The sequence below is a fragment of the Nicotiana tomentosiformis genome, chromosome 7 (genome assembly GCF_000390325.3).
Source record: "Nicotiana tomentosiformis chromosome 7, ASM39032v3, whole genome shotgun sequence".
Taxonomy (NCBI): Eukaryota; Viridiplantae; Streptophyta; class Magnoliopsida; order Solanales; family Solanaceae; genus Nicotiana; species Nicotiana tomentosiformis.
Window position 1 is genome coordinate 120,302,647 of NC_090818.1, and position 72,089 is coordinate 120,374,735.

General features: G+C 37.8%; 4 protein-coding genes and 1 long non-coding RNA gene across 5 annotated transcripts; 4 read left to right on the top strand and 1 right to left on the bottom strand.

The window, feature by feature from the left end:
* Positions 1–20,518: 20,518 nt before the first annotated feature.
* On the top strand, positions 20,519–24,311 carry LOC138896289 (uncharacterized). The gene is made up of 4 exons (XM_070181086.1): positions 20,519–21,345; positions 21,481–21,593; positions 22,353–24,001; positions 24,288–24,311. The coding sequence occupies exons 1-4, from the start codon at positions 20,519–20,521 to the stop codon at positions 24,309–24,311; spliced, it is 2,613 nt and encodes an 870-aa protein (XP_070037187.1).
* Positions 24,312–30,982: 6,671 nt separating this feature from the next.
* On the top strand, positions 30,983–39,090 carry LOC138895033 (uncharacterized). The gene is made up of 3 exons (XM_070179716.1): positions 30,983–32,693; positions 37,984–38,131; positions 38,207–39,090. The coding sequence occupies exons 2-3, from the start codon at positions 38,112–38,114 to the stop codon at positions 38,655–38,657; spliced, it is 471 nt and encodes a 156-aa protein (XP_070035817.1). The 5' UTR covers positions 30,983–32,693; positions 37,984–38,111; the 3' UTR covers positions 38,658–39,090.
* LOC138895180 (uncharacterized) lies at positions 34,968–37,362 on the bottom strand. The gene is made up of 2 exons (XR_011409401.1): positions 36,628–37,362; positions 34,968–35,301 (listed from the first exon to the last, which is right to left on the bottom strand). It is a non-coding gene; the product is annotated as an uncharacterized lncRNA (long non-coding RNA).
* Positions 39,091–44,305: 5,215 nt separating the features above from the next.
* LOC104113249 (protein NUCLEAR FUSION DEFECTIVE 4-like) lies at positions 44,306–45,567 on the top strand. Its single transcript, XM_033660570.2, has one exon. The coding sequence runs from the start codon at positions 44,365–44,367 to the stop codon at positions 45,409–45,411; it is 1,047 nt and encodes a 348-aa protein (XP_033516461.2). The 5' UTR covers positions 44,306–44,364; the 3' UTR covers positions 45,412–45,567.
* A 4,829-nt stretch (positions 45,568–50,396) lies between these two features.
* On the top strand, positions 50,397–52,699 carry LOC104120550 (protein NUCLEAR FUSION DEFECTIVE 4-like). Its single transcript, XM_018766337.3, has one exon. It carries the CDS (start codon positions 50,477–50,479, stop codon positions 52,307–52,309), a length of 1,833 nt encoding a protein of 610 aa, XP_018621853.1. The 5' UTR covers positions 50,397–50,476; the 3' UTR covers positions 52,310–52,699.
* The last annotated feature ends 19,390 nt before the right edge of the window (positions 52,700–72,089 follow it).

The following is a 72,089-nucleotide window of genomic DNA, read 5'->3' on the forward strand; positions in this document are numbered from 1 at the left end:
AGATGAAAGGAAGGACAACAACAAGCAAAACAATCGGAAAGACAAAGCGAAAATATAAAACTAATACTAGGTAATGCAATCAAAAAACCAAAATAAAAGCAACAACAAGTAATAACAGAAGTCAAGGAATATGAAAATATATAAATGACACTAAGTAATGTACTAAAGCTACTGTTACAAACAAGGACATCGCTCGGCTAGCTAACCCTTTACCTTTATTTTCAACCTCCATACCTTCCTATCCATGATCATGTCCTCCGTAAGCTGGAGCAATGTCATATCTTGCCTAATTACCTCTCCCCAATACTTCTTCGGCCTGCCTCTACCTCTCCTTAGGCCCTCCAAGTCCAACCTCTCACACCTTCTCACTGGTGCATTTGTGCCTCTCCTCTTCACATGTCCGAACTAGGGGTGACAAACGGGTGGGTCTAGTCAGATATGGGTGATACAAAAATGGATAAATTATCCGACCCGATCCATATTTAATACGGATAAAAAATAGATTAACTGGCGGATAATATGGATATCCATATTATTCATGGCTTCTTGAATATGATAACTTTTGGGAGAATTTCTAGTCTTCCAAACTTGAGCAGCCTCAATTTGAGGCTTTACAAATGTAAAAGTTAAACTCATTAGTTATCCATTGATTTTTTATTTTCTAAGTGGATAATGGCTCTTCCATATTTGACCCGTTTTTAAAAAGTTTATTATCCAACCCATTTTTTAATGAATAATATAGATGGATAACTATTTTCTTATAATCATTTTACTACCACTAGTCCGAACCATCTAAGTCTCAACTCCCGCATTTTGTCCTTTGCAGGGGCCGCGCCCACTTATCCAGAATAACTTCATTTCTAATTCTTGTTTATTGAATGTATATATAACATTATGTACACTTTGTTTCTGAACCAGTTCTACCATTTGACAGCTTTTGGATGTGGGTCAAACTCATGGAATCGCAGTTATAACATACTTTTAAATCATCCTTAATTTTGTATGATGTGATTGAATCTATTTGCCCTTGCAACATTTATTAAACTTTCGTAATCTCTCAACTACATTAATGGCCATGTTCATAGTGTTAGTGAAGTCCTCACAACTGGTTGGTAAAAGGGTCAAAAGGAAGAAAACAAAAAAGATTATACAAAGAGTTAAAAAGGAAGTAAAACAAAGGGGTCGTGATCAAAAGTATTGTGTTTCTAAAACAAATACTCCGTCCATTTCAATTTATGTCGGTAATTTATTGGGCACGACATTAAAAAAGAAGAAAAAACTTTTAAAACTAGTAATCTAAAATTTGCCATGATAATATCCTGGGTATAAAAACATGTCATTAAACGTAAAATAAAAGTTTAAAATTAAATTATTTCTAAATATAAAAAAATATCTTTTGAAACGGATTAGTGAGAAATGAGATACAAAAAATATAACAGAGGTGGTAATAATAAAAGAAATCCCAAAAGTTTTTCAAATTTTATTGTCTACGTTTAGCATTGAAAAAGATAAAACAGGAGCAACCGTAGCCTTACGGCTACGGGTTCAACTGAACCTATAACTTTCGACACGGAATATGAATTTATATATAAAAACTTATTAGATTTGAGCCCATAATTTTAAAAGTGTAATGAGTTTAGTGTTAAAAATTTTAAAATTTGAACCCGATAAATTTGAACCCACCTCTAATGATCTATACATGGCCTCGGAGTTTCTATTTGGATTGTCGTGATGAATGCAGAATCTTTCTAAGAAACGAGCATTTGTTTGGATCAGTAGTTCAATGACCATATTGATTGTCATTTTTCTAACTAGTATGACAAAAACTAATTAAATACTATAGTAGCGTACTAGCATATAAGATAATTTCGGATTTCCATGAATATAATACATGTACTGCCGGACATTCACTTACACTTGCAACTATAAGGCCTGCTAAATTCTTTCACACTTTCAATCTGAAGGCCTATGTAGTTTTCTACAGGATTAAATCAGTCCAAAAATACTTTTATCGTGGTGTGATATTATTTATTTTAAGCCGGGCATGCACGATTTTCCTCAAAAGCCCGCCTACCATTAAGAAATCTCTGCACCTTAGTTATATGTAGGCTCATAATCTTTTTAGCTATCGATGCGCGACTTTGTTTGCACACCCAACAATTTCTCCCTCGAATTAAGTTCCTCGTGACCCTCACCACAATCCACAGGTGTCTCCTTCAAACAAAATTCCACGTCGTCCATTACCATGATCCGCAGGTCAATTTTTGAGATTCACTGTGTGTCACTCAAATCGTTAGAGTATTTATGGCAGTTAGGGGTGTACATGGACGGGGTTGGTTCAGTTTTTATCCAAAACCAAACCAAACCAACTATATCGGTTTGGATTGGTTCGGTTTTATCGGATTTTTCGGATTTTTTTGTTACTTAAATATTATTTCAATCTTACTTTGTTAAATTTTTAATAAATAAATTATTGGTATTATTCCTCTTTAGGCCTTATACTCTATTTTGATATTGCAAAGAATAAAGAACACTTTTGATCCACAGTTAATCTGTGGTACCTCTCCACCATTAATTCTTGTAACATTTCTTGCAGAATGGGAGAATGAAGTTACTACTTCATAAATGGTTCACATTCATTCATATGACGATTTCTTAATTTTTTGACTTCGTTTGTGAAAAGATATTAGCTTTTCAGAAGGTTTGAACTTACTGTCTTTATGACAATTTTGTTATTAAACAAGATTAATGTTACATAACATTAACTCCCATTTGGCTTCTTACGTTTTTCTGATGGAAGAAAACATAGATGATTTGCCTATATAAGCCTCATCATTTGTGAACTAAATACCCACCAAAATATTTATTCTCTCATCCTCTCAAAAGACTATTCTTCTTCCAATTTTTCTGGAAGACTATTCTTCTTTCTATTTTTTCCTGGGCAATTCTTTTGTTTGCAAACTCCAAACTTCCAGCCACGAGTGCACGTGTTTGGGAGTACTTTGGAACCTTGGGGAGCGAGCGATCTTAACGATTTGCACCCAGTCAGACCGAAATCGCTTTCAAGGCAGTGGCTTGCCACGATACAGTTTTATTCGATAAGTTATTTCTATTCTCTTATTATTCTTGGTCAATATTATCAACTATTTTTCTAACAATTTGAAAGCGATCTCATATATAATATTAACTAATGACTACTACTTTGAACAAAACACTTCCTGATCTGTCAAAACTTGAGCCTTTAGATGGCAACAATTATAAGCGTTGGTCCCAGAAACTTCTAATTTTCTTTGAACAATTAGAAGTTGATTACATTTTGTTTAATGAACCTCATGCTGATGTTGTTTCCGATACTACTGATGTTGCTGATAGTTCTAATACAACTGCTACTGTTGTTGCTGATAATGCTGCTAAAAAGAAATTTGGAAAGGATAATAAACTGTTCGAGGGCATCTGCTTAACTATATGACTAACCCTCTCTTTGATTTGTTTATAAATTATAAATCTGTTAAATTCATATGGGACAGTTTGGAGAAGAAACATGGTGCAGATTATGATGCAGAAAAAAAAGAAGTATGTAGTTGAAAAGTATCACGACTCAAAATCTCACCCGCCGTGATGGCGCCTATCTCAATACTAGGCAAGCCGAAAATCTCAATAAACCACAATTTCTCTCAAGATTAAAAATATAATATTTAAATACAATACAAACACTCCCCAAAATCTGGTGTCACTGAGTACATGAGCATCTAATATGAATAAAAGTCTAGAGAATATAGTCTATAATAGTCTAAAACCAAATGCAGTGAACAAAGAGATAGAGAAGGAGAGACAAGGTCTGCGGAACACGGCAGCTACCTCAAAATCTCCTGAAAATCAACCGCGCGAAAGGATCAACACTCGTTATGTCCGGGAATACCTGGATCTGCACACGAAGTGCAGGGTGTAGTATGAGTACAACCAACTCAGCAAGTAACAATAATAAATAAGGAACTGAAGATAATAACGAGCTACACAGTTATGGTTTATTTCAAGTAATTCCAGCAAAAGAATAGACATGCTATCAAATCAATTTTTATACAGCTCCTGTTTATGTAACCCATATATCAACAATCTTTTAGAGATTTCACAACAATGACAAATAGCAACTAAGTACAACAACAAATGGAAATCAAGTAAAACCTCTTAGGACAACAATCACTCACTGGGCTCCCAGCCCTCATCACTCACTCTCAATGGGTACCCGCGCTCACTAGGGGTGTACAGATTCATGAGAGGCTCCTACAACCCAAGCGCTATAAGCACGGACAACTCACGTGCCATAATATAAATGTCTGGATCCGCACGGCTAACTCACGTGCTATAATAAGCCAATAAGGCCTGCTGCAGGCGGGCAACCCCGATCCATAAAATATCCTCACAATCAGGCCTTCGGCCTCCCTCAGTCATAAATCTCTCCAGTCTCTCGGGCTCTCAATAATCATAAAATCAGCCCAAACAATAATAATATGATGTATCAATAATAATAGCAGAGACTGAGATAAAATGTGCAAGTAAAAACTGAGACTGAGTAAATATAGCATTTAGCAGGCAATTCAACATGTACACGACCTCTGTGGGTCCCAACAGTACTATCACATAGCCTAAGCATGATTTCTAACATGATTTACAGTCAAATTTTATCAACACATAGAGGGCATACAACTAATCAACAAATTAATCAACTTTACAGTTTCCCGGGACGGACCAAGTCACAATCCCCTCGGTGCATGCCCACACGCTCGTCACCTAGCATGTGCGTCACCTCCAAAATAATCACATGATACCAAAATCCGGGGTTTAATACCCTCAGGACCAGATTTAAAACTGTTACTTACCTCAAACCGTGTAATTCTTTATTCTGCTATACCCTTTCCACGAGAATTGGTCTCCGAAAGCCTCGTATCTAGCCACAATTAATTCGATTAAGTCAATATGCATTATTATAATTAATTCCATAAGGAGATACTAATTTTTCCAATAAAATCCGAAATTAACTCAAAAATTGTCCGTAGGGACCACGTATCGGAACCCGACAAAAGTTACAGAATATGAACGCTTATCCAACCACGAGTTCAACCATATAAATTTCACCAAAATCCGACACCAACTCGACCCCCAAGTCTTCAATTAAAGCCTATGAAGATTTCTACTATTTTCAACCCAATCCTTACCCATTTGAACTTAACAATCTTTCCACAACCTTATTGGTATGTATACATAATACTCTTATACCCAAGAATCATACTATAAATCACCCATTTTTACTCCAAACCTGAAATTGAAGAATTGAGGAAAGAAATTCTTACCTCTTTGAAGCCCTAGCAAGATCCGTGTGAAATCTTCAAACCTTGAACAAGAATTGATGGATAAATGACTAAGTCTTCACTTTCTCTCTCTAAAATCTCTCACCTCTCTCTAAAATATCAGATTTTGGCTAAAAACTGAGCTTCAAGGGCTATAAATCGAAGTTGGGTCGGGTCAAAAATTTGAAAGAATAGATGCTCTGACGCAGTTATGCGGTTCGCATACCGGCCGCATAATTTGGCCTCCAAAGCTCGGCGTTACTGACCCGGTATGCGGTCATCATGCGGTCTGCATAATGTACCGCAAAATAGGTCTGCAGTCGCATAGTGCACCGCAGATTTTCCTCAAATCTTGCCCCTCTACTGATCCACTTTGCGACCATTATGCGGTCCGTAGAGTGATTCTGCGACCGCATAGTGGTCGCAGAAATGACAATTTTCCGACAAAAGTTTCCTTACACTTTGGTGCATTGTTCTTTGTACTAATTGATCTACCTCGGCACCACCAAAACTTAATTTCTTTAGCAAAATTTCTTCGAGGTCATTACACATATTTTAGCATCCGGTCAACCTTTTTTACTTAAATTCTAAACCTTAGAACTAAGCGCTCTAAATAATTTCAAAGCCTCACCGAACCCAAACCAATTACCCTGGCAAGCCAAATAACAACTGTAATTTATAATTTGAGCAGTAAATGGGGGAACGAGATTGCAATAGTCAGAACGACCGGCCGAATCGTTACAGAAAGTGGATCAAGTTTCACATGGTTGATGATAAGCCAATCATGGAGTAGGTTCACGAGTATGAGAACTTGACTGCTGATGTTCTAAACGAGGCATGGAGATGTATGAGATTCTTCAAGCTAATATTCTGCTTGAAAAGTTTCCACCTTCCTGGAGTAATTACAGGAATCAACTAAAACACAAGAAGAAAAACTTAACTCTTCAAGAATTGATCAGTCACATGAGGACTGAAGAAGCAAACTGTCTCAAAGATGAAGAGGCAGAACGACTTAAGAATAAGATGAAATCTCTCTCTCTTAATTCTTCTAAAGATAACCTTGTGGAATCTGCTAGTACTTTTGTGAAAGACAGGTTTAAAGGAAAACAGAAGAAAGGCCAGAAAAAAGGATATGTAAAGAAGCAGAATTACTTTAATAAACCGGAGGGCCAAATCCAAAAGTCGAAAGGACCTTGCTATGTCTGTGGGAAAATTGATCATAAGGCTTTCCACTGCAACCAAAGATAAGGACAAAACTCGAAGTAGGGAGGGAAAGCTCCAGTCCAATCTAACCTTACTGAAAGTGGTAATGTGATTGTTGTTGTGGTCGTTGAGGCAAATATGGTGGCTAACAAGATTGATTGGTTACTGGACACAGGCGCTTCAAGACACCTCTGCGCCAATAAGGAATTATTCCATGACTTTGAGGAGTATACCGATTGAGAGTGTGTCTACATGGGTAACTCCACTACGACTAGAGTTATGGATAAAGGAAAAGTTCTTCTTAAGTTAACTTCTGGAAAAATATTTAGCCTTGAACAATGTTCTATACGTTCCCTCCATTCGTAGAAACTTAATTTCTGGTGCACTTCTCAACAAAGTAGGCCTTAAACTTATTTTTGAATCTGATAAAATTATTATTTTTTGTGGAGGAGACTTTGTTGGGAAGGGTTACCTCAATGGAGGTTTATTTGTACTGAACATTGTTCAAGATATTACTAGTAATGCAAGTACTTCTAATTCTGTTTATATTGTTAAGTCTATTGATTTGTGGCATGGTAGGCTAGGTCATATTAATATTGCTTCTATAAAAAGACTTAGAAAAATGGAATTAAATCCTGCGGTTAATGTCGATAATTTTTCTAAGTGTCTTTTTTGTATAGAAGCAAAATATACAAAAAAGTCTTTAAAAAATGTACCTAGTAGAAAGACAGAATTGCTTGAACTAGTGCATTTAGACTTAGCTGATTTCAAGAACATTGTTAGTAAGGTTGGAAAGAAATGCTACTTCACTTTTGTAGGTGACTTTTTGAGATGCACTAAGGTATATCTTCTTAAGTCTTAGGATGAGGCTGAAAGCATATTTTTAAAATACAAAGCAGAAGTAGAAAACCAATTAGACAGAAAAATGATAGGGGTGGTGAATATAGTACTAATACTCTAGAAGCCTTTTGTGAGAAAAATGGTATTATACATGAGGTTAGTGCCCCCTATATTCCCCAACAAAATGGTGTAGCCGAACGAAAAAATTGAATCCTTAAAGAAATGATGAACTCTATGCTTTTGAGTTCAGGTTTATTTGATAAGATGTAGGGGGGAAGCTGTCTTATATGCATGTTATGTTCTTAATAGAGTCCCTCATAAAAAGTTAGATAAAATTCCTTATGAGTTATAGAAAGAATTTGCCCCTAACTTGAAATTTCTAAAAGTGTGGGGGGTGTTTGGATAAGGTTGGTCTACCTAATTTTAAACAATTAACTATAGGACCCAAGACTTTTGATGCCGTTTTTATTGGTTATGCTCAAAACAGTGCTGCATATAGATTTCTATCTTTGAATAATCATTCTATTTGTGAATCTAGAGATGCAAAATTTTCTGAGCATGTTTTTCCATTGAAAGATAATGTTCCTACTGATGTGCCTAATAATACTTATACATCTATGTCTGTTAATTCTCATATTGTGAGTTCTTCTAGTATTATTGCTAATGATCATGAAAATGAACTTAGAAGGAGTAAGAGACGTAGAATTGAAGCTAACTTTAGTCCTAACTTTATCACTACTCTCTTGGCTTAAAATATTGAGTTTGATCTTTTTGAATTATGAATTAGTGTCTATCTATTTAATAGAAGAAGGCCCTAAGACTTATGATGAAGCAATGAGGTCAATAGATGCTAATTTTTGGATAGAGGCCATTAAAAGTGAATTAGACTCTATAGTTTCTAATCACACTCGAGACTTGTCTGATTTGCCTAAAGGTTGTAAACCCATAAGTAGCAAGTGGATATTTAAGAAGAAACTGAGACCTGATGGTGCAATTAAGAAATATAAGGCTAGACTTGTTATTAGGGGTTTTAACCAAAATAAAGGAATTGACTACTTTGATACTTATTCTCCCGTAACTAAAATAGCAACTATTAGAACTCTTGTTGCCTTAGCCGCTATCCATAATTTAGTGATACATCAAATGGATGTTAAAATGACTTTTCTACATGGTGGTTTAGAGGAAGAGATCTATATGACTCAACCTAAGGGTTGTGATCCAAGGACAGGAGAATAAAGTATGCAAATTGATAAAGTCTCTATATGGTCTTAAACAAGCACCTATGCAATGGTATGAAAAGTTTAATAGCACAATAGTAGATAATGGGTTTGTTGTTAATGCATCTGATACTTGTGTTTATTCCAAGATGGTAGGATCAAATTGTGTGATTATATATCTTTATGTGGATGACATGTGAATCTGTGGCCTTAATGTGGATATTGTAAATGGGACTAAGAATTTGTTGTCTTCTAAATTTGAGATGAAAGATCTTGGAGAAGCAAATGTAATTTTAGGGATTAAAATCAAAAGAACTGCTAATGGTTTTTCATTGTCTCAGTCTCATTATGTTGAGAAAATGTTAAAAAGGTTTGATTATTTTGATGTAGCTCCTGTGAGAACTCCTTATGTTCCTAGCATACACTTGAGAAAGAATAAAGAATCTAGTATTTCTCAAACTGAATATGCTAAGATAATTGGTAGTGTAATATTTCTCATAAATTATACACGACATGATATTGCTTATGCTGTTAGTAGATTGAGTAGATATACTCACAACCCTAGTAGTGAACATTGGAATGCTCTTCATCGTGTGCTAAGTTATTTGAGAGGTACTATGGATTGGTGTTTGCATTTTAATAAATTTTGTGCTGTTTTAGAAGGATTTTGTGATGTAAATTGGGTTATTGACAATGATGAAGTTAGCTCCACTAGTGGCTATGTGTTTACTTTGTGCAGGTGCTATATCGTGGAAGTCTTCAAAACAAACTTGTATAGCACGTTCGACCATGGAATTTGAATTTATTGCTCTTGAGTTTGCCGGGCAAGAAGCTGAACGACCGAGAAACTTATTGGCATACGTGCCTTTGTAGGGAAGACAAACTTCACCAGTTTCATTACATTTTGACTCACAAGCGGCAATTGAAATTTCCAAGAATAGTGTGTACAATGGGTAAAGAAGACATATCCGCATTAAACATGGTGCGGTGAAACAATTATTGAAATATAGTGTTATTTCCTTGGTATATGTAAGGTCCGAAAGAAATTTGGCGGATCCTTTAACCAAGGGTTTGGCAAGGAGAGTTATCCTTGAAACATCAAGGGGGATGGGGCTAAAGCCCATGTATTGAGGAAGTATGGTGGATACCCGTTTGTGGTCAAACGAAGCCATATGAGACTTTAATATACACTATATTTACTATCCCTATGGCATGTAGTAGTGCTTTATAAGGTTGAGCCTATTTTGCTCTTAATGATTCCATAGCCTTAAGGTGGTCTATATGTTGATAGACTTGATGGAATCATCTACGTGAGTGTAAAGGTACGGTCGCCTTTGATGAAAGACTTGGGATATCTTTTTAGAGCACTCATGAGACCCAAGGTTTGTGCATGACCATAAAAGCACTTTGTTAGTATCGCGGAGTTTGCACAAAATTAGGAATATAGCATGTGTTATGGGGATCTCAACTCATGTCCATTCAGTTCAAGAGTTCTTCCACTCTGTGGATGTTAGTTGTTGCCTCATTTCACTACGTGTCAATTCAAATCGAAAGATATTGACACTTAACTACATGTTCCTTTCTTTTGCCCAAAAATTATTCTTATTCTTTATGTTTGCATTAGTGGGGGATTGTTGGTATTATTCCTCTTTAGGCGTTATATTCTATTTTGATAATGCAAAGAATAATGAACACTTTTGATCCATAGTTAATCTGTTGTACCTCTCCACCATTAATTCTTGTAACATTTCTTGTATGTATATGCATAATGGGAGAATGAAGTTACTACTTCATAAATGGTTCACATTCATTCATATGACGGTTTTTTAATTTTTGTGAATTAGTTTGTGAAAAGATATTAGCTTTAAGAAGGTTTGAAGTTACTGTCTTTATGACAATTTTATCATTAAACAAGATTAATGTTACATAACATTAACTCCCATTTGGCTTCTTACGTTTTTCTGATGGAAGAAAATATAGATGATTTGCCTATATAAGCATCATCATTTGTGTGCTAAATACCCACCAAAATATTTATTCTCTCATCCTCTCAAAAGATTATTCTTCTTCCAATTTTTCTGGAAGACTATTCTTCTTTCTATTTTTTCCTGGGCAATTCGTTTGTTTGCAAACTCCAAACTTCCAGCCACAAGTGTACGTATTTGGGAATACTGTGAAACCTTGGGGAGTAAGCGGTCTTAACGATTTGCACTCAATCGGACCGAAATCGCTTTCAAGGCAGTGGCTTGCCGCGACACAGTTTTATCCGATAAGTTATTTCTATTCTCTTATTATTCTTAGTCAATATTATCAACTATGTTTCTAACATAAATATATATTTAGTAAAAATTTAAAAAGTTGATAAACATATTATCTATTAAAATATTCTTATGGAAGAATTTTCTTAGTAACACATGATAGTTATTGTTTTAATCGTCTGGCAGTAATATTTCGTTGATGTACACTTTCACGATTAACCGAATTTAGTCATTAAACATAAAAATTAATATGATACCTAAATAATAATAACCACTTCAAATTCGAAAAAAATATAAGAATTTAATAGATCTTGACATATAAATATGGAAGAACAAAAAGATTGACGCATTTCAGTAACATTTGATAAGAAAGTGATCATACAACCCATAATTTAAGGTTAATAAATATGGAGTACTTCATATTCTATTAAATATTATATCCCGTACGAGAATCTCAAATATTTCTAGATAATTTTTAAAGAAAATTCTATATAAAATCTTAAAAGTATATATAAAAATTATATATTTATATGTCGGTTTGGTTTGGGTTTGTTTACTCAATACCAAACCTAGTCGAGTCTTTTAATCGGTTTGGTTTGACTTTTTGGTTTGATGCGATTTTTCGGTTCGGTTTATACACCCCTAATGGCAGTTGAAGCCCGAAACTAACTTTTTATTGTGTGCGCGTCTCCAAGCTCGTAAGGGTAAGAAAATCGAGCCGCTCACCTCCATCACTCTGTTATCGCATACTCGCCCCGCTGAATCGAGCTAAACCAGTATATTATTTTGCTTTTGCAGGCCAAATAATTGCCCCAACCTCATTAAACAACATCATAATCTGGTGATTAAAAATAGAAGCATTGTCGAAGAGAGAAGATGGTCAACTATCTTTAAAGAAATCTTGTAAAAAATAAGGAAAGCTTATCTTTTAATTGCTAGGTCAACTATACATGATATTCTCGCTAGCTAGTCCAATGAGATTTGTTAGAGACGAAGCTAAAGGTAACAAATATTCATGTTTTTTCTCATCAATTTGAAGATTTCTATTCTCAAACTTGATCAATTAATAATGTTTAGTTGGGTGTGAAAACAAAATCCCACATTGATAACTGAAAATATTAAGAGCCTATATATAATGGGAAGTACACAAATAACTATTCTTAGAGTTGCAATTTAGGGATTAGTCGGTACATATTTTGTCCTGAAAATTTGAACTAAAAATCTTAATTTCAGGACAATTTAGGATATTTTTGTCTTGAAAAATTGAGATTGTCACGACCCGAAATTACCACCTTCGGACCATGATGGCGCCTAACATTTCACTTGCTAGGCAAGCCAATGTTAGAATAATATTATCCATTTTAAAATAATTTTTAAATTTATTAATAACAAAGGAACAAATACGGAAGTAAGGTCTGAAATATAGTGAATAATCCATAAGAACAACGGTGTCTAAATACCATCCTAGAATTGGTGTTACAAGTGCACGAGCTTCTAGAATAATACAAATAAGGGCCTGAATAAAATAAAGTTGTCTGAAAATAAACACACAACTAGAGTAAAGTAGACGGGGACTTCAGAACTGCGGACGTCGTGCAATTATACCTCAAGTCTCCTCTGAGTAGCTGAAATTCGAGCAAGTCTATGGTACGCCGCTGGGACCAACTCTGAAATCTGCACAAGAAGTGTAGAGTGTAGTATTAGTACAACCGACCCCATGTACTGGTAAGTGCTGAGCCTAATCTCGACGAAGAAGTGACGAGGCTAAGGCGGTTCACTTACATTAACTTGTACGCAATATTAGTAACAACAACAAATAATATAAATAAATCAGGTAACTCAGTTATAATAATTGAAGCCAACTCAGCAGTCATAACCAATTATTATTTTCATCAATTTCCGTTGCAACGTGCAACCAGCTCTCACAATATATTCACATTCAATTCTGTTGCAGCGTGCAACCCGATCTCACAATATATTCATTTTCAATCCTCTCGTATAAATATTTTTAATCAAGTATATATATTGACTTTTAAATAAGTCTATTGCGGCGTGCAATCTGATCCCCCAACTATTGACTTTTAATCAGTCTATTGTGGCGCGCAATCCGATCCCCCAAATATTGACTTTTAATAAGTCTGTTGTGGCGTGCAACCCGATCCTCCAATATGGACTTTTTAATAAGTCTGTTGCGGCGTGCAACTCGAACCTCCAATATATCCATTTCAATCAATTGTATTGCGGCGTGCAACCCGATCCTCTAATATATCCATTTACCAATTCTTATAGAAGAAATTTCCCTACTAAATGCAACATTTAATATAAAATTATAAGACTACAAGCATACAATAATTATGATTTAATTATGAAACAAACAATGACAATTAGCAAATTATTATGGAAATCTGGGAGAAAATAGGCAGTTTAATATTTAATATGCTAAATGTCAAATAACAATAAGACACATAATTCAAATAGCATGTAACAATTAATGCAGGAATTTAAAAATTAATATTTGACAAAGAATAGGAGAGAAATAATTATTATAATAATTAATTCATGATTTAAAACGATTTATAATTTTTCAAGTAATTATGCAAACAATTAATTTGACGACGTATAGACACTCGTCACCTCGCCTATACGTCGTTCACATGCATTTCACATAACAAATAGTTTAAGAAAACTATTCCCTCAAGTCAAGGTTAACCACGACACTTACCTCGCTTTGCAATTTCAATCAATTACTCTTACTCGACCATAACTTTTCCTTTTAAATTAATCTCCAAAAGCTTCAAATCTATTCACAAACAATTTGATATACTCAATATAAATCGTAGGAATTAATTCCATATGAATTTACTAATTTTTCGGATAAAATCTGAAATTTATTTAAATATTCGACAGTGGGGCTCGCTTCTCAAATCCCGAAAAAACTCACGAAATCTGAACACACATTCCGAGACGAGTCCAACCATATAAAAATTGTCCAATTCCGACATCAAATGGACCTTCAAATATTAAATTTTCGTTTTTTGAAAATTTTTATAAAAATCTAATTTTTCTTCCATAAATTCACAGATTCGTGATGTAAATGAGTATGAAATCATGAAATATAATTAATATAGGATAAGGAACACTTACCCCAATTTTTTCCGTGAAAATCGCCCAAAATTTCGCCTTAACTGAGCTCAAAACGACCAAAATGTGAAAATAATATTGGACTCTTCGATTTATACACTGCCCAGGCATTTTCGCACCAGCGGTGCCTGGGCTCGCACTTGCGAGCTGGCATTTGCGAGAAAATCTCGCATCTGCGAAAAATGGGGCTGCCAGCGTATGTCCGCATCTGTGGAACTTAGGACCGCATCTGCGGTCACGCTTTTACGCAAAAAGAGCCGCACCTGTGAAGACCCCCTGGCCAACCCAATTTCTGCTTCTGCGTGATTTGGTGCGCATCTGCGGACACGCTTCTGGGAGAAACTGTCCGCTTCTGCGATTGAAGCCTAGACACACCTGGGCGCATCTGCGATGGGAGGGTCGTTTCTGCGAGCTCGCACCTGCGGTCTAAAATCCTGAGGTGCGATTACACGAGGAGGCCAAATTTTAGATTTTTCCATAAGTCTAATTCTTGTTCCGATTTCGATTCGAATCACACTCGAGGTACTCGGTGTAAGCACGTAATTTTTGATCCGGCACGTTTTTGAGCTATTTTAGTGTTTAAAATATTTATTTAACTTAACTTTAATTTTTATAGAGTTTCAATCAATTTTTACTTCAAATTACAATTTAAAAACTCAAAAAATATTTTCATTTTTAGTTTAAGGTCAGTTAGTATATTTATGTTTATAGTATTTTAATTTTACCATGACTTTAGCCTATTTTCTCTATTTTTTACTTTATTATAACATTTAAAAAATACAAAAATATAGTTTTACTTTTAATATTTAATTTTATTTTAGTAGTTTATTAAGAGTGATTTTTATAAATATATTATATTATTTTAATCTTCTTAGCCCAAAATTAAAACCCAACAAGACATGGACCTAACCCAATTTCCTAAATCCAAGCCCAATCCCTTAACCCTAAGCCCCTTCTCCCTACCTAAAGATAAATACCTACTCTTCAACACCACCAAACAGACACACATATCAGAGGAGACCCTCCCCGCCCTAACATTAAGAGCTCAGCAAGAAAAACAGCCGCAGCCTGCTAAAAAGGAGGAACACGAGAGGGGACGGGCAAAAGAGGAAGCTTTCTTCTTCTTCCTCACAATTTCATCAAACAAAACTACAAATTCCTTCCCAAACTCCAGTGAAAATAAGTCCAAAAGGCAGCAAAAAACCTGCTGCAAATAGCCCTTAAAAATACAGCACCTTTACTCCCACAAAACACTATGGAAATCACTAACAAACAACCATAACCGCTGCCCCCGAGTTTGCCGTTTGAGTTTCCGGTCAAAGGCGTCCAAGCTATTTTTGTTGTTCGCCGCTCAAGTTTTGTCGGCTTTACTCTACTGTAAATCTCACTTGGAGTTGTCTACTAGATCAAGTCATGGAAAATTATTTGGCTTAAAGGTCCACTCTCTCGTTATTACACCTTTTATTTTGCTAATTTATATGATATTTCGTTTGGTTCTTGTGATAGAAAGCATGAGCAGTAGCTTTAGTTTATTTTAATTTGTTATAGTGGCCTTATTTCAGAAAAGCTTCCACATTCTGTTAGTATAGTTCTGTTAATGTTAGTTGTCCATGGTTTCATATAGCTGATCTTTGATTTTGTTAGTTAGTTAACTATACATGGTTAAATAATTTGGGGTTGGATACAGGTTTGTATATTTTCCATGTGAATTTGTTACCCATAATTCAATAGCTTCACCAATAATCTCATGGTAGTTTAAATAAACAACTTATGAACATCGTAGCTTGCTTTAGGCGCGATTCATAAATAAATCATTGTGACTATGAGTACGGTTCCCGTGGCTTAGTCATGATACATAAACCCCAATTCGAGTGTGCGTTTCACGTGACTCGACCATAACTTCAAATGTTAATAATAAAATCAACACATTGTAGGTCGCAAGTGCGTTTCACGTGGCGCGATTCGCAATGTGTACAAAAACCAATGAGTGCGCGACATCGCGACTTGTTCAAATAAACTCCATAAATAATTAAAAGCGGTTAGAAGCTAAAATGCACAATAGGTTCAAACATGTAATAAATCAGATAATTAGGCCAATTAATAATAGTTGAGCGACCCTGCTAAAACCACGGAATCCGGGAGTGCCTCACACCTTCTCTCGGGTTAATAGAATTCCTTACTCGGTCTTCTGTGTTCGCAGACCATAAATAAGAGTCAATTTCCTCGATTTGGGATTTAGAATAAATCGGTGACTTGGGACACCATAAATTATTCCAAGTGGCGACTCTGAAATAAATAAATAATCCCATTTCGTTTAATGTCACTTTAATTGGAAAAACTCCCCTATCCCCCATCCGTTCGGGAAAAAGGAGGTGTGACAGCTCTGGCGACTCTGCTGGGGACCGAACCCAGAATCTCTGGTTCAGGGTTCTGAATTCGAGCTTAGAATAGCTGTTATGATTGGCTTTCACGATTGTCTAATTTTTACGTGTTTGAGCCTAATGTGCTAAATGCCGCTTTTTTTTTTTTTTTTACCGCTTTGATATTGTGGGAATTGTATATAAACTGCTACGAAACCTTTTCTCTCTCTGACTCTTCTAAATCTTCTGGGAAGTGCACGCTGGCGTGACTTCTTTTCTGTTAGTGTCATATCCTAATTTAGAACGAGGATCGGATCAGTTACAAAGCCGGATGGCCTTTTGGTTACCGGTACGTTGCCCCCCCGGCTCGAGTTGTCCGCTCGGGTAAGCCAGGTCTAGAACAATACACCCAGGATTTAAACTTAGAATAACACAGCCTCATGCCGGATCCCTAGTAGGTACGTTTGCTTGCATCACGTGCATTTGACTTAGGGGACTCAACACAGGGGTTGGGTCCGTCTAGAACAGGTGTACCCAAAATTAAAAGACCATCCTGATGCATTCTTTACGTGCTACTTGTGCATTAATTTGTTTGGCTTGTATGTTGACCGGCTTCGCGAGTAAGAAAAAAAAATCCAAAAAAAAAAAAAAAAAAGAAAAAAGAAAAAAACCAAGAGTGAGGTAAGACAGAAAAACACCTGGTTTTAATAATTTCAGTATTCAAAAATCCTGTTACTCTGTCGAAATTTCAAAAATAAAGAGAGAATCATTTCAAAACAAATCATATTTTTCTGCGCGTCAAAATGACCGAACTACGCGGGCCTGATTCTCACCGGATGTGAGATACGTAGGCAAACCTCATCGGTTCCGGCCCCCAATTTTCAAAAATCTAAAAATATTTTCCTTTATTTCCTTATTTAGAAAGTCTTTCTTTGTGACCCCATTTTTAAAAATTCAAAAAATATTTCCTTTAATTCCTTCTTTTAGGAGTCTTTTTTTTAAAGAAAATCCCAAACAAATAAAAGATTAAAAAAAAAAAAATTTTTAAACCAAAACAAGTATATATTTTATCTGTAGGAGTCTTTCATTAGAAAAAGAAGACAAATGAAATTAAAATCCAAAAATATTTTCCTTTTCCTTTTTTTTTTTTAGAAGTTTTTTCTTTCGAAATTCCAAAAAAATAATTATAAAATCAAAATTCAAAAAAAAAGAAATATTTTCTTTTTTCTTTAGAAGTCTTGCTTTTTCAAAAATAAAAAAAAAACAGAATAATCAAATTCCAAAAATATTTTCTCTTAAAAAATAATAATAATAAAAATAAAAATTGACCACTTCGCAAACACAACCCTAAAATCTTCTCCTCCGAAGCGTTGAAAGGCCGTATTTGCAAAAGTGGCCGTGATTTGTTTTCGGTTATATTTTTCAAAAATTATAATGATAGTAATCTTTTCATGGTCAGTTTTGTACAAAATTTTAATCTAGTCACCCTAATTTAAAATGTGCAGAATGAGCACCGTTCAGAACTTACCTGTGAAAGTTATGGATCAGATTCCACTAACACTCCACATGTGGTGGGAGGATTTGGGAAAACAAGGACGAGATATGGTCAACCAATACCTAGGGGCGCTCACTGGACTATTGAAAATTCAACCTAGAAGGGACCTGATAGAGGCATTAGTGGCAATCTGGGACCCCGCTCATAATGTTTTACACTTCTCAGATTTTGAGCTTACGCCCACTTTGGAAGAAATAGCGGGTTATACTGGGAGCACGGAAGGACTGAGACACAAGTACCTGGTATCTCCAAGGACTGTTACTCCCCACAAGTTTCTGGACTTATTAAAGATAAGCAGACAAATCAAGACGGGAAGTCTAGCACGAGGAATTTCCACCTTTCATTTTCTATATCAGCGATACGGGCATCTAGGGGGATTCGAAGACCCTGAAAATGGACTCTGCAGTAAAGGAAACCGATCAAAATGGGAGACCCATAGATGTTTTGCCTTCATGGTGGCATTTTTAGGACTTTTGGTGTTTCCAAGGGAGGACGGGCACATTGATTTGCGGATAGCTGGGGTTGTCCACGTTCTGACTACTCAGGCCAAGAGTACTCTCGCACCCATGATCGTATCAGATATATTCCGAGCCCTCACGTTCTGTAAGGCCGGAGCCAGCTTTTTCGAGGGATGCAACCTGTTGTTGCAAGTATGGATGATCGAACACCTCTGTCATCGTCCTCGATACATGAACTATGGGTCTACGGGAAAAAACTGCATTGAAGAGTTTAGTGCACGAGTAATAGGATTCGAGATGCCGAAAGGGGTCAAAGACTGGATTACCCGCCTTCAATCTACGATCGCAGATCAGGTAGAATGGACATTGGGTTGGCTTCCCGTTGATGAGATTGTTTATATGCCCGCCACTGGTCCCTACTTCTTGCTAATGGGTCTCCGAAGCATCCAACCCTATGCTCCGTACCGGGTTTTGAGACAGCCTGGAAGATGCCAGACAGTTCCTAGAGATGAAGATCTTAGCACTTATGTGGTCGAAATCCGTCCTGATGCCCAATTTCCCGAAGAAGTGGTTCGTAAAATTTGGAGCGAATGCCAGTATTTGGGGGCAAATACCCGAGTACGTGATTTGTCTAAAGGTGAGGTCTTACCTAGTTATGTTGCCTGGTATGGAAAGAGAGTCGCGACGAGTGGTGAACCCGAACGACCAACTAAAAGACCTCATATCCAAGAATTTGTTGACGCATCGCAGGAGCAGTGGGCTTGGTTAGCCAAAGAAAGGGAGTACCGGACCACCATAAGCAAGCTCGAAGGGCAAATTGAAAAAATCAAATTTGATGGTAGTTTGCAGGCAGCTGAAGATGCAGGGGAAAAGAAGAGGTTGGCCAAGGAAAATGAAGCCCTTCGAGCCCAAATTCAGAGAATGAAGATAGCCGCCGAGACACCAGCAAGAAGTGAGAGAGATGGGAAAATTATAACCAACCTGAGGCGGAAAGTGCATGATTACGGTTTTGACTTGACAAAGGTCGAGGGGGATTTGTTCAATGCTCAAGCAAAGCTGGCCAAAGGTGTGGAAGAACACGCTAGATTAGCCCACCAGTTGAAGCAGAAATATGACAAAGAAGTAGCGATTTTGCAGGAAAAGTTGGTTGCTCTGGAAAATGAAATGATTAAGCAAACAAAGGATTTCAGGACAGAAAGAGAGCATTGCTATGCACTGATTTACCAACTACAAGAAAGCCTGAAGCAGTTACAAGACCAAAGCAACACAGATACACAAGTATTAGAGGCTCGGGCCCAGCAGATTGGACGTTTGCTGCAAGAAAAGGGTGTCATCAGAATGAGGATTAAAGAGATAGCTGATTATGTTGTAATGAAATGCCATGAATGTGAAGACATGACCAAGTCTATGTTTTTTGCTTCTGTAATGACATTCGTCCGACAAGTGATGGTTGACCTAGACCGCCTCCAAGAGGATATTGCCTGCAGGCCTATGCGGAGACCGGCTGATGTCCCGCAAGCCTCCGGAGTACCAGTGGATGCTCTTATGTATTTTTGATTTCCTTTAGTAGTCTGTGTTTTACTTTCTTTGAGTCTTGTTCGCCTTTGTCAAAGTTGTCTATTACTTTATGCCGAGTCTGTAGATTTTCCTTTTTTGCAGTCATCTCTACTTTAGTCCTTGTAATAGAAAATCCAAAAAGATTGTCTTTTATTAATGAAATAAATTATTTCGCGTCTATTGCTCTGAACTACGTAATGATCTGATTCATGCGGCGTCATGATACGTAGGCAATCCCCATAGGATTCGATCATATTCTTAAAAGAAAAAAGGGGCCAAACTAAAAAAGAGAGGAAAGAATAAGAACTAAAAGAGCGAAACATAGCAGGAGGTGAGAGGGAAAAGTCAGGATTTGGAGAATTTGGAAAAGCCGGGATGAAACATACGAACCGTCGCAAAGCATTTAGGAACGTTAACTGCTCAGGTGCATTGCATATCCAATGTGCGATTACCTATCTGTAAATTGCTTTTAAAACTGACCAAGTTTTTGTGTGTGAACAGAGACAGGTTTTGTTTTAGGTGGTTAGTTTGTTGGCATCCTGGCAAGTCACCCTTATAACACCAGATCAAAGTGTAAGGCAGTCATGACTAGCAAAGAATTGGACACGGGTGTTGTCGACCCGCCAAGGGAGGTTGTAGAATCGGAGTCTGAATTGAAAGAAGAGGTCTACAGGTTGAAGCATCAAATGGCAGAAATGTATCAAGCCTGGGTCAGGGGGCATCCCCCACCTTCATTCCCCGCTAACTACTCGGAAAATCCCGCTTTCATTCCACCACTATCACAAGCCCAAGATCCCATTACCATTGACCTTTCCCCTCAGCACGCACCAGGCTTTACCCCTTATCACCACTACCCTGGCACCTCGTCCCAAACCTTTCATGCTCCACCAGCCAAAACAACTGCATACCCTGCTCCAACATCCGCTCCTGTTTTCGTAGCCCCTCCGCGAGCTACCCTTCACAGATCTTCTAGCGAACCCGCGTTCCAAGCTCCAGATACCCAATATTATGTTCCAGAACCAACTTTCAAAGTCGCGGATCCTTATTCCCATGCCCCTCGCTTTGAACCTCTTGTCGAAACTGAGAAACCATCCCGGAATGTGGAGCAGGACGAGATGTTCAGGAAAGTGAAGAGCCTAGAGCAATCTTTGAAGAACATGCAAGGGATAGGAAGCCAAGTAAGTGTGGCTTACAAGGATTTATGCTTATTTCCGGATGTTCAATTGCCCGCTGGGTTCAAGATGCCCAAGTTTGACCCGTACGATGGACATGGAGATCCCGTGGCCCATTTGAGAGGCTTCTGCAGCAATATGAGAGGCGCCGGTGGGAAAGATGAATTATTAATGGCATATTTCAGTCAGAGTCTGAGTGGGGCAGCTTTAGAATGGTACACCCGCCAAGACACTAGCAGGTGGTACACATGGGATGACTTGGCTCAGGCCTTTGCTCGGCACTTTCAGTACAATATAGACATTGTCCCAGATCGCCTATCTTTGACCAAGGTAGAGAAGAGGCCCAATGAAAGCTTTAGGGAATATGGTTTCAGATGGAGAGAACAAGCTGCACGAGTCTACCCTCCAATGGAGGAAGATGAGATGGTCGAGTACTTTCTTCAAGCCCTAGAGCCCACTTACTTTGGCCATTTGATCTCAGCCATAGGTAAGTCCTTCAACGATGTGGTAAAGATGGGAGGAATGGTGGAAGAGGGACTCAAGTCAAGCAAGATCATGAGCTACTCTGCCATAAAAGCGACCACACAGGCAATTCAAAGTGGCACCGGAAGCCTGTTAGGCAAAAAGAAGAAAGAAGATGTCGCTATGTTTGTCTCTGGATCATGGCATGGCCCAAGGGGTTCGCCTCACCAGTACACCCAAACTCGACCCCAACCTCAAGCCTACACCCAAGCTCCATATAATCCATCTCAGCACTATCTCCCGCCACAGGACCCTCGATATTCTGTCGAGCTACCCCAATACCATGTTCACCACGCACAGTCATATGCTCAACCCCCTCCTTACCCGCAATGGCGTGCTCCAACTCCACAAAATCTTTATACACCCCCACAACCATACCAAAACCCTACTGGTCCAAGTTTTCGACCGAAGCCAGATTACAGAAAAGAGAGGCAACAACGGAAAGAAACCTTCACCCCTCTTGGAGAGTCCTATACCAGTTTGTTTCAGAGGTTGAGGCAGTTGGACGTTTTGAGGCCGATTGAGCCCAAGATACCAAATTCGCCTCCAAGGAACCTTGATTACTCCCTTAAATGTGCATATTGTACTGATGCTCCGGGGCACGACACGGAGAAGTGCTGGCATTTGAAGAGGGCGATCCAAGAGCTTATTGATACAAATCAAATTGTGGTCCAGAGCCCGGAGGCGCCAAACATCAACCAAAATCCTTTGCCGGCCCATGCAGAGACACATATGATCGAGATAGTTCATAAGGATGGGGAGCCCAAAAACTCTTCCAAGTCTGTCATGATGATCCGGGATAGCGAAAGTAATCCAGTCAAAGCTCTAGATTCTGCAAAAGCAATGTCCTTGGCAATCAAAGGGGTGTCGGAGAAGCCAAGCGCGCTCAACGTGAAGCCTTCTGTATTGGTTGTGAAAGGGCCTCCGGTTGATGTTGAAGCGAACCAGGAGAGGCAAAAGGTGGTCGTGCCAGGGGTCCCGGGCAAGCCTGTCATAATCGTGGAAGGGGCTCGTGTTACCCCCGTTATCATTAAGCCAGTAATCCAGTTACCGATGGTTGACACAAAGGCCGTCCCATGGAATTACAAACAGGTGGTAATAACATACAAAGGGAAAGAAGTAGAAGAAGAAATCAATGAAACCGGAGGACTAACTCGTTTTGGGAGATGTTTTGCCCCAGAAGAACTGAGGAAAACCAAGCCATCCAAGGACGGCCACATCCCAGTAAAAAAGCCGATCACCGAAGAAGAGGCTGAGGAATTCCTGAAAAAGATGAAAATGCAAGACTATTCCATTGTAGAACAGTTGAGGAAAACACCAGCTCAGATCTCTCTTCTGTCTTTGTTGATACATTCAGATGAACACCGCAAAGCCCTGATGAAGATTTTGAACGAGGCCCATGTTCCTGATAAGATCACGGTGAACCACTTGGAAAAGATTGCTAATAAGATTTTCGAAGCGAACATGATCACTTTCTCAGATGATGAACTCCCTATAGAGGGTACAGAACACAATCGAGCTCTTTATCTCACAGTGAAGTGCGAAGATTTTGCTGTCTCAAGGGTACTGGTGGATAACGGTTCTAGTGCGAATATTTGCCCTCTGTCCACTTTGCAAAAGTTGAAGATTGGCACCGAAAGGATCCACATTAATAATGTATGCGTTCGAGGCTTCGATGGAGGAGGGAAAGATTCTGTCGGTGATATAATGCTAAATTTATCAATAGGGCCGGTTGAGTTCACTATGGAGTTCCAAGTGCTAGATGTGACTGCCTCTTATAACTTGTTGTTGGGCAGGCCCTGGATCCACGCTGCCAAGGCAATCCCGTCTTCTCTGCATCAAATGGTAAAGTTCGAATGGGACAAACAGGAAATAGTTGTGCACGGTGATGAGAACTTATCTGCTTACAATGACACAATCGTTCCATTTATTGAAGTTGAAGATGATAAAGGGCCTTGGGTTTACCAAATGTTCGAAATAGTGTCTGTCAGGAAAATTCCCGAAGGAGAATGCATCCTAGGTCCAAAGATACCATCCGCGTCTGTCATGGTAGCAAATGAAATGTTGAAGAATGGTTTTCTGCCAGACAAAGGTCTGGGTTCATCTCTGCAGGGTATTGTGCATCCGGTGTGCCCACGTGAAAGTTTTGGTACATTTGGTTTGGGATTCACACTCACAGGGAAGGACGTGAAAAAGGCTAAAAGTTTGAAAGGAAAGGCATGGTCACTTCCTAAGCCTGTTCCACATATCTCCAAGTCTTTTGTCAAGCCAAGGGTCGCAAAACGCCCAATATCAGCGGTCCCAAAACCTGTGGTCGACTTTGATGAAGAGTTGATCAAGAGGTTCCAGAGTTTGTTTGATGAGGTTAATATGGTAAAAATCGGGGAAGGTTCCAGTAATGCCGATGTGCAGCTCGTTGGGCCAAATGTGAAGCTTAGCAATTGGAAAGCTACTCCTCTCCCCGCCCGGAAGGAGTTTTGGTAGTTTGCTTTGTTTTCCTTTCTGCTATCTGGGTTATTCCAGGGTTGTAATCCAGATTTTTATTTTTTGCTTGTTTTGATGTACAAACCCTCCTATCCTTTTATTTTCAATGAAATACAATTTCCCGTTTTCCATTAATCCTGACAGCGTTTCATTTTTATTTTTGCTTTCTGTACAGTTCCTTTTATGCTGGTTTCAATGACATGACATGCATGAGGAATTTTCAGCCAAATCTTAAAAGCCAATCTAATTCTGAAACAACGATCCAAGAAGTAGAGGGTGATGATGAAACAGAATACGATGAAGAGGCGGTATTTGAGGAAGTCAGTAGAGAACTAAAACACTTCGAAGAAAAACCCAAGCCTAGTTTGAATGAAACCGAAGCAATCAATTTAGGGGATCAAAATAATGTCAGAGAAACCAAGATAAGTTTGCATCTAGAACCGCAAATCAAGGAAGAAATAATCAAAACACTATTTGCATACAAAGATGTCTTTGCATGGTCGTATGACGACATGCCGGGCTTGAGTACTGATTTGGTAGCTCATAAATTGCCAACCGACCCTACGTTCCCTCCTGTCAAGCAAAAGTTAAGAAAGTTCAAGACTGATATGAGTGTGAAGATTAAAGAAGAAATCACAAAGCAACTGGAGGCAAAGGTCATTCGGGTCACACAGTATCCCACTTGGTTAGCTAATGTGGTACCAGTACCAAAGAAGGATGGTAAGACGAGGGTGTTTGTTGATTATCGTGATCTCAACAAGGCAAGTCCAAAAGATAACTTTCCATTGCCGAATATCCACATTCTGATTGATAATTGTGCCAAGCACGAGATCGGGTCTTTCGTGGATTGTTATGCGGGATATCATCAGATCCTGATGGACGAGGAAGACGCAGAAAAGACAGCATTCATCACGCCATGGGGGACGTATTGCTACCGGGTAATGCCATTCGGTTTAAAGAATGCTGGGGCAACTTACATGAGGGCAATGACTACTATATTTCATGACATGATACACAAGGAAATTGAGGTTTATGTAGATGATGTGATCATAAAGTCAAAGAAGCAGTCCGACCATGTTGGGGATTTGAGAAAGTTTTTCCAAAGGCTCCGCAGGTACAACCTCAAGCTCAATCCGGCGAAATGTGCATTTGGTGTTCCGTCGGGGAAACTATTGGGATTCATAGTCAGTCGACGCGGCATCGAGTTGGATCCGTCAAAGATTAAGGCCATCCAAGAACTACCACCACCAAAGAATAAAACTGAGGTGATGAGCCTGCTCGGGAGGTTAAACTACATCAGCAGGTTTATTGCTCAACTCACGACGATTTGTGAGCCCATATTTAAGTTACTAAAGAAAAATGCTGCGGTTAAGTGGACCGATGAGTGTCAGGAAGCATTTGATAAGATCAAGAATTACCTGCTGAACCCCCCTGTGTTGGTCCTGCCAGAACCTGGGAGACCTTTAATCCTCTATTTGACAGTCACGGATAATTCTTTTGGTTGTGTGTTGGGTCAACACGACATCACGGGCAAGAAAGAGCAAGCCATTTATTACCTCAGCAAGAAGTTCACTCCTTATGAGGTTAAGTATACTCTTCTTGAAAGGACATGTTGCGCCCTGACTTGGGTGGCGCAAAAGTTGAAGCATTATCTGTCATCCTACACTACTTACCTCATTTCTCGCATGGATCCTCTAAGGTATATCTTTCAGAAGCCTATGCCCACAGGGAGGTTGGCAAAGTGGCAGATTTTACTCACAGAATTTGACATCATCTATGTGACTCGAACCGCGATGAAAGCCCAAGCCCTAGCCGATCACTTGGCCGAGAATCCGGTGGATGAAGTATATGAGCCACTGAAGACTTATTTTCCTGATGAAGAAGTGATGTATGTTGACGGGGCTGATCATGATGAAAAGCCAGGTTGGAAACTCTTCTTTGATGGAGCTGCTAACATGAAAGGTGTCGGAATAGGTGCTGTACTCATTTCTGAAACAAGGCATCACTACCCTGTAACAGCTCGACTTCGATTTTATTGCACTAACAACATGGCTGAATATGAGGCATGCATTCTGGGTTTGAGGCTAGCTATAGATATGGGAGTTCAAGAAATATTGGTTTTGGGAGACTCAGATTTGCTGGTTCACCAGATTCAGGGAGAATGGGAGACCCGTGATTTGAAGCTCATACCGTATCGACAATGTCTGCATGATCTTTGTCAACGATTCAGGTCGGTAGAATTCAGGCATATTCCCAGGATTCATAATGAGATTGCCGATGCCTTGGCTACTCTGGCATTCAATGTTACACCATCCGGATGAGATTTATGTCGACCCTCTGCGAATCCAAATCCGTGATCAGCATGCCTATTGCAATGTGGTTGAGGAGGAACTTGATGGTGAGCCTTGGTTCCATGATGTCAAGGAATACATCAAATCAGGGGTATATCCGGCACATGCCACAGGCGATCAAAAGAGAACCATTCGACGTCTGGCTAGTGGATTTTTCTTAAGTGGGGGAATATTGTACAAGAGAACTCCAGATCTAGGATTACTAAGGTGTATAGATGCTAAACAAGCCTCGACTATCATGGCCGAAGTGCATTCTGGGGTTTGCGGCCCACATATGAGTGGGTACGTCTTGGCGAAGAAGATTCTTCGAGCAGGTTATTATTGGCTCACCATGGAACGTGATTGCATCAGCTTTGTTCGCAAATGTCATCAATGCCAGGTGCACGGTGATTTGATTCATTCCCCGCCATCTGAGCTGCACACAATGTCGGCACCTTGGCCCTTTGTTGCTTGGGGCATGGATGTCATTGGACCGATTGAGCCGGCAGCGTCAAACGGGCATAGGTTTATTTTGGTGGCCATTGATTACTTTACCAAGTGGGTCGAAGCTGTAACTTTTAAGTCCGTGACCAAGAAGGCAGTGGTAGATTTTGTTCATTCAAACATCATTTGCCGGTTCGGAATTCCCAAGGTAATCATCACAAATAATGCTGCTAACCTCAACAGTCATTTGATGAAAGAGGTATGCCAACAGTTCAAGGTTACGCATCGAAACTCCACTCCATATCGTCCTAAGGCAAACGGAGCTGTTGAGGCTGCTAACAAGAACATAAAGAAGATACTTCGTAAAATGGTACAAGGTTCGAGGCAATGGCATGAAAAGTTACCGTTTGCTTTGCTAGGTTATCGCACTACTGTCCGCACTTCAATAGGTGCAACCCCCTATTTGCTGTTATATGGAACCGAGGCAGTGATACCTGCGGAAGTTGAGATTCCATCCCTGCGGGTCGTTGTTGAAACTGAAATTGATAATGATGGGTGGGTCAAAACCCGGCTAGAGCAATTGAGTTTGATTGATGAAAAAAGATTGGCAGCAGTATGTCATGGTCAATTGTATCAGAAAAGAATGGCAAGAGCATACAACAAGAAGGTTCGGCCCCGAAAATTTGAAGTGGGTCAGCTGGTATTGAAACGCATCCTTCCACATCAGGCTGAAGCTAAAGGCAAGTTCGCCCCAAACTGGAAGGGGCCTTTCATTGTGACAAAGGTGTTGCCCAATGGTGCTTTGTATTTAACAGACATAGAAGGTAAATGTGTGGATATGGCTATTAATTCTGATGCAGTCAAGAGATATTATGTATGATTTCTTTGCTTATCTTCAATCGCATTTTGTACTAGACACGTTCAAAGTTGGAATGACGAAGGCATTTTATTCTGCTATCCCAAACACTTTTATCATTTGTTACCCTTTTTGAGCCTTATTTATTTTCTTTCATACCCCTCTTTTGGAATCAAAAGCAGTGTTAGAAATATAAAAGAAAAAAGAGAGAAAAGAAGAAGAAGAGAAAAAAAAAATCAAGAAAAAAAAAGAAGAAAAAAAGAAGAAAAAAAGAAAGAAAAGAGAAAAGCAAAGAAAGAAAAAAAAGAAAAGAGAGGAGAAAAAGAAGAGCAAAGTAACAAAAGCAAAACTCTTATGTTTGAACTACGTTCGACCTGATTCCTTTTAAGGATACGTAGGCAACCTTACACGGTTCGGTCCCCTCAAAATAAAAGTCCAAAATTCCCCAAATTCGAAGAAACTGGGGCAGAAGTTTTAGTTTTGTAAAAAGATCTGATTCCAAAAGTTATAATTTTGAACCCCTTCATCTTGAATTATTTTGAGCCCGCATGCTACCCTTTCTTTCTAACCCTGTCCAAACCTTACACTACAGTCCAAAGAAAGACCTTCTAATCAACTTTGAGGATGCCAAGCCAAATGAGATGGAGGTGCGATTTACATCACGGGTAACACCTTGGTTCATGGGCACAAGGAAAAATGAATAAATGAGAGATTCTTATTGGTGAAAACCCTCACGGGCACCATAGGGCGATGGTGAGTCAAGAGAAAATTCAAATGAGAGAGTCTTATTGGTGAAAACCCTCACGGGCACCATAGGGCGATGGTGAGTCGAGAGAAAATTCAAATGAGAGAGTCTTATTGGTGAAAACCCTTACGGGCACTGTAAGGCGACAATGAGTTGAGAGAGGAGCAAATGAGAGAGGTTTGCTGGTGAAAACCCCTCGGGGCATTACAAGCTGAATCAGGTTCATGACTTTACAAAGAAATTGAATTATGGAAAACCCGGTTTTGAAGTATGAAGACATGGCATGAACTGAAATGTGATTAGTTGGATGGATTAGGCTGATCAGTCCGAAATGCATGTCATGATCATTGGAGCCAGTTGCTTCATTCAGATAAGTCTCTTTTCCATTTTCCTTCAAATAGTCATCGCTTTTCTTTTTTTTTTCTTTCTTTTGTTTTATTCCTAATTCTCGAAGTCACTTCGCTTCGTTTCTTTTGGGTCTATTCTTCTAAGTCTCAGTCAAATTAGTCTGTTGTTAAGCAAGCAAGAAAGGACTTCAAAGCCCACTACCAACTTTTTATTTGCACTAAGCGAAATTCGGCCAGGCACATCCCAAGTGACATGATGTAGAATTAGCAGTGCGGGGGTAACTGAAGTTCAGGTGGTCAAGTGATTCGTGAATTTGTAGGAAATGCAAAGGTTCGACAGTTGTCAGAATGAAAGTACCATACGGCGAGTTGAGTGTAAGGGATTCAAGTCATTCAGAGGTTTTGTGTTCGAGGTCCGATTGAAAGGTCAAACAATTCTTTGTGAAGCGGGATAGTGACAGAAGCAGACACCTTCAGCAAGGATGCCACAAACTAACCGCCACAGTTTCAAACTGACAAAATTTTCTTTGTTTCAAGCAGGGGCAAGAAATCTTGTTTGCTTTGCCAAGAATCCTCCATGAGAAAGCATGTTCCAGATAAGTTCAGTTTTAAGTTTCCGGGACCCTCCTGGACAATGGGAGTTAATTTCAACTTTTCAGGACCCTCCTGGATAATGGGATGCAACTAACAATCAATGAATGTTCCTGGTACAAACTGGGGCAAAAACTTTTCTCTGTTTTGTCTGTGTTGTCATAATTGCAGGCACCCACCTGGAGAACGAGGGAATTCATTTCAGTTTCTAAGTCAGCAGGCACCCACCTGGAAAATGAGGGAATTTATTTCAAGTTTTAAGTTAGCATCAGGCGCCCACCTGGAGAATGAGGGAATTCATTTTAGCTTTAAGTCAACATCAGGTGCCCACCTGGAGAATGAGGGAATTTATTTCAAGTTTCTAAGTCATCAGGCGCCCACCTGGAGAATGAGGGAATTCATTTCAGTTTAAAGTCATCAGGCGCCCACCTGGAGAATGAGGGAATATATTTCAAGTTTTTAGGTCATCAGGCGCCCACCTGGAGAATGAGGGAATTTATTTCAAAGTTTTTAGGTCATCAGGCGCCCACCTGGAGAATGAGGGAATATATTTCAAGTTTTTAGGTCATCAGGCGCCCACCTAGAGAACGAGGGAATTTATTTCAAGTTTTTAAGTCATCAGGCGCCCACCTGGATAATGAGGGAATATATTTCAAGTTTTTAAGTCATCAGGTGCCCACCTGGAGAATGAGGGAATTTATTTCAAAGTTTTTTAAGTCATCAGGCGCCCACCTGGAGAATGAGGGAATATATTTCAAGTTTTTAGGTCATCAGGCGCCCACCTGGAGAACGAGGGAATTTATTTCAAGTTTTTAAGTCATCAGGCGCCCACCTGGAGAATGAGGGAATATATTTCAAGTTTTTAGGTCATCAGGCGCCCACCTGGAGAATGAGGGAATTTATTTCAAAGTTTTTTAAGTCATCAGGCGCCCACCTGGAGAATGAGGGAATATATTTCAAGTTTTTAGGTCATCAGGCGCCCACCTGGAGAACGAGGGAATTTATTTCAAGTTTTTAAGTCATCAGGCGCCCACCTGGAGAATGAGAGAATATATTTCAAGTTTTTAGGTCATCAGGTGCCCACCTGGAGAATGAGGGAATTTATTTCAAAGTTTTTTAAGTCATCAGGCGCCCACCTGGAGAATGAGAGAATTTATTTCAAAGTTTTTTAAGTCATCAGGCGCCCACCTGGAGAATGAGGGAATATATTTCAAGTTTTTAGGTCATCAGGCGCCCACCTGGAGAACGAGGGAATTTATTTCAAGTTTTTAAGTCATCAGGCGCCCACCTGGAGAATGAGGGAATATATTTCAAGTTTTTAGGTCATCAGGTGCCCACCTGGAGAATGAGGGAATTTATTTCAAAGTTTTTTAAGTCATCAGGCGCCCACCTGGAGAATGAGGGAATATATTTCAAGTTTTTAGGTCATCAGGCGCCCACCTGGAGAACGAGGGAATTTATTTCAAGTTTTTAAGTCATCAGGCGCCCACCTGGAGAATGAGGGAATATATTTCAAGTTTTTAGGTCATCAGGCGCCCACCTGGAGAATGAGGAATTTATTTCAAAGTTTTTTAAGTCATCAGGCGCCCACCTGGAGAATGAGGGAATATATTTCAAGTTTTTAGGTCATCAGGCGCCCACCTGGAGAACGAGGGAATTCATTTCAGTTTAAAGTCATCAGGCGCCCACCTGGAGAACGAGGGAAGTCACTTAAGAATCCAATCCAAGTTAGAAGTAGCAAAAGTTCGCCTCGAGAATGCGAGCTGACAGTCCGAGATAACCAAAGGAAGAAGTCTCAATCTAGAATAAAAGGGAAAGGGTGAATCCAAAATGCAGAAGCCGATGAAAGATGTGAACTGCTCAAGACATGGCTGAAGTCACAAGCTTTGCATGTCCCGTCTTGATCCGAAAAGCTGAAGAAGAGAGACCTAGCACCTGCAGCTAGCAAACATCAAGGTTTAAGTCAAAAGTCCGCATGAAGAACCATTCAAGACTCAAGATCAAGCTTCAGAAGACTTATAGATAGGAATCTTGTAACTCATAGCTGACATGCTTAGTTAGTCTTTTTCATTTTTTGATTTTGATGTAATAACAGGCCGCGGACCGGAACCTCGACGGAACGGCACCTCACTCGACTCTGTCATCCTCTCCACACACTCCAGCACTGCATTCACCTCTGAACTACACGTGACCTGATTCCTTTAAAGCCAAGGATATGTAGGTATTTCAGATACCAGGGCTCGGTCATAATTTTTTATCCGTCTTTGTTTCGTTTTAAATAAGTATCGGGTCATAAATCAATTACATTGCTTATTGTTCTTTGCTCCGAAAACTCTTCGTGTTTCCAAGCAAAGAGGGGCAGCTGTAAGCACGTAATTTTTGATCCGGCACGTTTTTGAGCTATTTTAGTGTTTAAAATATTTATTTAACTTAACTTTAATTTTTATAGAGTTTCAATCAATTTTTACTTCAAATTACAATTTAAAAACTCAAAAAATATTTTCATTTTTAGTTTAAGGTCAGTTAGTATATTTATGTTTATAGTATTTTAATTTTACCATGACTTTAGCCTATTTTCTCTATTTTTTACTTTATTATAACATTTAAAAATACAAAAATATAGTTTTACTTTTAATATTTAATTTTATTTTAGTAGTTTATTAAGAGTGATTTTTATAAATATATTATATTATTTTAGTCTTCTTAGCCCAAAATTAAAACCCAACAAGACATGGACCCAACCCAATTTCCTAAATCCAAGCCCAATCCCTTAACCCTAAGCCCCTTCTCCCTACCTAAAGATAAATACCTACTCTTCAACACCACCAAACAGACACACATATTAGAGGAGACCCTCCCCGCCCTAACATTAAGAGCTCAGCAAGAAAAACAGCCGCAACCTGCTAAAAAGGAGGAACACGAGAGGGGACGGGCAAAAGAGGAAGCTTTCTTCTTCTTCCTCACAATTTCATCAAACAAAACTACAAATTCCTTCCCAAACTCCAGTGAAAATAAGTCCAAAAGGCAGCAAAAAACCTGCTGCAAATAGCCCTTAAAAATACAGCACCTTTACTCCCACAAAACACTATGGAAATCACTAACAAACAACCATAACCGCTGCCCCCGAGGTTGCCGTTTGAGTTTCCGGTCAAAGGCGTCCAAGCTATTTTTGTTGTTCGCCGCTCAAGTTTTGTCGGCTTTACTCTACTGTAAATCTCACTTGGAGTTGTCTACTAGATCAAGTCATGGAAAATTATTTGGCTTAAAGGTCCACTCTCTCGTTATTACACCTTTTATTTTGCTAATTTGTATGATATTTCGTTTGGTTCTTGTGATAGAAAGCATGAGCAGTAGCTTTAGTTTATTTTAATTTGTTATTGTGGCCTTATTTCAGAAAAGCTTCCACATTCTGTTAGTATAGTTCTGTTAATGTTAGTTGTCCATGGTTTCATATAGCTGATCTTTGATTTTGTTAGTTAGTTAACTATACATGATTAAATAATTTGGGGTTGGATACAGGTTTGTATATTTTCCATGTGAATTTGTTACCCATAATTCAATAGCTTCACCAATAATCTCATGGTAGTTTAAATAAACAACTTATGAACATCGTAGCTTGCTTTAGGCGCGATTCATAAATAAATCATTGTGACTATGGGTACGATTCCCGTGGCTTAGTCATGATACATAAACCCCAATTCGAGTGTGCGTTTCACGTGACTCGACCATAACTTCAAATGTTAATAATAAAATCAACACATTGTAGGTCGCAAGTGCGTTTCACGTGGCGCGATTCGCAATGTGTACAAAAACCAATGAGTGCGCGACATCGCGACTTGTTCAAATAAACTCCATAAATAATTAAAAGCGGTTAGAAGCTAAAATGCACAATAGGTTCAAACATGTAATAAATCAGATAATTAGGCCAATTAATAATAGTTGAGCGACCTTGCTAAAACCACGGAATCCGGGAGTGCCTCACACCTTCTCTCGGGTTAATAGAATTCCTTACTCGGTCTTCTGTGTTCGCAGACCATAAATAAAAGTCAATTTCCTCGATTTGGGATTTAGAATAAACCGGTGACTTGGGACACCATAAATTATTCCAAGTGGCGACTCTGAAATAAATAAATAAGCCCATTTCGTTTAATGTCACTTTAATTGGAAAAACTCCCCTATCCCCCATCCGTTCGGGAAAAAGGAGGTGTGACACTCGGGACCCCATCCGAATATACCAACAAGTCCCGTAACATAATACGGACTTACTCGGGGTCTAATATCACGTCAAATAACATCGAAATTACTATTCACACCCCCGATTCGAACTTTTAAGTTTTAAAACTTTTCAATTTGCAAATCTCGTGCCAAAACATATTAAATGAATCCGGAATGACTTCAAATTGTACACAAGTCATAAATGACATAACGAAACTATTCAAATTTTCAGAATCGGATTCCGGCTCCGGTATCAAAAAGTCAACCTCGTGGTCAAACTTGGAAATCTTTAGCCTTTAAATTACAAGATTCCGTTAAATGGTCATAACTTAAGTTAGGGACCTCCAAATTAAATTTCGGACATACGCCCAAATCTCAAATCACGATACGGAGCTACCGGAACTGTTAAAATACTGATCCGAGTCTGTTTGCTTAAAATGTTGACCAAAGCCAACTCATTTGAGTTTTAAGGCTCTATTTCACATGTTAATCCATTTTTCACATAAAATCTTTCCGAAAACTTTTACGGACTGCGCACGCAAGTCGATGAATAATAAATAGTACTTTTTGAGGTCTTAGAACACATAATTTCTTATTAAATTTAAAGATGATATTTTGGATCATCATAGAGATACATGATGCATTGGCTAATTCCTAAATATCAGCCATTTTTAATTATGTCCAACAAATCCTCCGTATGCTTATTCAGCAGAAAAAGGCCATATATATTCCTCACTAGGAGTCCTAGTCTAGACCATATTATTTTTGGGCTTTTTCATTTTTGGCCTGCGCCAGAAATTATTTACATTGGGTAGTCGAAAAAAGCGTATAAAATTCGTATAATTTTTGTATATAATATACAGAATATATATATATATATATATATATATATATATATATATATATATATATATATATATATATATCATTTTGGGTTATTATTTTGAGACCGGATATATAGTGTCATTTTTTTTTTTTTTGAAGTGGAGATATAGATTCAATCATTCCATATATCATGGATTTTTTGAGAATTTAACACGATATTTTAAGTTAGTGATCATGCATACACTACATCCGGTTATGAAATTAATTTGTTATTTCTCGGAGTTGCACTGTTTCTAGCTAGCTAGATCAATTTCCTTAATCATTATCATTTTTTAACACAATCATACGAAAAGGTCAATTTTAGAGCTAATAAGTAATTATATATTACGCCAATAAACTGATCTAAAGAATTTTAGAACATAGGCGCACCAATAACGATAGAAGAAAAGAGAAAGCACTTAGTGGGAATTGATCCCTTATCCATGGTGTAAAGGACTCAACATTCTACCAAATGTAACATTCAACATTTTCAAAACATGTGAGACAGCAAATAATATTACATTAATTTTAGGAAATATATACATAAAATACCTAATTTGACGAAAAGATCATAAGTTCACGTACACAATAATTTGGGCCTAAATCCATCCCATTAGTAAGTTTTTTAATAAGCAGAATAGTCTAATAAACACTTGTACTTGCACTGTTTTGACATCCCGGCCCCTCCATTCCACGAAGTTTCGTTCGGACGCTTCAAACTTGTTTGAAACAAGTATTTTAAAACCCTCCGAAAATGTGTGTTCTTCACTTGCCTTGAGGTGGATGACACGTCAAATCTAGGACAAAGAGAAAAAAGATTAAAATCAGAAAAATGAAAGAAAAATTGAGTAAAATCAGAAAAATGAAAGAAAAGAAGATAAAGAAAAAGTTAAACATTATTCTTAAGAAAATCATCACCTGCCCCATATTTTCCTCTTTCTCCCTCCCCTCCTTCCAAGTTAAAACACAAAATTTCTTTCCATTTTCATCATTATTACTCACAAAGCTCATGGAAACAATTTTGAACGAAGGAATGAAAAATCTTGCATTTAGCAAGCACATAAAGTAATATTTATGATAAGTTATGCGTCTTTTGTTTTGATGATTAGACAAATTTCATGAGAGAACCAGATAAAGAACCTAATACAATTAGTTCCCTTACGTTCAGAGTAACTAGTCAGATGTCTCGTTCAATTCTTAGTAAAATCAGATAAGGGAACAACACAGGAAACATATAGAGATCAGTTCCTCTGGTCATCATGCAGTCAACTCTACAAGTGTAAAAGATGCTGCACTGTACCGTCTGGCAGCGGTACAACAACCCAACTGTAGCTTTTTAAGGCCAAACTAAAGGACACTTTATTGCATCATCCTTGATGACCTCACACACACATTTTTATCAACATGAGGCAAGAGATTTCATTCTCTAACACTTGCAAAACCTAAAATTATTTTTTTCTCTCAAGTGCTAGCCACCACCTTTCTCAAGAACAAAGTTGCTGCAACCTCAAGGACCAGATCCAAAGATTAAAGAAATCTTAAGTCCTTAGGTTTCTTGAGTCTTTGTTATTTGTTCTTCATTTGTAATTCCACACTACTTTCAAGAAGTATTTTTGTAGGACAGATTTAAATAACTATTTGGTTTAGTTACTTGACTAGAGTTAGTCAAGGTTTGTTACTTTGTAATAGAGTTATTACAAAGAGGCTTGGAATATAGTTATTGCAAGTAGGTGAGGCCCGTGAGGGATTAAGAGTTTAAATCATAGGTTATAATAGGTTGTAATCTAAAAGTTGCTTAGTTAGTGAAGTTGAAATCCTACGAGTGTAAGTCGTGATTTTTAATCCTGTGAGTTGGGAGTTTTTCACGTAAAATATTGTTGTGTTATTTACTTACCGTTGTGTGTGTTCTGTGATAACTGTTCTCTATATAGTTTGGTGCACTCTTGGTTTATATCAATTTATTATTCGAATATTCTAGAAACTGAATTTCTAGGTAAAATCTGGAAGCTGTAAAAATTGATGAATCATCAGGTCGACATTTGAGAGTAATTCGGTGAAAGTGTACGCGATGTTCTTTTCCTGTTTGAGCTGAGAATATGTGGAAAAACTTAAACGATCCTTACCCAAAACAGATTCACATATTAATAGCCATAAATCTTAAACTCCCCCCAAAAAGTAGATCTTCAGCTTCTCTCCATAAAAAATATCACCATTAAAAATCAGCTCCACCACCTGAAATTCGATAACCCTGAAATAATTCTTACCCAAAACATATTTAACATTGCAATAGCCATACATCTTTATCTCATAAACACTGATGGTGGTTTCTCTTTATAAAAGAGTCCCTAGAATATTTTCTCAAATATTGATTGAAGGTGATGAAAATGGGGAGAGAGAAGAACTGGAATGGCGTAAAGAAAGGAGTCCGGAACCAAAATGTGGTTCTTTTGGACTCAAACGACCGAAATGTGTGGAAAAAAGAGATGGTAACCAAAATATATACAACACCCTTTTAAAGGGCGCTATACCTTAACAACCATTTGCCCGTTAAGATATAGCGCCCTTTAAAAGGGCGTTATACGTGAATTTGAAAAGACAGGGTATAGCGCCTTTTATTACCGTACTATACATATTTTATGGGACCACAAATAATTCTTCTGGGCTCAACTGACGTAACAATAATTCAACTAGGTATAGCGCCCTTATTTAAGGCGCTATACCTAAAAATATTGTACCCCCCGGACTGGGTTTTTCCCTATTTAAGGAGGTTAAGAATTTTTTAAAAATCCATTCATAAATATTCTCAAGTTTCTGAAATATTTCTTCGTTAAGTTGTTTTGCATTTTGTCATAATGTCTAAAGAGCGAAAAGAAAGGGTTTCATTATATTGGGGGGGGGGGAGGGGTGAAGTTGTGGTGGCGAATAACTCAGTAACCTATAGTTTATCTCCACAGTATCATGTTAAGTTTTCACTTACAATGGAGTACGATAAATTGGCATCGTTATTATGTACAAAAATGAGTGTGAGGAAACGTTCGGTGAACCTTAAAGTAACCGGAAGATATCCGTATTCTGTCACTCAGCAAGAGGTTGCTTGTTATGCTGAGTTTAACATCGAGGACGATGAAACTCTGAGAGATTTTTTGTGGACTCCGGATGAATACCGGGAATTTCTTGTGATAAAAATGTTGGAAATGTACGTCAAGGTTGAATACGTTCGCAATAATGAAGTTGCGCAAAGCAGGGATATCCCTCAGTCACCGGGTGGTTATTTTGGAGCAGTTTTAGTCGAACAGGTTCCGACTGAAAGAGTTTGGCCTGATCTAAACTTATCTCCACGGGCGAATGAGGAGCGAAGAAATAATTTCTCTCCTAGTTTACATAATCCACAAGACGAGTGGTAAACTTCAATTTTTCTTTGTGTTACGATGTTTATTTTTGCTGTATTGAATTTGTATTAACACTCATATATTCCACAGGGGTACCGGCCAGATATGAATTTTATAAATTATGAACCAACGCCAGTTGGAATATGCCCAATTCTGATGTGTTGGATCATGGTGGTCCATCCGGGAGTTATCACCAATAGTATAATGTCCATCATGGGATGTCAACACATTACGATTTGTAAGTGAAGTGATATAGCTATATATATAAAGTATTTATCAATTTAAGTAACTCATTATTTTGTTGGTTGTGCAGTGAAAACGAGCATCCTGAAGGTCCTATCCTTACTCAATTGCCCGAAGACGACATATTTAATTGGAATCTGGCAGATGCACAGAGTCAGGAAGAGAATAGTGATTATGACAACAATGTCGATGAGTCTAGAGATGACACACCTTTCCCTGATGAGGGTGATGATGAGGAGGAAGAGAATGCTGGACCTGATTTGATGAGGGAGCATGCTCCACCCCCCGTTAGACCAAGAGTGTACGAGTCCCATGTGCCGTTTCATTCAAGGGAGATTCCCTACCTTGATCATTTACCAAGTATGCCGGATGTGGATGCCCTCACAAGGGATATTGACGAAATTCGGATAACAATGTGGGATGAATCTAGAGCAACGGTGCTGTCAAAGGTCATTCTTTTTCCCGATAAAGCGCACCTAAATAGGGGCGGTGCTAATGTACATCGTAAAAGAGTGTCGTGAGATCACGGTACGCAAGTCATCTCCAGATGTATACAAGGTAGTTTGCCGTAGATGGTTTACGGGTTGTAATTGGATGCTGCATGCAAGGAAGAAGAAAATAAATATGTGGGTTGTGGGTAAATACATTGGCACCCACAATTGTGAAATGGACACATTCAGTGGGAATCATTTTAACTTGAATGCTAACTTGATTTCTCTTGTCTTGATTCCACACATTGAAGCGTCCATAAGGTACAGGATCAAAGAGTGTGTAACATCCGTCCACCAGGAATATGGGTGCACCATTACCAAAAGAAAGGCATTTCTCGAGCGCAAACATGCGTTTGAAATTATTTATTAAATATTCACATATGGGTTCCGGACTCGATATTTGAGGCCCAGTAGCACCAAGGTATCCTGAATTCTTGTGTTCATGATGAAATTTTTTTTTCGATTTATCACTCAACATGTTTGTTATTTAAATGTTAGTTTATTATTTATATGTTAGTTTAATATTGTATATGTTAGTTTTATTAATTTATATGTTAGTTTTATTATTTTACATGTTGATTTTATTATTTTATATGTTTGTTTATAAATTAAATAATTAATTTTCATAATTATACAAGATTTAATTATTAAATATTCATATATGGGTTCCGAGCTCGATATTTGAGGCCCAGTAGCACCAAGATATCCTGAAAATATTGTTGTTTTCTCATTCTTAGTCCAGGAAATATTGTTATTTTTTCATGTTATTTTCTTACGATCGTTGACTAGAATTGGACAGAGTTTGTGTTTGAACTATCAACTTTTTTGATGTATTTTTGGATATAAGAGAAACTTAAATGATTAATTTCAATAACTACAAGGACATTATGCTAAAGGGCACTACATTTTACTGCGCTAAAAGGGCACTACATTACAAATACAAGCACTACATTACAAATACAAGCACTACATTAGGCCACAAGATACCACTAGAGGGAACTAAAGTAACAATTTATCTATTTTACTAGTCTTTAAGCAAACAAATAATCTAAATCGGATAAAAATAACAAATAAATTTAATCACAAAACATTCACGAAAATACATATACCACAGTAAAAAGTAACTAATTAACAGTTTTTTTAACGACTAATAATAATTTCTCCATTTTTACTAATATTTTTAGCACACTAATATCATAGTCCGGATAAAAATAATAAATTAGTTAAATCGCAAAACAATCACAAAACAACATAGAACACATTAAAAACAACTAATATGCATTTTTTATACGAGTTTTAACAAAAACTAAGTCGGAATACCTCGATTTGAGGTTTTTGGAAAGTTGAAGATTTGGTGATTTGGAGCCGAAACGAGCAACTCACTACGAGATAACACCTTAGCTTGGATGTGGGACCGAGAATCTTTACTTTTTGTGGGACGGGTGAGCTCCACTCGAGCTTCTTTCGTTGACAATGGGGGAGGGGGGCTGCTGTAATTGTTTTGTTTTAATTGGGGGGGGGGGGGGGAAGTTCTGGTTTGGTAGGGAAGGGAAGGGGACATTTTTTATGTGGGTATAGCGCCATTTATTAAGGCGTTATACTATAGCGCGGTAATAAAAGGCGCTATACCTCCCGTCTTTTCAAATTCACTTATAACGCTCTTTTAAAGGGCGCTATATCTTAACGGGCAAACAACCGTTAAGATATTGCGCCCTTTAAAAGGGAATTATATATATATTTTGGTTACCATCTCTTTTTTTCACACATTTCAGTCGTTTGATTCCAAAATATACCTGTTAATCGGGTCGGGCTGACCCGTTTACAATCCAGTTCAGCCCGGTACTGTAGCGTGGGAGGCGGGCTGGGACGAGTTGGGTGGAAAGCGGGTTTTAAACGAACAGTTTTTTGATACCGGTGCACCGGAACCCGCTAAGCCCGTTAACCCATTAACGGGCTACAGCCCGGTTCAGCTCGATTTTTAACATTTTGTTTTTAAATTTTTTTTTTTTTTTTTTTTTACCGTTGCCAACGGTCAAATTCAAATATGACCGTTGGCCAACGGCCTTTTTCTTTTGCATAAATGGCCATTTCGGCCTACCCTCTTAAGAAAATAGCCCCCACACCCCTAGTATTTGATAAATTACAATTTTAACCTTTTAAAAACTATAAATAGCCCCCTTCTTCTTCATTTTTCCTCACAATTCACTCTCTTACTACTCTAATTCTCTCTTGATATTATTGATTATTGTTCTTAAATTCTCAATTACTTATTATTTCAAGTTTCATCAAATATTTACTTTAGCCATTACAAAATTATTATTATCAAATATCAAGTATTCAAGTAAAGTGTGGTATCAACTATCAAGTATCGATCTATCAATTGAAGTTTGATTTTTGATATCAAATTAGTGCGACATCCGAAATCTCGGTACACTCGTTCTATATCTTTCTCTTCTTTGGTGTACATTTATTTTATTATTTATAATTATTAATTTAATTTACATAATGGATATATTTAGAGCAGCCAAAAAAGCGTGCACTAATAGAGGTGGTAGTAAAAAAACTTTCAAAAGATCAAGAGGTGGTGTTTGTTCTGCTAGTAGCTTTACACATATTTCTGAAAGTTTACGTGAAAATTTAAATGTAGATTATGAGGGACTTCAAGAAAATTATAGTATAGATGATAATTTAGATGATATTTCATTTCCATCACCTGATAATCTTGAAACACCACCAGCTACACTTGGTAATGCTAGTCAAACTCAAAATATTAGGGGTGGAAGTAGTGGTAATACAAGTAGGCCTCCCCTCCATATTAAGAAGAATCGAAGATTAAGAAGTAAGTGTTGGAATTTTTTTGACAGACTAGAAGAATATTAAAATTATGTAAGATGTAGAATTTGTAAGGATATTTATAAACATGAGACCGGTAAGGGAGGGGGAACGGGTCAACTTTGTAGGCACATGGTAGACAGCCACCCTCTTGATTGGGGAGTAGATGAGGAAGATGGGCAACAAAAACTTAACCCGGGTACTGGAGGGTTAATGGGTAAATACGATATTAAGAAAGATCAGGAAGAATTAGCTTAAATAATTATTTTAGGTTATTTACCTTTTAGTTTTGCTGCTTCACCATATCTTGTTACCTATATTCAAAGAATTTATAACCCTTTGTTTAAAGGTATTCCTAGAAGTACTTGTAGAGCTGATATCTTTAGGCTTTTTGGACAATATCAGACATATATACGTTATTTGTTCGCCAATCTTTCTTGTAGAATTTCTCTTACTTGTGATATTGGTCGTGCCGTAAATGGTAATGATTATTTGACTGTTACATGCCATTGGATAGATAGTAATTTTTGTATGCAAAAATGTATTATTGCTTTTAAATATGATAAAAATCAAAGTCATATTGTTGTTGAATCTATGCTAGATAAGTATTAAAAATATTTTTACCCAATTCTCCCTATTTACCTAATTGGTGCTATTTTAAACCCTTCTATTAAAATGGCCACTTGTCGCTAATTAATCACTGCTTTATATTCTTATATGGATATTGGACCAACTGAAACTCCTGATATTGACACTTGTATTTCTGATCTACACAAATATTTAGAAATATTATATAATTATTATGCTAACATTGTTGATGCTTCTTCTGCTGTAGATGCAAATATTCCTTCAAGTTCAGTTTCAACATCTGGAACTAGTGCTTTAGATGATAATGATGGTGTTGAAGATTATTTGATTTGGTCTACAATAGGGGAGCATCAACAAACCAGTAGCAGGAATATTGATGAACTTCAATTCTACTTGCAAAAGTCAGCAGAGCCCCGCACAAAGGAATTTCTACCACTGGGTTGGTAGAGGAGCAACTCAAATCAATTTCCTGTTCTTTCGGCCATGGCTCGAGACGTGCTAAATGTGCCGATTTCAACAGTCGCATCAGAGAGCGCATTTAGCCAAGCAAGGCAGCAACTAGGAGATACCCGTCATTCATTGGGTAGCAACGCTTTGGAAATTCTAGTGTGCTTCAGAGATTGGATAAGATCAGAACGACGAAACCAAGGGCGTGACGAGGTAGATGAAGCGGAGGACCAAGAAATTGGAGATATAATGGTTTATGGTTCTGATTCAACCAATGCCGGAAACCAAGAACCTCATGTTGACATGGATGAACTTACAAAAATGATGCAAAGCATGTGATGTACTATTTGTTTTTTATAATTGTTGTAAACTTTTAATTTGCAAGTTCAAAAATAACAAAATCAAAAAAGAACTTGCAACTTAATTTGAAGTATTATATATTATTCAATAAAAATATAGAATGAAAGTCTTCGGAGCTTGATCCTTAAATATAGGTCTTATTAAATAATTTTTTGTAGCCACTTACTTTTAAATTTTAATTTTAACATTATAAAATTCAAATTTTAAATTTCAAATTTTAAACTTCAAAGTTTAATTCTAAGCCTTAAAAGTTTGCAAACACTTAAGTATCAATAACATTGAATAAGAAAAATAAAATTTACTTTAAAAAAAAAATAAAATCCACGGCCTGCTAGCAGCCAGCTAACAACCCGCTAAGCCCGAACCTGGACGGATAAAAAAAACCCGAAAAAGTACAGCCCGCTAACAGCCCGCAACGTTAAACGGACGGGCTGATTTTTTTTGTGTCCAGCCCGTCCCAGCCCGCCCGTTAAACACCCATATTCTAAACGAACCACATTTTGATTCCGGACTCCTAAGAAGGGGGGGGGGGGGGGGACCTATTTTGTCTTATTTCTATTTTATTTTCTATCTTCTTTTTTATTTTATTTTATTCTTAGGTTTCTATCGGGACGGGTGGGGTAAGAATAATTTTTTTTAATCTTTTTTCTTTTCTATTTATTTATTAGAATCATCAAATTTTACTCGCTTTTTAAAGCGTGTACTCACGTGTTTTATCCATCTCAGCAAAGCAAATACCACATAAGCTTGATCAATGGTCAGAAGGGTTTAAAATATTATATTTGAACAAGTAAAGATGTCTAGATGAAGCTTCGTTAAGTATATGGATCGAGATGTCAAAATCAAACAAGTAGAGTTGTCTATTAGGCTATTATGCTTTTTTAATATTAGAAAATCGTTTTAATAGATCCAAAGATAACTCAATGGATAGAAGGCCACAATTTGAACCATAGCATCACTAGTTTAAATCTCAATTATCTTCTGATAACTGCTTCTAAGAGTCCTCTCTACTCTCTTGTTAACTATGTTTGGAAAAGGAATTACAGAGGTAATAATCCAAACTCTAGAAGTATACTATTTTATATAATGTGTTTGCCCAAACTTGTAGAAGTTAGTATTTCATTTTCCATTCATTGTCCTAGTTTTACAACCTCGCTTACAATTTCAAATCAAAATTTTGGTGTCCTCCCTTAGTTAACCTCAGCTTAGGAGTTAAGACTTCAGATTAATTATATTACAAAAATAACTCAACAAGCAATCATATAGCTGCCGGCATAAGATTCTCAAATATCCAATTGCTACAAAGAATTAATATAAAAGACAAACCAATGATCATTAGTATTAAATCCCCTCATAATATATCAGTCCAAACTCCAAACATAATTCCATAGATTTTATCACACAGAAAATAGTCTCTGCAAAAATAATGGCAATGCCAGAGATGACTAGAGATAGTGTATGTAGAGCCATATGGAGTTTTAGCCTCCATTTGCTAACTAGCCGTTGGTTCATGGCATTTTCTTCTCTGATGATACTATCAATGGCTGGTGCAACTTTCATATTTGGCCTATATTCAGGGGAAATAAAATCCTCATTAGGTTATGATCAAACAACACTAAACTTGATTAGCTTTTTCAAGGATTTGGGTGGTAATTTAGCCATAATTTCTGGTCTAATTATGGAAATTATACCACCTCGGGCAGTTCTTGCTATAGGTGCAATCTTGAACGTTTTTGGTTATTTCATGATATGGCTGGCTGTAACGGGGCGAATTTCGAAACCTCATGTTTGGCAAATGTGTTTGTATATATGCATTGGTGCAAATTCTCAGTCATTTGCAAATACTGGTGCAACTGTTACTTGTGTCAAGAATTTCCCTAATAGTCGAGGCATCGTGTTAGGCCTATTAAAAGGTGCAGTTGGCCTAAGTGGTGCGATTATGACACAATTGTACCTTGCTTTTTATGGAGATAATGGTAAGTCTTTGATCTTACTCATTTCTTGGTTCCCCGTCCTTGTATCGTTCTTTTTTCTTCCTGCAATTCGGATTATGAAGGTCACTCGACAAGAAAATGAGGTCAAAATGTTATATAATCTTCTCTATTTTTCACTTGGACTTGCTGGATTTCTCTTGATTATGATCATCATCCAAAGAAAGCTTACTTTTGACAGGGCTGAGTATTCTTTAAGTGGTGCTGTTGTTCTGGTTTTAATATTCTCACCACTAGTTTTAATCATTAGAGAAGAAGTTAATCTTTGGAAAAGCAAAAGACAAGTTGCTACTAATTTTTCACAATTGAATGTATCCATTCAAATGGAAAATATCCCTTCATCAGCTGAGCCTGAATCAACAACAAATTGGAAATCATGCTTTAAAAACGCGTTTAAGCCACCAAAGAGAGGTGAAGATCACACAATTTTACAAGCACTCTTTAACATTGACATGTTAATTCTATTTGTAGTTACTACATTTGGGGTTGGAGGGACATTGACCGCGATCGATAACTTAGGTCAAATTGGTAAATCCTATGCCATTAATTTTGGCTATAATTTCTGAGTTATTTGGAATTAAGTACTATGCTACATTGTATAATTTTGGTTCTATAGCTAGGTCCTATAGGTGGATATATACTCAATGTGAGAGTGGCTGGTTATTTATATGATAAAGAAGTATTGAAACAATTAGAAGCTAAGGGAATTGCAAGAAAAGTTGGAGAGGATTTGAATTGTGTTGGGATTCAGTGTTACAAGCAGGCTTTTTTGATAAATACAGCAGCTACATTTGCAGGAAGCATTGTGTCATTGATTTTGGTGCTAAGAACAAGAAAATTTTATGCAAGTGATATATATAAGAAATTTAAAGAAGAGAGTCAAGTAGAATCAGGCAACATCACAACCTCAAGGGAAAATAATTGAACACCGTGGCACCTCGCCCGGCGCAGAATTTTAGATTAGTGAGTGCAGAGTACCACTTCACCAGTACAGTTAGATCTCTCTATAATAGACACTCTCTATAACAATACTTTATTATAACGGCCAACTTTTCTTTTGAAGAAATTTTTCATGTTATGTTATTATATATGGTCTCTATAACAGCAAAATAATATCGGAATAAACGAAACTGTTATATAGAGGTTTGACTGTATAACTTTGTCGTAGTGGCTGTCAATTTAATAAAACCATATACGCCTTTCAAAGTTATATATTTTTTCGTATATATACAAGATTTTAAAATTATTTACCCGGTTTTGTTTAAGTTTTTATATTTACGGGAAGTAACAAAAGTTTTTTTTATAAAATACATACAAATTCGATCAAAATCTACAATTTATCTATAACATAAATACATATTTTTTTTGTACAGAATCCGGTCAAAAACTACAATTTACATACAATTTATATACAACTTATATACAATTATGTAAGTTGTAGATATTTTGTATTCCGTTTCTATATTCGACATACAAAATATATATAATTTGTTCATGTCTTTGTTTTCGAGTTTCAATATGAAATTTCAACCAAAACCACCTCAAATCTTCACCAAATTGTCTCAAATATGAGATATAAACTCCAAAGGATATTCCCAATCATTTGCAACAACACCCAATCCAAACAAAAAATAATTTCATGAAATTTCATTTTCAAATTCAAAGCTTTGAAGTTTTTTAATGGCTGTCAATGGAGTTTTTAATGGATTAACGTAGTTTCCAATTCAATCTACTCGCTTCTAATTAATACTATTTTGTTTATTAATTTCAAAAAGCTAAAAGAATGATAACTAAAATGATTCTCTTCATCAGAGCTAATTTTTTCTTATTTACTCCCTCGTTTTCATAGGATCTGAAGCAAGAACTTTGCTAGGTACTAATCTTCTCTCTTTTTTTCACTTAACAGTAGTATCATTTCTTCAGTTAATCCACATGAAGATATTAATATAAAAATACTGATAGAGAATGAGAGAGAGACAGAGAGAGAGAGAGAGCGAAGAGGGAATTCCATATTCAATTCGTAATATAATGAGATACTCATTAATACTAATTTGTATATAATTGGTAAATTGTATATCAACTTGTAATTAACTTAAAACCTAAACAGTAAGGATAAATAAGTTTCTAATGTAGTACATATAAAAATCTCTCTCTCTCTCTCTCTCTCTATCTCTCTCTCTCTCTCTCTCTCTCTCTCTCTCTCTATATATATATATATATATATATATATATATATATATATATATATATATATATATATATATGGACATACATACTACATTTGTCACTAGTCTCATACTCTAATGTGACAAAAAGAAAGAATAGAATAGAAGAAAGAAGACCACAAAAGGAAAAGGCATTGGACGGCTTAGACTAGCAGTCTAATAAAATTTTCTATGCAGAGTACATTTTTTTCTTATGTGTATTGCAACAAATGACAAAGGCTTTAGTTACAAATTTGCTGAAGATTCTTTGCACTCTTGTACATTAGTAAAACTTCAGTAGATCGTAGATAGCAATTAATTTATCTTATTTTCAAGATTACAAAATTCAATATTTTACGGAAGGCTACAAATAAATATATTTAGGATAACCTGATAGTGTAAAAATCTATTTACATCGTCGATGTATAAAAATCTAAACATAGGTGTATATAAGTTAATCTCTTTGAATATCGATGTCTTGTCTTGTATAGGGTAAAATTGGTTCATAATAAATGGTCGAATGATAGCACGACACATGGAACCGAGGACACACAAAAGACAAATCAAGTAACAATCAGTACCAGATAGGATTTGGATCATGGTGACGCAAAGGTGAAATCGGGGGCAAATTGCTCATAGACTGTGACATTAGCTTGGTCCCAATTTAAATAGTCTAAATCTAACAAATTTGAAAGAAGTAATTTAGATGACTACAGTTGGCCTCACGGTAGCATGCGCGGAATGGACTAAAGTTTGAGGGGACCTCAAGGTGACGACGACGATCAGTGGTGGAGCCAAGAATTTGAATAAAAAAATTCAAAAAATTTAAAAACATCACACTTAAAATTTGAATTTACGTTGGGAAACTCAACAATTTATATATATATATTATGAGAAAAGAATGTACATATGTAAATATGTGGTAATTCAAAGTCTTTTTAAACTCTTTTAGGTCCTTGTATAGTCGATGTGAGATGACGTATATTTCTAACACATTTGAATGGAGAGCAAATATATCTCGAGATAACACTCTTGTTTAGTCTGGGGGTGACAAATGAACAAAACTGGAAATTTTAGCGGGTGAAAATGTATTGGGGGAGTCATTATTTAAGCTGAAATTGGCTGGGTCAAGATGAATTAGTTTTGCCCCCGCTCTTTATTTTGGTTCATTCAAAGGATTTTTTTTCGCTTCTCTTTATTTTGTTTTGAGGTTGCGTTCTTAAAAAATTAAAAATAAATAACAGCTCTCTTTACTTTCCCAAATTTGATAATTTATTAATTTCATAATTTTTTGAAATTTTACTTTAAAAAAATCAATACGATCTACACCAAAATACTAAACTTTATTTATTTATTAACTTTAACATATTAACAAGCGCTAAAATATTTATTGTAACAAACTAATCATTGCAAACAATAATAATAGAATATAACTATAAACTAAAGAAAATAATTTAATAGTATAAGAATCATGGAACTACGGAAATAAGGTAAATGAAAACAAATAATTAAAAAACGGTGAGGGAGCGACAGAGGAAGAAATGTTGGTCAATATAATTCTTTACACCATTTTTATAGTGGAAAATGAAAATGATTGATGAAAGCTCAAAAGTAGGCTTTTCCTACTGGGGTAATCCACCCATGACCCAACATATTGGGAAAGTGAGGTACGTAATTCCTAAATATAACAAAACTTGCATTTTGTTAAATGGAAGAAAGAAAGAATGAACAAAAAGAAATGTAATACCTAATACTCCTACTATCTAGTTACACGTAAAAAAACACAAGAGTGTTCAGCTTGACAATTAAATAAAGCAAAGTGACAAATACAGTGTCTAGTCAAATTTTAAAAGAGACAATCACCATTTCTCACCATTAAACCACGACCAAACGTCTAGGTATACCAGATTTTCTTTTCACTATTATGTACCACATTTCTCGGAAACAGCCTATCTACCTTCACGGGGTAAATGTAAGGTTTATTTATACACTGCCTTTCCTAGACCTTACTTGTGAAATTACGCTTGGTTTTTTGTTGTTGTTTGCCATGTCAAGATCATCAGTAGTGACAGAACCAGAAATTCTTACATGGTGATCAATTTAGAGCCCGTTTGGATTAGCTGATTGTAAATAGCTGATAAGCTTGTAGTGCTGAAAAGTTTTTTTAAATGCTGAAACTGATTTTTAAAATAAGCATTTACGTGTTTGGATAGAAGTGCTGAAACTGATAATAAGCAGTTGATGTGTTTGATTAAAAAATGCTGATAAGCTATTCTTTTGTTAAAATAACTAAAATACCCTTGAATCTTTTTCAAAAGATTATAAATTAAAAATTTCTTTGTAAAGAAAAGAATTAATAACGAATATGGAATGAAGAGAAAGTTAAGAAATTTATTTTGGAAAAAGTATTTTATGATTTAGAAAATATTATTAAGGATAAACTAGTAAAAGTGTTGGTCAAACTAAAAGTGCTTATAAGTTGAAAAGCCATAAGTTGGGGGTGACCGACTTATGACTTATGGCTGATTTTAGCTTATAAGCACTTGGCTTATAAGCACTTTGAGTGTTTACCAAACGCGTAGATAAGCCAAAAGGTGCTTATAAGCCAGTTTGACCAGCTTATAAGCTTAGCCAAACACCTTCTTAGAATCCAAGAAATGCTACACCTGAAATTTGAATTCGTATTTTTCTTTTGTCAAGGAGATTCATTGCATATTGGATGTGGCTCTGGTACTGACCAAGAGACGGATAAGGTTGGTTTTACCGGGTTCAACTAAGACCAGTACTTCTTGATACAAAGAGTAATTATAAGTGAATATTGTTAAAACTTCAATATTTGTTTAAACTTATAGTTAATTTAAAAGTGCAGTGATTCAATGGTAAGAACTTAATGTCGAAGCCATCGAATTTAAATTCTGAAGGCGAAGCTACATGTCTTAAAGGGTGGTCAATTGATCACCCTTCATCGAAAAATTAACTATGTATATAGGTAAATTTTAGGTTTTAGAGATATATAACATATACTGAACACCCTTTGTCAGAGAATTTTTTCATTTCTTTCAAGTTTGAAAAGCCTTAAGAAAATTTCTGGCTTCGTTACTGTCTGGTGCGGACACTCCAAAACTAACATTCACACGTAAAGATATATTGAATCGTCTCATTTTGTACAACATGCTATTTACATGTTTAAGACTGAGAAAAATGAAATTGTCATTTTCCTTATTACAAGGCCCACCCTCCACTTGCAAAAAGCAAAAAAGGATATTCAATTACTAAGTCAATGCAAATTTTAGATTACATATAGCTCAAGTAAGTCATTAACACTGCCACACAAATATATATACATGCCATAGTACACTCAATCATTTACATAACCAAAAAAACATTAAAGCTGAAATCACCAGAATCCTTATCCTAAGTCAAGAAAATGGTGAACACTAATCTGAACAAAAATGGTGGCCTTAGAGCAATGGCGAATTTCGGCCACCATTTTTTCACAGGCCGATGGTTCATGGTTTTCGCTTCCCTTTTAATCATGTCAATGGCTGGTGCAACTTACATGTTTGGTCTTTACAGTGGAGAAATCAAATCGTCGTTAGGATATGATCAAACGACGTTAAATTTGTTAAGTTTCTTCAAAGATTTAGGTGGTAATGTTGGGATTATTGCAGGCCTAATAAATGAGGTAACTCCACCTTGGGTAGTTTTATTTATAGGAGCAATTATGAACTTTTTTGGGTATTTTATGATATGGTTATCAGTTTCAGGACATATAGCTAAACCTGCTATTTGGCAAATGTGTTTGTATATTTGTATTGGTGCAAATTCACAAACATTTGCTAATACTGGTGCTTTAGTTACTTGTGTTAAGAATTTCCCAGAAAGTAGAGGAAGTCTTTTAGGATTATTGAAAGGTTTTGTTGGCTTAAGTGGTGCTATTATTACTCAATTATACCATGCTTTTTATGGAAATAATGGTAAGTCTTTGATTTTACTAATTGGTTGGTTGCCAGCAGTTGTGTCTTGTATTTTTCTTCGAACGATTCGGATTATGAAAGTTGTTAGACAGGCTAATGAGACCAAAATTTTCTACAAATTTCTCTATATTTCACTTGGTCTTGCTGGTTTTATCATGATTATTATTATCGTTCAAAATAAGGTCAATTTCACAAGGCCAGAGTATTCAGGTAGTGCAGCAGTTGTACTAATTTTGCTCTTTGCTCCTCTAGTTATTGTCTTTAAAGAAGATCTTAAACTTTGGAATATTAAACAACAAGCATTGAATGACCACCCTTTGAAAGTTGTTAGCGAAAATCTAGCTTCAGTAGAACTAACTCAGCCTCAAAAGCTAGCTTCGAGTCCTGAATTACCAAAAGAATGTGATGAAAAGACTACTTCTTGCTTTAGTAATGTGTTCAATCCACCACCAAGAGGAGATGATTATACAATATTACAAGCACTTTTCAGTATAGACATGATCATTTTATTCACAACTACAACATTTGGCGTGGGCGGGACATTAACTGCAATCGACAACTTAGGCCAAATAGGGAAGGCCTTGGGTTATCCGGAGAAAAGCATCACAACATTTGTGTCACTAGTAAGCATATGGAATTACCTCGGACGAGTTGTCTCTGGTTTTGTATCAGAAATCTTCTTGACAAAGTACAAATGCCCTCGTCCTTTGATGCTCACATTAGTCCTCCTTCTCTCCTGTGCTGGTCATCTTCTCATCGCGTTTGGCGTCCCTAATTCTCTCTATATCGCCTCTGTACTAATGGGGTTCTGCTTTGGTGCTCAATGGCCTTTAATTTTCGCGATTATATCTGAACTCTTCGGGTTAAAATACTACTCTACATTGTATAATTTTGGTGCTGGTGCTAGCCCTGTTGGTGCATATTTGCTTAATGTTAAAGTGGCTGGACATTTATATGATAAAGTTGCTACTAAGCAAATGTTAGCAAAAGGGCTAAAAAGGAAAGATGGTGAAGATTTAACATGCATTGGAGTGGAGTGTTACAAATTGGCTTTTCTTATAATTACTGGAGCTACATTGATTAGTTGTGCTGTTTCCTTAATTCTGGTGATTAGAACAAGGAAATTTTACAAAGGTGATATATATAAGAAGTTCAGAGAACAAGCTATTGTTATTGATGATCTTGAACAGATAAGAGTCTCAGAGGTATCATCATCAGCAACATTACAAACAGCTGCAGATTCTTCTCCAAAAATCCAACAAAAAAAGATAGGTAGTTCTTAATTTCGTTACCATGTAATGTAAATTACACTGATAAAACTTTGTGTTATTAGGAAGGATTAGTCAAATCTTCGGTCTGCAGCATTAGTTAAATAAATTAATCTGTTGTCATGCGACCGGGAGGTTAATTACGGGTTCGCGCTGTGGAAACAGCCTCTTACAGAAATGCAGGGTAAGGTTGCGTGCAATAGATCCTTGTGGTCCGGCCCTTCCCCGGACCCCGCGCATAGCGGGAGCTTAGTGCACCGGGCTACCCTTTTTTCTGTCTCAGGCCCAAAAAAGAAAAGGAAAATGATGCTCTCTAAGTTCATGTCTTACAGAATTATGAGCATTTGTTGAGTCATAACATATGCTGTTGTATTTTGAATAATAGATACTAACTATTTGTACCAATTATTCCCATGGTCTTGTTATTTTTTGGTCTTTTTTTCTTGGCTGCTAAGCTGTTTCGCTCGTAATAAATTCAGGAAAATAATAGTAACAGTTTATCATTTTTCATGCTACGATGAATTTAAGAAAGTCTTGTTGCTACAGATTAGATTCTATATATCGAGAGAGTAGTACGAGATAAAGGGTATTTTCGATTTGTGGATTGATGTATAGAGAAGATTGCTACTAGCTACTAATCAATACTATATATGTATGCTCTTAGAAAAATATAACTTTTAACCCTTACAGGGTAGCCAGGTGCACAAAACATCTCGCATTCACGTGGAGTTCGGGGAAAGGTCGTACCTCAAGGGGTGCGTTGTAAACAACTTACCTTAATGCAAGCATTGATGGTTGCTTCCACAGCTCGAACGCGTGTCATATAGATTATACGGACAACTTTATCGTTGCTTCAAGACTCCCGATGCATTGTATAATGTTCAATAGATGTATAATTAGAGGATTATTTTAAAAAAAGCTTTTAATGATTCTAGGGGAATTGATTAAAGAACAAGTTACTGCACATAAAGTTGCTTATCTAAGCTTGTGAACTTAGAATGACTATTTTTAGTAGTACGCTTGGTCATTGATTCTAGGGAAAGCTCAAAGCACTATTATTCTTTCTTTGTTTAACATCTAGCTGTAAAAATAATTTGTTAATCTAATCAGTGAGACGAATAATGTTTAGAAATTAAAGATATTGTCACATTATTCGCCATAATTTCCTCTTCTTTTCCCCCAACCTTGGAAAAATAAGTATGAGATGATCAAAAGCATATAAAAAATTGAAGTCATGATATTCACAAGACTTATGCCATACTTTAAACAAGAGTAAATCTGCCTAGGTAATAAACATTACAAATAATGTCTGCGAATCATAAATGCCAGGATCAAGGTGAACCATGTATTTCTAGCCATGAATATGACACCACTAAACCAAAATAAAAGGTCATTCTCGTAGCAAAAATTTGGCTTTTACTTGAAAATAACAAAGGTGCATTGCCAAAAATAAAAATAAAAAGAAAATAGAAGAGACACAAATTAAAGTAGTCTGCCATTTATTTTTGGATTCGTTGTCTCATCTTTCTATTATACAACAACAACCCAGTAAACCTCACAAGTGGAATTCAAGAAGGGTAGTGTATGCAGGCTTATTCCTAGCTTGCGAAGGTAAAGAAGCTATTTTCGGTAGAAAAGCATAATCATAGCAGTTTTAAGAAGAAATATAGTAGTGAAAAAACCATAAAAGAGAAGCAATATCAATAGCAAGATAATAGGATAACAGAAGCAAAAGAAATAACATGTAATATAAAAATCTAAGGATAAGAAAATATGAAAATAATACTAAAACTATTGATATGACAAAGAAAAACATTTGACTACTTACTAGTCTTTTACCCTAATTCTCGCCATCAACGTAATTCTCGCCCTCATCTTTCTGTATAGTTTCACATTATGGCATAAATTTAATGTCGTCATTAATATTTTCTTGGGACATTCACCATTATGTATAAACATGTCCAAAATATGTATGCCCACCTAAACATAATAATAGAGCAAAATAGACAAAAGGACTCCTTGAATTTTAATTTATTCCCTTCAAATGTGAGAGTCTGAGAAACGCAAACCAACCAATTCAACTAGGGGTGGTCATACTTTGGGCAAACTTGAAATCCAAACCGAAATTCGAATTTGTTGGATTTTTGGTTTGGATTTTCGGATAATGAATTGGATTTTTAAAATTTTTAGATTTCGGATTGGATATTGGATTTGGTACTTTGTATTTTTGGATATTCGAAAATCCGAAATTTTTATACTTTACATTTGATCCATTATTCATATGCCAATAGTAATATGTTCAATACCCTACCTATTAGATATTATCTCACATATTTAATATTAATTACTAAGTTACTGTCGGAATACTTTCTATTTGGACATGGTTTTACTATTATTACTTCTTATCGGCCGTATTAATGTCTATGTTGTATTTCCGTGATAATAATTTCATTACTTGAATACTTGCGGCAGCGGAGATGGTTGGAGCTGCTTAAGGATTATGATATCACCATTCTTTATCATCCCGTGAAGGCTAATATGGTGGCCGATACCTTGAGTTGCAAGGCAGAGAGTTTGGGCAGTTTAGCATATCTACCAGTAGCAGAGAGGCCTTTAGCCTTGGATGTCCAGGCCTTGGCCAACCAGTTTGTCAGATTGGATATTTCCTAGCCGAGTCGAGTTTTGGCTTGTATAGTTTCTCAGTCTTCTATTTATGATCGTATCAGGGAGTGTCAGTATGATGACCCCCATCTGCTTGTCCTTAAGGACACGGTTCAGCATGGTGATGCCAAGGAAGTCACTATTGGAGATGACGATGTATTACAGATGCAGGGCCGGCTATGTGTGCCTAGTGTAGATGGTTTGCATGAGTTGATTCTCCAGGAGGCTCACAGTTTGCGGTACTCCATTAATTCAGGTGCCACAAAAATGTATCAGGACTTGAGGTAGCACTAATGGTAGAGGCGGATAAAGAAGGACATAGTGGAATATGTAACTCGATGCTTAAATTGTCAGCAGGAGAAATATGAGCATCAGCGACCGGGTGGATTGCTTCAGAAGTTAGAGATTCCAGAGTGAAAATGAGAGAGGATCACTATGGATTTCGTTGTTGGGCTCCCACGGACTCAGAGGAAGTTCGATGTAGTTTGGATGATTGTAGATAGATTGACCAAGTCAGCTCATTTTATTCCTGTGGTTACTACTTACTCCTCGGAGCAGCTGGCTCTGGTTTACATTCGCGAGATTATTAGGCTTTATGGCGTACCGGTATCTATCATCTCTGACCGGGGTACATAGTTTACATCGCAGTTCTGGAGAGCCGTACAACGTGAGTTGGGTACTCGGGTGGAGTTGAGCACATCATTTCACCCTCAGACGGACGGACAGTCCGAGCGCACTATTTAGATATTGGAGGATATGCTTCGTGCGTGTGTGATGGATTTTGGGGGTGCTTGGGATCAGTTTTTCACGACCCAAAATTTTCACCTTCGGGACCGTAATGGCGCCTAACATTTCACTTGCTAGGCAAGCCAACATTAGAAAAATCTTAACCATTTTTAAACAAATCAATTTAAGTGGAAGTCAATTACTGAAATAAAGTGTGGAAGACCATAACAACCGATCATCAAAATACATCCCTGAATCTGGTGTCATAAGTGCACCAGCTACTAGGATAATACAAATAAAGGTCTAAATAAAATTCAAACTGTTTGAAAGATAATACACATCTAAGATAAGATAGAAGGGGACTTCAGAACTGCGGACGTTGTGCAGTTATACCTCGAGTCTCCTCTTGGTAGCTGAATCCGAGCAAGTCTATGGTACACCGCTGAGACCAACTTCAAAATTTGCACAAGAAGTGCAGAGTATAGTATGAGTACAACCGACTACATGTACTCCGTAAGTGTCGAGCCTAGCCTCGATGAAGTAGTGACGAGGCTATGACAAGACACGTAGGTAAATAACATGTACAAGTATATACAAATACGAAACAACAATAACACAATAAATAACAATTTATAAATTTGGGAGGGAACATACGAAGGGGAATGATATAGAAATCAGCAGGAGAAGTGTCACGTAGCAGCCAATTAAATCATCAATTATAAAATGAGCAGTTGATAATATAAAAATGGTATGGTACCACCCTTCGTGCTTTTACTCCCATAAATTGACAAATAAATAATAATATTGACACGACATTACCCTTCGTGCTTTAACTCTCTTCTGGCACGGTATCACCCTTCGTGCTTTAACTCTCTTATGGCACGGCATCACCCATCGTGCTTTTACACTCTTTGAAAATGACACGGCATCACCCTTCGTGCGTTAACTCTCTTCCTCACTTCATAATTCAATAAATATTAATGTGAAATTGGCACGGCATCACCCTTCATGCTTTTACACTCTTCCTTACCATGAAAATAATAATATAAATTCGGAAGAGTATCAGAATGTGGGGATATATACTTATCAATCAATTCACTACCAGAATACCGATCTCATCTTCCAAAATATTCAACAATAATTTCATGAAAAATGATCAAATAAATACTAATAACTTAAGCAGGAATATCTTTAATTAAATAGATAATTATTCACAATAAACAAATTTCACCCGCATGCTTTTACTCAACCACAACGTATAAGTACTCGTCACCTCACATATACATTATACCCGCACATTAAATCACGTAGCAAATAGACAAATAAGTCATATTTCCTCAAGTCAAAGTTAACCACGACACTTACCTCGCTTTGCAACCAAATTCAAGATTCCAATAAACCTTTGCCTCGCGAATTAGTGTCCGAAATCTTCGAATCTAGTCACAAACAATTCAATATACTCAACACGAATCGTAGGAATTAATTCCATATGAAATTACTAATTTTCTGAATTAAAATGCGAAATTCATCTAAAAAATTTACAGTAGGGCCCACGTCTCGAATCTCGAAAAAACTCATAAAATCCGAACACCCGTTTTGAGACAAGTCCAATCACACAAAAATTATCAAATTCTGATGCCAAATGGACCTTCAAATCCTTAATTTTCGTTTTTGAAAAGTTTTACAAAACTTCTAATTTCTTCCATCTAATTCCGAAATAAATGATGAATATAGACATGAATTTATGAAATATCATCAATATATGATAAGGAACACTTACCCAGTTCGAAGTCGTGAAAAACTCCTTCAAATCGCCCAAAAACCGAGGTTTTAAAACCCAAACGAAATGAAGAAAAATGGCCATTTTCGACCCCTTAATGTTTTGCCCAGTCTCGCATTTGCGGGCGAAAGGTCGCATCTGCGGCCTCGCATTTGCGAGACAAGGGCCACATTTGTGAAGCCAAGCAGTCATGCGAGTTCTACATCTGCGGAAAATGGGCCGCATTTGCGGCTGCACAGAAGCGCAAGAAGGAGCCGCATAAGCGATGGGGTGCGCATTTGCGATCGGCTGACCGCATAAGCGGTATCGCACCTGCGATCAAAGCTTCACAGAAGCGAAGCTTCCTTTCCATCCTCAGCATCGCAGAAGCGACATTTCTTTCACAGAAGTGAGCACGCACCTGCGGCCAAAATCGCGCAGTTGTGACACACCAGAACCAGGCCTGCAATGTTTTACAAAAATAGTCTGAAACTCGTCCGAAACTCACCCGAGCCCCTCGGGACCTCGTCCAGTTATACCAACCAGTCCCGTAACATAATACGGACTTACTCAGGGTCTCAAATAACATCGAAATTACAATTCACACCTCAATTTGGACTTATGAGTTTCAAACTTTTCACTTTACAAAACCTATATCAAAAAGTATTAAATGAATCCGGAATGACTTCAAATTTGGCGCACAAGTCATAAATGACATAACGGAGCTATTCAAATTTCTAGAATTGGATTCCAACCCCGATATCAATAAATTCAAATTTGTGGTCAAACTTTGGAATCTATAACCTTTCAAACTTCCAATTTTAAACAAATGGCGATAACTCAAGTTAGGGACCTCCAAATTAAATTCCGGGCATACGCCCAAGTCCTAAATCACGATACGAATCTACTGGAACTGTCAAAATACTAATCTGGGTTCATTTGCTCAAAATGTTGACCAAAGTCAACTCAAATGAGTTTTAAAGCACTATTTCACATTTTAATTAATTTTTCACATAAAACTTTCCGAAAATATTTACGGACTGCGCACATAATCCGAGAAAAGATGAATGGTGCTATTTTAGGTTTTAGAACATAGAAATAATTATTAAATTTAAAGATGACCTATCGGGTCATCAGATTCTCCACCTCTAAAACAAATGTTCGTCTTAGAACGAAATTATAAAAATATCTGAGCTGGTGAAAAGGTGTGGATATCTACTCCGCATATCCGACTCGAACTCCTAGGTGGATGCTTCTATCGGCTGACCTCTCCATTGCACCCGAACTGAAGGATAACTCTTAGACTTTAACTGCCGGACCTGCCGGGCTAGAATAGCTACCGGCTTCTCTTCATAAGTCAAATCATTATCCAATTGGACTGAGCTGAAATTTAATACATGGGACAGATCACCATGATATTTTCGGAGCATAGACACATGGAACACCGGATGAACTGTTGATAAACTAGGTGGTAGTACAAGCCTATAGGCTACATCACCCACTCTTTCAAGAATTTCAAAGGCTCCGATATACCTAGGGCTTAACTTGCCCTTCTTTCCGAATCTAATTACACCTTTCATAGGTGAAACTCGGAGCAATACTCTTTCTCTAACCATGAATGCAACATCATAAACTTTACGGTCGACATAACTGTTTTGCCTAGACTGAGCTGTGCGAAGTCGATCCTAAATGACCTTGACCTTATCCAAGGCATCCTGTACCAAATCGGTACCCAACAACCGAGCCTCTCCTGGTTCAAACCACCCAACTGGCCAACGACACCGTCTCCTATATAATGCTTTATATGGAGCCATCTGAATGCTCGACTGGTAGCTATTATTATAGTCAAACTCTGCAAGTGGCAAAAACTGATCCCAAGAACTTCCAAAGTCTATAACACAAGCGCAAAGCATATTTTCCAATATCTGACTAGTGCGCTCGGACTGTCCATCTGTCTGTGGATGAAATGATGTACTCAACTCAACTCGTGTGCCTAACTCATGTTGTACAACCCTCCAGAAGTGTGAGGTGAACTGCGTACCTCGATCAGAAATGATAGATACGGGCACACCGTGAAGGCGTACAATCTCGCAGATGAAAATCTCCGCTAACCGCTCTGAAGAATAGGTAACTGCTACTGGAATGAGATGTGCTAACTTGGTCAATCTGTCCACAATGACCCATACTGCATCGAACTTTCTCTAAGTCTGTGGAAGCCCAACAAAAAAATCCATAGTGATACGCTCCCACTTCCACTCAAGAATTTCTAACTTCTGAAGCAAACCACCAGGTCTCTGATGCTCGTACTTGACTTGCAGACAATTTAGACACCGAGCTACATATGCAACTATATCCTTCTTTATTCTCCTCCACCAATAATGTTGCCGCAAATCTTGATACATTTTGGCGGCACCTGGATGAATAGAATACCGGAAACTGTGGGCCTCTTTCAGAATTAATTCACAAAGCTCATCCACATTAGGCACACAAATATGACCCTGCATCCGCAGAACTCCATCTTCCCCCATAGCAACCTGTTTGGAACCGTCGTGTCGTACTGTGTCCTTAAGGACAAGCAAATGAGGATCATCATACTGTCGCTCTCTGATACGCTCATATAAAGAAGACTGAGCGACTGAGTGACTGTGCAAGCTAGAACCCGACTGGGTTCTGAAACATCTACCTCACGAACTGATTAGCCAAAGTCTGAACATCTGCAGCTAACGGTCTCTCACCAACCAGAATATATGCAAGACTGCCCATACTCACAGCCTTTCTACTCAAAGCATTGGCCACCACATTGGCCTTTCTGGAGTGATACAAAATGGTGATATCATAGTCTTTCAATAGCCCCAACCATCTTCTGTGCCTCAAATTGAGAACTTTTTGCCTGAACAAATACTGTAGGCTACGATGATCAGTGAATACCTCATACAAGACACCGTAAAGGTAATGCCTCTAAATCTTTAGAGCATGGACAATGGCTACCAATTCTAAATCATGAACAGGATAATTCTTCTCGTGAACTTTCAACTGCCGCGACGCATATGCAATCACCCTGCCATCTTGCATTAATACTGCACCAAGCCCAACGTGAGATGCATCATAATATACCATATAAGATCCTGAACCTATGGACAATGCCAATACTGGCGCCGTGGTCAAGGCAGTCTTAAGCTTCTGAAAGCTCAACTCACACTCGTCTGACCATCTGAATGGGGCACCCTTCTGGGTTAACTTGGTCAGTGGGGATGCTATGGATGAAAACCCCTCCATAAACCGGCGATAATAACCTGCCAAACCCAGAAAACTTCGGATATCTGTAGCTGAAGTAGGTCTAGGCCAATTCTAAACTGCCTCAATCTTCTTAGGATCCACTTTTATGCCTTCTGCCGATACAACATGATCCAAAAAGGCAACTGAGTCTAACCAAAATTCGCATTTTGAAAATTTGGCATATAACTGATTATTCTTTAAAGTCTGAAGCACAATTAGAAGATGTTGCTCATGCTCCTCTCGACTGCTGGAGTAAATCAAGATATCATCAATGAATACAAACACAAAAGAATCCAAATAGGGTTTGAACACCCGGTTCATCAAATCCATAAATATTGCTGGGGCATTTGTCAGCCCAAATGACATCACTAGGAATCCATAATGCCCATACTGAGTCTGAAAAGCTGTCTTAGGAACATCGAATGTCCTAATCTTCAATTGATGTTAACCAGACCTCAAATCAATCTTTGAAAATGCCTTGGCACCCTGAAGCTGATCGAATAAGTCATCAATTCTTGGCAACAGATACTTGTTCTTGATAGTGACCTTGTTTAACTATCGATAATCTATACACATCCGCATTGAACCATCTTTGTTCTTTACAAATAATACTGGTGCACCCTAGGACGAGACGCTAGGTCTAATGAATCCCTGATCAAGCAAGTCTTATAACTGCTCCTTCAATTCCTTTAGCTCCAGCGTGGCCATATGGTATGGTGGAATAGAAATGGTCTGGGTGCCCGGAGCCAAATCAATACAGAAGTCAATATCACTGTCAGGTGGAATCCTCGGCAAATCTGCAGGAAATACATCTGGAAACTCACAGATAACTGGAACTAAAACCATAAAAGGAGCTTCCGTGTTGGGATCATGAATATAAGCCAAATAGGCTAGACACCCCTTCTCGACCATACGCCGAGCTTTCATGTAAGAGATAACCCTACTGATAGAATGGACATGAATCCCTTTCCACTCTAATTAAGGCAACACTGGAATGGATAAGGTCATCGTTTTGGCGTGATAATCCAATATAGCATGATAAGGTGACAACCAATCCATACCCAAGATGACATCAAAATCTACCATATCAAGAAATAGAAGATCCGCACTAGTCTCAAGATTCCAATAGTAACCACACACGAATGATAGACATGATCTACCATAACAGAATCTCCCACCGGAGTGGACACACACAGAGGAGCACTCAGAGAATCACGAGGCATCACCAGATATAAAGCAAAATAAGAGGACACATAGGAATAAGTAGATCCTAGATCAAATAGAACTGAAGCATCTCTATGGCAAACTGGAACAATACCTGTAATCACGACATCGGATGATTCAGCCTCAGGCCTAGCTGGAAAAGCATAAAATCGGGGTTGGGCCCTACCACTCTGAACTGCGTCCCTGGGACGGCTTCTAACTGGCTGGCCTCCACCTCTAACGGCCTGACCTCCACCTCTAATGGATTGAACTCCACCTCTAGCTTCCTAACTCCTACCTCTAGCTGGCTAGGCGGGCGGTGAAGCAATCGGTGCTGGAATCATAGCACGAGAACTGTGCTGCTGCATGCTGCCCTGAGACCTGGGGCAAAGTCTAGCAATGTGCCTCGTATCACCACAAGTATAACAGGACCTTGGCTGCTGTGATAGCTGACCCTGAAATTGTCCCTGTCGGCCTGAGTAACCACCTTAAAAACTCTGGATCGGAGGTGCACTAATAGGAGTTGGTGGTGCACTGTAGGATGCCTGGAGCGCTGAATGAAACGGCCTAGGAAGATGACCCCTACCAAAATTACCCCTACCTCCAGACGAAGCACCACTGAACCCACCGAACTGGCGAGGCCTCTTATCAGACCCCTTCCCTCTCTCCTGTGCAAGAACCATCTCGATCCTCCTAGAAATATTAGCAGCCTCCTGAAAGGGAATCTCACTTCTGGTCTCCTTGGCCATCTGAAGCCTGATAGGGTGAGTGAGTCCATCAATAAACCTCCTCACTCTCTCTCCCTCAGTAGGAAGTAAAAGGAGAACATGACGGGCTAGATCCACAAAACGGGTCTAGTACTGAGTAACAGTCATACTGCCCTGCTGGAGACGCTCAAATTGCTTGTGGTAATCCTCTCTCAAGGTGATAGGGAGGAACTTCTCTAGAAATAGCCATGAGAATTTCTCCCAAGTCAATGCAGGCGACCCAGCTGGTCTAGTCAACATATAATCTCTCCACCACCTCTTGGCGGAACCTGTCATCTGAAATACAGCAAAATCGACTCCATTGGTCTCAACTATACCCATATTCCGCAACACCTCATGGCAGCTGTCAAGATAATCCTATGGGTCCTCATAAGGTATACCACTGAAGTGAACTGGAAAGAGTTTAGTAAACTTGTCCAACCTCAATAAAGACTCAGAAGACATGGCGGGCCTATCATCGACATGTGTCGCAATAACTGGCTGAACTATCCCAACTGGCGGGGCTACTGAAGCCTGATACTGGGGAGCCATCTACTCCGGAGCGGGAGTAGTGGGAGTCTGTGCTCCTCCCCCAGCCTGTGAGATGGCTGGTGCCACTAGAAATGTACCAATCTGGGCCACACCCTCCATAAGGCTCACCAAACAGACTGGAGCGTCCTGAAGTACTAGAGTAGCTATGAATCCTTCTGGGACCTGGACTGGTACGATAGGCACAGTCTGAGCTGGAACCTCTGCTTCCAAATCCACCTGAGGTTCTACAATAGGTGCTGCTGCTCGAGCTCTAGACTGAGCTCTACCTCTGCCTCTACCTCGTCCCCTGGCACGACCTCAGCCTCGACCTCTACCTCTAGTCATAGTTTCCACCGGGGGCTCTGGTCCCTATCCGTCAGTAGATGTATTACGTGTTCTCGCCATCTACGAGAGAATAAAAATAAAATGGTTCAATCATCAATGATAGAATAAAATTCGCAAGACAGAATAAAAAGAAGTGATATTGTTCTTAAACTTCATAGCCTCTGAGAGATAAGTACAAATGTCTCCTTACCGATCCTTCAGACTCTACTAAGCTTGCTCGTGACTCGTGAGACCTAGGTAACCTAGTGCCTTGGGATCAGTTTGTCACGACCCAAAATTTCCACCTTCGGGACTGTGATGACGCCTAACATTTCACTTGCTAGGCAAGCCAAAGTTAGAAAAATCTTAACCATTTTTAAACAAATCAATTTATGCGGAAGTCAGTTAGTGAAATAAAGTGCGGAAGACCACAACAACTTAATCATCAAAATACATCTCCGAATCTGGTCTCACAAGTACACGAGCTACTAGGATAATACAAATAAAGGTCTGAATAAAATTCAAGCCGTTTGAAAGATAATACACAGCTAAGATAAGATAGAAGGGGACTTCAGAACTACAGACGCTGTGCAGTTATACCTCAAGTCTCCTCTGGGTAGCTGAATCTGAGCAAGTCTATGGTACGCCGTTGGGACCAACTCCAAAATATGCATAATAAGTGCAAAGTATAATATGAGTACAACCGACCCCATGTACTCCGTAAGTGTCGAGCCTAACCTCGACGAAGTAGTAACAAGGCTATGACAAGACACGTACGTAAATAACCTGTACAAGTATATACAAATACGAAACAATAATAACACAATAAATAACAATTTATAAATTTTAGAGGGAACATGCAAAGGGGAATGATATAAAAATTTCAGCAGGAGAAGTGTCACGTAGCAGCCAATTAATTCATCAATAATAAAATGAGCAACTGATAATATAAAAATGGCACGGCACCACCCTTCGTGCTTTTACTCTCATTCTTTCCATAAATTGATAAATAAATAATAAGATTGACACGACATCACCCTCCATACTTTAAATCTCTTCTGGTACGGTATCACTCTTCGTGCTTTTACACTCTTCTGGCACGGCATCACTCTTCGTGCTTTTACACTCTTTGAAAATGACACAGCATCACCCTTCATGCTTTAACTCTCTTCCTCACTTCATAATTCAATAAATAATATTGTGAAATTGGCATGACATCACCCTTTATGCTTTTACACTCTTCCTTACCATGAAAATAATAATATAAATTCGGAAGAGTATCAAAATGCAGGGATATATACTTATCAATCAATTCACTACCAGAATACCGACCTCACCTTCCAAAATATTCAACAATAATTTCATAAAAAATGATCAAATAAATAATAATAACTTAAGCAGGAATATCTTTAATTAAATAGGCAATTATTCACAATAAAAAAATTCCACCCGCATGCTTTGACTCAACCACAACGTATAAGTACTCGTCACCTCACATATACGTTGTACCCGCACATTAAATCACGTAGCAAATAGACAAATAAGTCTTATTCCCTCAAGTCATGGTTAACCACGATACTTACCTCGCTTTGCAATCAAATTCAAGATTCCAATAAACCTTTGCCTCGCAAATTAGTATCCAAAAGCTTCAAATCTAGTCACAAACAATTCAATATACTCAACACGAATCGTAGGAATTAATTCAATATGAAATTACTAATTTTTCGAATTAAAATCTGAAATTCATCTAAAAAATTTATAGTGGGGCCCATATTTCAAATCTCGAAAAACTTACGAAATCCGAACACCCGTTCCGAGACAAGTCCAACCATACAAAAATTATCAAATTCCGATGCAAAATGGACCTTTAAATCCTTAATTTTCGTTTTTGAATAGTTTTACAAAAATTCAAATTTCTTCAATCTAAATCTGAAATAAACGATGAATATAGATATGGATTTATGAAATATCATCAATATATGATATGGAACACTTACCTAGTTCGAAGTCGTGAAACACTCCTTCAAATCGCCCAAAACCCAAACGAAATGAAGAAAAATGGCCATTTTTGACCCCTTAATGTTCTGCCCAGTCTCGCATTTGCGGGCAAAAGGTCGCATTTGCGGCCTCGCATTTACGACATAAGGGCCGCATTAGCGAAGCCAAGCAGTCAGGCTAGTTCCGCATCTGCAAAAAATGGGCTGCATTTGCGGCTGCGCAGTTGCACAAGAAGGAGCCGCAGAAGCGATGGGGTGCGCATTTGCGATCGGCTGGCCGCAGAAGCGGTATCGCACCTGCGATCAAAGCTTCGCAGAAGCGAAGCTTCCTTCCCAGCCTCAACGTCGCAAAAGCGACATTTCCTTCGCAGAAGCGGGCATGCACCTGCGGCCAAGATCGCGCAGGTGCGACATACCGGAACCAGGGCTGCAATTTTTTACAAAATAGTCTGAAACTCGTTTGAAACTCACTCGAGCCCCACTGGACCTCGTCCAGTTATACCAACCAGTCCCGTAACTAATACGGACTTATTCAGGGTCTTAAATCACATCAAATAACATCGAAATTACTTTGGCGCACAAGTCATAAATGACATAACGAAGCTATTCAAATTTCCAGAATCGGATTCCGACCCCGATATCAATAAAGTCAAATCCGCGGTCAAACTTTGGAATCTATAAGCTTTCAAACTTTTAATTTTTGACAAATGGCGATAACTCAAGCTAGGGACCTCTAAATAAAATTTCGAGCATACGCCCAAGTCCCAAATCATGATACGGATCTATCGGAACTGTCAAAATACTGATCCGGGTTCGTTTGCTCAAAACGTTGATCGAAGTCAACTCAAATGAGTTTTGAAGCACTATTTCATATTTTAATTAATTTTTCACATAAAACTTTCCGAAAAAATTTACGGACTATGCACGCAAGTCGAAAAAAGCTAAGTGGTTCTATTTTAGGTTTTAGAACAAAGAAATAATTATTAAATTTAAAGATGACCTATCGGGTCATAACACAGTTCTTGCCACTTGCGGAGTTTGCCTACAATAATAGTTATCAGTCAAGCATTCAGATGGCCTCGTATGAGACTTTGTATGGTAGATGGTGCCGGTCTCTAATGGGTTGGTTCGAGCCGGGCGAGGCTAGGTTATTGGGTACAGTCCTGGTTCAGGATGTTTTGAAAAGGTTAAATTATTTCAGGATCGACTTCGTACAGCACAGTCCAGGCAGAAGAGTTATGCAGATCGTAAGGTTCGCGATGTTGCATTCATGGTTAGGTTTCAGGTCTTGCTTCGGGTTTCACCCATGAAGGGTATTATGAGGTTCGGGATGAAGGACATGTTGAGCCCTAGATATATCGGGCCTTTTGAGATTCTTGAGAGGGTTGGAGAGGTGGCTTATAGACTTGCACTACCACCTAGTCTCTCTGCAGTTCATCCAGTATTCTATATTTTCATGCTCCGAAAATATCACGGCGATCCGTCTCATGTGTTAGACTTCAGATCACTCTAGTTGGATAATGATCTATCTTATGTTGAAGAGCCGATGGCCATCTTGGACATGCAAGTCCGAAAGTTGAGGTCAAAGAACATCGTTTTAGTGAAAGTGCAGTGGAGGGGTCATCCGGTCGAGGAGGCGACTTAGGAGACTGAGCATGTTATGCACAACCGTTATCCTAATCTCTTTATCACTTCAGGTATATCTCTATACTCATTCGAGGACGAATGTTGTTTTAAGAGGGGGAGGATGTAACAACCCGGCCGGTCATTTTGAGAGTATTAGCCCCGAATCCCTAATTATTACTCCCTCTATTTCATTTTGTGGTTACGTAACTTGCCGGGAGGATTTGATTTTGGTTTTGGATTGAAATGGGACACATAGTCCCTAAAAGTGGAAGTGTGAGTCGTAGGAAATGACCATAGGTTGAATTGTGTGAAGATGACTCTGGAATGGAGTTTCGACGGTTCCAATAGCTCTGTAGGGTGATTTTAGTCTTGGGAGCGTGTTCGGATGTTGAATTGGAGGTCTGTAGGTCATTTTGGCGTCAATTGGCAAAAGTTGGAAAATTGGATGATTTTTGGGAAGTTTGACCGGGAGTGAACTTTTTGACATCGGGTCGGATTCTGATTCCGGAAGTTGGAGTAGGTATGTAATGTCAATTATGACTTATGTGCAAAATTTGAGGTCAATCGGACTTGATTTGATAGGTTTCGGCATCAGATGTAGAAGTTTGAAGTTTTAAAGTTCATTAGACTTGAATCGATGCGCAATTCGTGTTTTGTTTGTTGTTTGATGTGATTGAAAGGCTCGACTAAGTCTATATGATGTTTTAGGACTTGTTGGTGTATTTGGTTGAGGTCCCGGGGGCCTCGGGTGAGTTTCGAATGGTTAACGGATCAAAATCAGACTTAGAACAAAGCTGAGATTTTCTACCTTCTGGTGCAATCGCACCTGCAGAACTATTCTCGCAGTTGCGCTGCCACAGGTGCGGCTGGCAAGGCGCAGAAGAGGATTTGGGGCTTGGCCTGGAGTTGTGTCACAGGTGCATGAAGGCTTCCACATCTGCGAGCCCGCAGGTGCGAGCAAGGCTCCGCAGATGCAGAGTGAAGGAAGGGGCAGCCAGCGTCGCAGAAGCGAAGAAGAGACCGCAAAAGCGGATCCGCAGAAGCGGACTTCTTGCCTGCAGAAGTGAAGGAAGCCGCAGAAGCGATGAAGGACCTCACATCTGCGAAACCGCAGATGCGGCCAATTGGGTCGCCGATGCGAAACCCCTGGGCAGAGTACAAAAACAGAAGGGTCTGACATTTTTGTTATTTTGGACCTTTCAAACACAGGTTGAGGCGATGTTTGAGCGAGAATTCACGAAAAAACTTGAGATAAGTCACTTGTGATCATTGTTAGTCAATAATATTGAATTATCATTGAGTATTTCGACTAGATTACGTGTTCTTGAGGTACAATTTGAGGGTTTGAACCTAGGGATTTGAAAATAAGATTTGAGAATTTGAGGGCCGAGTTGATGTCGGATTTTAATAAAATTGGTATGGTTGGACTCGTGGTCGAATGTTTGTTCGTATTTCGTGACTTTTACTCGATTCCGAGATGTGGGCCCAGGTCAACTTTTGGGACGATACTCTAATTTCTTGTTAAAGTCGTATTTTCATTATTAAATTAATTTCTTGTAGTTGTATTTATAGTATGTAATTGATTTTGGCTAGATTTGGGACATTCGAAATCGGAAAGTCGAGGGAAAGGCATTCTTATCAACTAATTGAGCGAGATTTAAGGTAAGTGACTTATCTAACCTTGTGTGGAGGAAATCCCCTTAGAATTTGGTACTGTTGTAACCATTTGTGATACTTAAGTGTCGTGTACGCGAGGTGACGAGTGCGTACATGGGCTAAATGTAGAAATTTCAATTCTTGCTGAGTAGTCTTCTTTTAAATTCCTTAACTGAGTTTCCTTAGCATGTGTAACTGTCATGTTTAGCCTAGTATCGCATGTCAATGTATCTTAACTTTTACTTGAAATGTGTGCAACATGCTTAGTTGTATTACGTGCTTCCGTGATCTTGTATTTAGTCTTTAACTATATGCTTCTCTGCTGTAAATTCGTTGTTCCATAGATTATGTGTTGCATATTTACTTTTGGGACTACGAGGCGGTACCTCGGGAGATCCCCTGTTGCATCTTTACTTTTGGGACTACGAGGCGGTACCTCGGGAGCTCCCCCTGTCGTGTATTTACTTTTGGTACTACGAGGCGGTACCTCAGGAGATCCTGTGTTGCATATTTATTTTTGGGACTACGAGGCGGTACCTTGGGAGATCCCCCTGTTGTGTATTTATATTTGGGACTACGAGGCGGTACCTCGGGAGCGCCCCTATTGTTTACTTCTATTTTTTGTGTTGTTACCTTTCTGAAATTTTTCGTTGTTCATTTCTCAGTCATTTTATTGTATTATTATATTTTCTGCCTCATTTCCTTTTATTCTAGTAGGGCCCTTACTGAACCTCATCACTACTCTACCGAGGTTAGGCTTGGTACTTATTGGGTACCGTTGGGGTGTACTTATACTACACTTCTGCACATCTTTTTTTGTGTAGATCCAGGTTCTTCCCACTAAGCCAGATACCAGTGAGCTGGGCTGTACATGGAGACTTCAAGGTATATCTACCAGCGTCCGCAGACCTCGGAGTCTCCCTCTATCCTTATTATTCTCTTTAAACTCTGTTGTATAGAGATACTTAGTATTTTCTCTTAAAAGTTTGTGACTTAATTCTACCGGGTTTTGGGAGTTATAATTATTTAAAATGCAGTTCTTGTATATATTTCATATGTTGAGATTTCAGTTCCGTTTTATATTCAGCTATTCTGCAAATTGTTAGGCTTACCTAGTCTTAGAGACTAGGTATCATCACGACGTCCTACGGAGGAAAATTGGGACTGTGACAAGTTGCGGCAGCGGCTCATGATTGCGGTGAGAATGAAGAACTTTTCAAACAATTTAACATGAATACTTCATTTGGATATTCATTTTTGTAAAAATAAGAAACATCTAAACTTATAATCTCAAAACCGAAAATCCATATCCAAACTGATTAATCCGAAATTAAAATTAAAAAATCTAATCCAATCCGAGCTTATTTGGATTGGATTTGGATTATCATTTTTTCAATCCTAAAATCGAAAATTCAAACAGAAATTTTCATACCCAATCTAAACTGTCCGAACGCCCACCCCTAAATTCAACGTATGCTTCTACTCGTTTTTTGTAGCTTTCATCTAATTGAACAAATGAATTTGTTTGTACAGTAACCCATCTATAATATCATTGCTATGTAACAGTTATTCAATATAAAAGTCAAGTTCTTATGAAATCAATTTCATGATATGTTATAATATATGCTCTCTATAACAACAATTCGTTATAATAATCAAAAAATTCGGAACAATTGAGGCTGTTATAAAAAAGTTTTACTGCACTGTTGTCAGTATGCAAGAAGAGCCTACCCCTTTTACCAGAAGATGTCATAAAAATATAACTTTATCCGTTCTAATTTATGTTACATAATTTGACTCATCACGATTGTTTTTTTTAATGACGGTTGTGGTTTTAAATATATTATATTCCTCCGTAATAATTATGTATGGTAAAAAAACTTTTGAAACTTGTGATCTTAAACATGTGAAAATATTTATCATTAAAGATAATTTTTTGAAATTGAGTTCTAAATTAATAATTTGTATATATACAATAGATTTTTTAAGACATATATAATTTGTACCAAAGTTACTGAGTTTTATCGAACCCATAAACTACGCATCAGCTCTATAAAAACTTGATGACCGAGGGGAGTGCAAAAGCTAAAATGTAGCAAAATGTAGACTCGTGAAGAAAAGTTGTTGGGACCGTGGGGTGGAATGTAGACACCTCCTAGCGTGCAGAAAGTACACGTGAAATAGATTCTTTTTTTTTTTTTTGGAAAATTCTTTGGGTTATTAGTTTCTTATAATAAAAAGATTATTTCTGAGTATGAAAAATTAATAACAAAAAGCTAATACTTTAACCTATTTTTGGAAATAAACATGACGAAGAAGAAGATGAAGATGAAGGGAAAATGATTTCGTATTTGAAAGCCATACCCACTAAAGAATGTTTGGATGTGTGCTTGCGCAGTTTTTGGTGGCACTGGAAATTTCGTGCGAGAATACCCAATAGACCCTCGGCATCCTTCCCTCCAAGAATTTCCCACCTTGCTCTTGGGGTGACTCGAACTCACAACCTCTTAGTTAGAAGTGGAGGGTGTTTACCATCAGAGCAACCCACTTTGTCAAAGAGCTATACGAGAATAATAATATCTAATTTTATCAGAATTAATTTTTCTGAAATAATTTTACAATTTTCTATAATTAACAGTATTTATTAAAAATGTTCGAAATTAATGAAGTAAAAAAGCTATACGACACTTTTTGTATAACAACAATGTTAGTATAATATAAAGGTCGTGGAAGTATTAATTAACAGAGATTTTGACCCCACCCAAGCACTACCACAGTGGACATTAACAAGAAATAAATAAAATTAATATTTCTTAACAGCTTCATAAGATATTTTTACACAAATAGCCGGCCATTTTTATTTTTTACTTTTTTAGCTGGTATACATATAATAAGAAATTTTCATAAAGCACTATAGTTTAGAGTCTAATAATTATAGTTTGCCTAATTACTATTTGTAGCTACTGTTCAATTGTTACTAGCTTGTATCACTTGTATTCGGACGCAGCTATATTAGCGCAACAAATACAACCTGTATCAATTGTATACAGGGGTGTATACAAAGGATACAACATGTATCAATTGTATTCGTTGCGCCCAAGGCGAAATACAGAAATAAAATAAAATGCTATTGTTGAGAATCAAACGCAAGACTCATGCTTACTAAATAAGGGTCTAACCAATTGAGCTACGAGGCTTGTTGCTCTCTTGTTTTACTTTAAAACAATTGATCTCTTGTTTCATGGATTTGTTATAAAATTTAAATGTAGTCATGGATGGTAAATTTGTTG

Coding starts and splice junctions, on each gene's coding strand:
- LOC138895033 (XM_070179716.1), top strand. CDS start 38,112: ATGTCAACACATTACGATTT. Junction 38,132..38,206: donor ATGTCAACACATTACGATTT/GTAAGTGAAGTG, acceptor TTGGTTGTGCAG/TGAAAACGAGCATCCTGAAG.
- LOC104120550 (XM_018766337.3), top strand. CDS start 50,477: ATGGTGAACACTAATCTGAACAAAAATGGTGGCCTTAGAGCAATGGCG.
- LOC138896289 (XM_070181086.1), top strand. CDS start 20,519: ATGACTAGCAAAGAATTGGACACGGGTGTTGTCGACCCGCCAAGGGAG. Junction 21,346..21,480: donor ACCCGCCAAGACACTAGCAG/GTGGTACACATG, acceptor ATATGGTTTCAG/ATGGAGAGAACAAGCTGCAC. Junction 21,594..22,352: donor CCATTTGATCTCAGCCATAG/GTAAGTCCTTCA, acceptor CGGCCCATGCAG/AGACACATATGATCGAGATA.
- LOC104113249 (XM_033660570.2), top strand. CDS start 44,365: ATGGCATTTTCTTCTCTGATGATACTATCAATGGCTGGTGCAACTTTC.